Source organism: Pleurodeles waltl, chromosome 12, assembly GCF_031143425.1.
Source record: "Pleurodeles waltl isolate 20211129_DDA chromosome 12, aPleWal1.hap1.20221129, whole genome shotgun sequence".
Classification (NCBI taxonomy): domain Eukaryota; kingdom Metazoa; phylum Chordata; class Amphibia; order Caudata; family Salamandridae; genus Pleurodeles; species Pleurodeles waltl.
This window is the reverse complement of record NC_090451.1, coordinates 106,038,381-106,109,991: the sequence shown is the minus strand read 5'-3', so window position 1 is coordinate 106,109,991 and position 71,611 is coordinate 106,038,381. Positions and strand designations below refer to the sequence as shown.

At 43.4% G+C, this 71,611-nt stretch overlaps 9 non-coding genes across 9 annotated transcripts; all 9 read left to right on the top strand.

Moving 5' to 3' along the window:
• The first annotated feature begins 12,847 nt into the window (after positions 1 to 12,847).
• Positions 12,848 to 12,921, top strand: TRNAT-AGU (transfer RNA threonine (anticodon AGU)). The gene has a single exon. It is a non-coding gene; the product is annotated as a tRNA-Thr (tRNA).
• Positions 12,922 to 21,988: 9,067 nt separating this feature from the next.
• TRNAT-AGU (transfer RNA threonine (anticodon AGU)) lies at positions 21,989 to 22,062 on the top strand. The gene has a single exon. It is a non-coding gene; the product is annotated as a tRNA-Thr (tRNA).
• A 7,255-nt stretch (positions 22,063 to 29,317) lies between these two features.
• Positions 29,318 to 29,391, top strand: TRNAI-AAU (transfer RNA isoleucine (anticodon AAU)). Its single transcript has one exon. It is a non-coding gene; the product is annotated as a tRNA-Ile (tRNA).
• A 3,591-nt stretch (positions 29,392 to 32,982) lies between these two features.
• TRNAI-AAU (transfer RNA isoleucine (anticodon AAU)) lies at positions 32,983 to 33,056 on the top strand. The gene has a single exon. It is a non-coding gene; the product is annotated as a tRNA-Ile (tRNA).
• A 7,243-nt stretch (positions 33,057 to 40,299) lies between these two features.
• On the top strand, positions 40,300 to 40,373 carry TRNAI-AAU (transfer RNA isoleucine (anticodon AAU)). Its single transcript has one exon. It is a non-coding gene; the product is annotated as a tRNA-Ile (tRNA).
• Positions 40,374 to 43,964: 3,591 nt separating this feature from the next.
• Positions 43,965 to 44,038, top strand: TRNAI-AAU (transfer RNA isoleucine (anticodon AAU)). The gene has a single exon. It is a non-coding gene; the product is annotated as a tRNA-Ile (tRNA).
• Positions 44,039 to 51,283: 7,245 nt separating this feature from the next.
• TRNAN-AUU (transfer RNA asparagine (anticodon AUU)) lies at positions 51,284 to 51,357 on the top strand. Its single transcript has one exon. It is a non-coding gene; the product is annotated as a tRNA-Asn (tRNA).
• Positions 51,358 to 62,267: 10,910 nt separating this feature from the next.
• Positions 62,268 to 62,341, top strand: TRNAI-AAU (transfer RNA isoleucine (anticodon AAU)). The gene has a single exon. It is a non-coding gene; the product is annotated as a tRNA-Ile (tRNA).
• Positions 62,342 to 69,600: 7,259 nt separating this feature from the next.
• Positions 69,601 to 69,674, top strand: TRNAI-AAU (transfer RNA isoleucine (anticodon AAU)). The gene has a single exon. It is a non-coding gene; the product is annotated as a tRNA-Ile (tRNA).
• The last annotated feature ends 1,937 nt before the right edge of the window (positions 69,675 to 71,611 follow it).

The following is a 71,611-nucleotide window of genomic DNA, read 5'->3' as shown; positions in this document are numbered from 1 at the left end:
TTCAAGTGAAACCCATTCAGAAGAAAATGCAAAATAGCAGACAAACTACAGGTAGGTGCCAAAAGATCATGAGCAGAACATCACGTCTCAAAAGACTTCCAGTTCTTTGAGTAAGACTTCGAAGTAGAAGGCCTGCTGGAGTGCTGAATTAACTCCACTAAGGAAGAGGAAAGACCCTTTGCTAGCAGTCCAGACTTCTCAACCTCCAAAGCGATAGAGTGAGTTGGAGCAAGAAGGTCAGGGACGACGTTCTGAGAGAGACACACTTGAGCAGTACCCAGTGAGGTAGAAGAGCCAGGGTTCAGAAGAGGAAACCATGACATCTCTGGCCAATAAGGGCCCACAAGAATAAAGTTCCCTCGCCCCTGCTGAGACTTGAAGAGAACCATCTGGATCAATAAAAAGTGGGGGAATGTATAAAGGAGACTTCTCAGCCACTTTATCACCAATACGTCCACTACCTAGGCTCCTTGTTCCGGAAGCCTGGATCAGAATCGACAAAGATGAGCATTGTCCTTGTTTGAAAAGAGATCCAGAAAGGGTTTCACAAACTCTCGGCATATCTCTCAAAACAACGACCTGGATAACGTCAACTCCAGCAAATTTGGAAACCTCCAGCTGTCTGCCATCACATTGTCGGTGCCCTTGATGTGTACTGCCGACGTGTGCAACAGGTTGATCTCTGCCCAATAACCCAATTGTTCTGCTATTGCATTGAGGGATTTTGAATGCATGCTTCACTGTTGGTTAATGTAAAAGACAGCTACCTTATTCTCTGTCTTTACTAGCACATTTTTTTGAGACAGATGATGATGGGAAAACTTCAAAGCCCTGAAGATTACCATCAACTCCATCTATTTCCATGACCAGCGACTCTCTAGGAAAGACCACTTGAATCGACAGGATCAGTCCAACACAGTAGCTCTCCAGCCAGGTTTGCTGGCATCTGTTGCGAGGAATTCAGGAGCATCCAGGTGTATTAGTGTCCACTTAGACCAGTGGTCTTCAAACTCTTTAATGCCGCATCCACCCAATGGGAAAAAAAAACATTGGTGCCTCCCCTCTGAATTGTCCACAATTCTTCTATTAAATTGACACTGTTTAAATATGTCTAGACCTATTTAAACATTGCAGTTAAGTTCTGTTACTGTTTTAAAAATGCAATCAAATACATGACCCCAAATATACTATTCTGGTCAGGCCTGGCCTACTAACCAATTGCAGCGTCATGCTCTGCTGAGTAAACTGATCTCACGACAGTGAGAAATGCACAGGCCGGGTGGTGCCCGGCGCACGAAAGCGCGCCTTCTTGTGTTGTACGTCTCTTCGCGCAAATGCAAACTCAGATTTCCTGCACTGTGGTCGGCGATAGAGACATGGGAAGGCGCAGTGGGGAAGGCTTGAGCAACGAACCGTTGGCTATGTTTTGTTGTTACTTTGTTGACATGAGCTCAAGTAATTTGAAGCAGAAGGAACGGCCAGACCTAAAAAAAACTCTCTTACCTCCAACGCCGAATAACCACTATAATTATAATATCTCAAAAGCAGCTGGCCTTGTAAACTTGATGACCAAGCAAGCCGATGCATTTTGGGTTTTGTTGTAAAAGAATAAAAATACTATCCATCCTTTCCTTTTTTTCCGGCAACAAGCGATGTTACAAAGATATCACAGCACACGGTGAGATTGAGTGAAAGAAGAGGCACTGAGGCTGGCGTGCAGCACTCCACAGCTCTTGTTATTGTAATCCAGACAGGGGGCGGAAGGAGAAAAGTATGAAGGAATTGCGATAGTGAGACCGACTCTCATATCTATCTGCATTTCATGGCAAAAGAATATCTGTAGAACTCATGGTGGGTTAGCCCAGTTGGTTAGAGCATGGTGCTAATAACGCCAAGATCGTGGGTTCGATCCCCGTACGTGCCCGTTTGCATTTTTTCTCTCAACTAAACTCTTTTTTTCTCATTTAATTAAGCTCTTATAAATCCATACACTCTGTTGCTCCAGTATACGTTCACTTTCCATTAGTCCTTCTTTTGCCACTGCTGACCAAAGCTCAAGCCGGCAACCCCAGTAGAACAACACAAGTGCAAGGGATTGTCTCTCCAAGATGGAGACACTGCCTCAGACTATGTCTCGTGAGAGGTGGAGGGAGACCAAGAGCTGATTATTAGATGCGTGGGGATAAGAGGAACATAACTCAGGTGAACAGATTCTGGATAGTGATGCTATAGCTAGGATCGGCAACGTTACAGGGGAAAGGATAGGAAAATAATTAGGTGACAGAAGTATAGAAGTGGCTACAAGGGGGTGTGTCTCTTAAGAGGGCCGAAAGATACACTGAAGGCGAAGGTGAAGTAAAAGAAGAAAGAAAGATCAAAGGAAGTCGACAGTGATTGAGAGAAAACTGACAAAGGCAAATTGAGCAAAAGACAAGGCCTGGGGAGTTAGACTACTTCAATGCAAATTTACGCCGCAGATGAGCATGACAACTGACCCTTGTACAGTGGTGCTGAAACAATTTTCAGTGTGGGGGTGCTGCCATCAAAGGGCTTCTGAAAATCCAGGAATCATACAAAGAACAAGTCCTGCGGAATGAGCCACGCACATTCAGAAAGAATGGTGATGCGTTGGTTACTTATTGGTAATCTTCATTAGCCTTAGTCCATTGCGTCCTTGTGACAGTCATTACAAAGTAAGGTGATGTCACCTTCCAACAGGAAGAAAGAACAGGAGGATCCTTAAATACTAGCCCCATGCACCCAACCTGGGTGCCAAGCCCTTGCCAAAGGACTGATGGGAAGGTGGGCAGGATGTAATGTTTGTGACAAAGACAAGATGGACTAAGGGTAATGCAGAGTTCAAAACATTGGTACTCAATTGCAAAACAGAAAAATTATTAAGCCATAATGCTTGACAAATGTATGATCTGAGGACAAAGTAGCCACCCTAGGAATTTCCTAGATTGTTACTCACTGGAATTCAACCCAGGAGGTGGCCATTCCTCTCGTAGACCATCCCTGAACTGGAAGATATTCTAAAAAGCCTTGCAAAGCCAGAAAAATTGACAACTTAATCCACCTACTCAGAGTCATAAAAGTCACCTTCTTGTCTTTTCCAGGCTGTCCAAAAGTCACAAACAAGGAGTCGGTTTTCCTGAACTGCAGAGGCCTGGTGACATAAATGAAAAGAGCTCTTTAAACATCAAGTGTATTCAGAAAATGTTCCTCCAGAGAGGAAGGAGAGGGAATGAAAGAAGGAAGAATTATTTCCTAAGATCTATCAAAAATAGACTTAACCTTTGCAGCAAAGGTAAGGCTAGGCCTTAAAGTTACCCCATCTTCCAAAGTATCAAATGAAGAGAGGACAGCATTTTAAGGCTCCCAGCTCCCCAATTGTTCTCAGGAAGGTGATAGGAAATAGGAAAATAACTTTATAGGAAACAATCTTTATGTCTACAGTATCCAGATCCTCAAAGAGATAAAATTGCAAAGCCTATAAAAGAGTAGGAAGATTCTGAGTTGGAGAAAGGGATTTTTCAACTGGTCTTACAATTGACAAAAGATCAAAACAGTCTAGACACCAAAGACTGTAACATCGACGAAGGTATAGAAAAGTCCCTAAAAACCTTTATCGCAAAGCAATGAGCTTTCAGAGTGGAAAGAGATTCAAGTGAAACCCATTCAGAAGAAAATGCAAAATAGCAGACAAACTACAGGTAGGGGCCAAAAGATCATGAGCAGAACATCACGTCTCTAAAGACTTCCAGTTCTTTGAGTAAGACTTCGAAGTAGAAGGCCTGCTGGAGTGCTGAATTAACTCCACTAAGGAAGAGGAAAGACCCTTTGCTAGCAGTCCAGACTTCTCAACCTCCAAAGCGATAGAGTGAGTTGGAGCAAGAAGGTCAGGGACGACGTTCTGAGAGAGACACACTTGAGCAGTACCCAAGGAGGTAGAAGAGCCAGGGGTTCAGAAGAGGAAACCATGACATCTCTGGCCAATAAGGGCCCACAAGAATAAAGTTCCCTCCCCCCTGCTGAGACTTGAAGAGAACCATCTGGATCAATAAAAAGTGGGGGAATGTATAAAGGAGACTTCTCAGCCACTTTATCACCAATACGTCCACTACCTAGGCTCCTTGTTCCGGAAGCCTGGATCAGAATCGACAAAGATGAGCATTGTCCTTGTTTGAAAAGAGATCCAGAAAGGGTTTCACAAACTCTCGGCATATCTCTCAAAACAACGACCTGGATAACGTCAACTCCAGCAAATTTGGAAACCTCCAGCTGTCTGCCATCACATTGTCGGTGCCCTTGATGTTTACTGCCGACGTGTGCAACAGGTTGATCTCTGCCCAATAACCCAATTGTTCTGCTATTGCATTGAGGGATTTTGAATGCATGCTTCACTGTTGGTTAATGTAAAAGACAGCTACCTTATTCTCTGTCTTTACTAGCACATTTTTTTGAGACAGATGATGATGGGAAAACTTCAAAGCCCTGAAGATTACCATCAACTCCATCTATTTCCATGACCACCGTCTCTCTAGGAAAGACCACTTGAATCGACAGGATCAGTCCAACACAGTAGCTCTCCAGCCAGGTTTGCTGGCATCTGTTGCGAGGAATTCAGGAGCATCCAGGTGTATTAGTGTCCACTTAGACCAGTGGTCTTCAAACTCTTTAATGCCGCATCCACCCAATGGGAAAAAAAAACATTGGTGCCTCCCCTCTGAATTGTCCACAATTCTTCTATTAAGTTGACACTGTTTAAATATGTCTAGACCTATTTAAACATTGCAGTTAAGTTCTGTTACTGTTTTAAAAATGCAATCAAATACATGACCCCAAATATACTATTCTGGTCAGGCCTGCCCTACTAACCAATTGCAGCGTCATGCTCTGCTGAGTAAACTGATCTCACGACAGTGAGGAATGCATACGCCGGGTGGTGCCTGGCGCACGAAAGCGCGCCTTCTTGTGTTGTACGTCTCTTCGCGCAAATGCAAACTCAGATTTCCTGCACTGTGGTCGGCAGGAGAGACATGGGAAGGCGCAGTAGGGAAGGCTTGAGCAACGAACCGTTGGCTATGTTTTGTTGTTACTTTGTTGACATGAGCTCAAGTAATTTGAAGCAGAAGGAACGGCCAGACCTAAAAAAAACTCTCTTACCTCCAACGCCGAATAACCGCTATAATTATAATATCTCAAAAGCAGCTGGCCTTGTAAACTTAATGACCAAGCAAGCCGATGCATTTTGGGTTTTGTTGTAAAAGAATAAAAATACTATCCATCCTTTCCTTTTTTTCCGGCAACAAGCGATGTTACAAAGATATCACAGCACACAGTGAGATTGAGTGAAAGAAGAGGCACTGAGGCTGGCGTGCAGCACTCCACAGCTCTTGTTATTGTAATCCAGACAGGGGGCGGAAGGAGAAAAGTATGAAGGAATTGCGATAGTGAGACCGACTCTTATATCTATCTGCATTTCATGGAAAAAGAATATCTGAAGTACACATGGTGGGTTAGCCCAGTTGGTTAGAGCATGGTGCCAATAACGCCAAGATCGTGGGTTCGATCCCCGTACGGGCCAGTTTGCATTTTTTCTCTCAACTAAACTCTTTTTTTCTCATTTAATCAAGCTCTTATAAATCCATACACTCTGTTGCTCCAGTATACGTTCACTTTCCATTAGTCCTTCTTTTGCCACTGCTGACCAAAGCTCAAGCCGGCAGCGCCAGTAGAACAACACAAGTGCAAGGGATTGTCTCTCCAAGATGGAGACACTGCCTCAGACTATGTCTCGTGAGAGGTGGAGGGAGACCAAGAGCTGATTATTAGATGCGTGGGGATAAGAGGAACATAACTCAGGTGAACAGATTCTGGATAGTGATGCTATAGCTAGGATCGGCAACGTTACAGGGGAAAGGATAGGAAAATAATTAGGTGACAGAAGTATAGAAGTGGCTACAAGGGGGTGTGTCTCTTAAGAGGGCCGAAAGATACACCGAAGGCGAAGGTGAAGTAAAAGAAGAAAGAAAGATCAAAGGAAGTCGACAGTGATTGAGAGAAAACTCAGAAAGGCAAATTGAGCAAAAGACAAGGCCTGGGGAGTTAGACTACTTCAATGCAAATTTACGCCGCAGATGAGCATGACAACTGACCCTTGTACAGTGGTGCTGAAATAATTTTCAGTGTGGGGGTGCTGCCATCAAAGGGCTTCTGAAAATCCAGGAATCATACAAAGAACAAGTCCTGCGGAATGAGCCACGCACATTCAAAAAGAATGGTGATGCGTTGGTTACTTATTGGTAATCTTCATTAGCCTTAGTCCATTGCGTCCTTGTGACAGTCATTACAAAGTAAGGTGATGTCACCTTCCAACAGGAAGAAAGAACAGGAGGATCCTTAAATACTAGCCCCATGCACCCAACCTGGGTGCCAAGCCCTTGCCAAAGGACTGATGGGAAGGTGGGCAGGATGTAATGTTTGTGACAAAGACAAGATGGACTAAGGGTAATGCAGAGTTCAAAACATTGGTACTCAAATGCAAAACAGAAAAATTATTAAGCCATAATGCTTGACAAATGTATGATCTGAGGACAAAGTAGCCACCCTAGGAATTTCCTAGATTGTTACTCACTGGAATTCAACCCAGGAGGTGGCCATTCCTCTCGTAGGCCATCCCTGAACTGGAAAATATTCTAAAAAGCCTTGCAAAGCCAGAAAAATTGACAACTTAATCCACCTACTCAGAGTCATAAAAGTCACCTTCTTGTCTTTTCCAGGCTGTCCAAAAGTCACAAACAAGGAGTCGGTTTTCCTGAACTGCAGAGGCCTGGTGACATAAATGAAAAGAGCTCTTTAAACATCAAGTGTATTCAGAAAATGTTCCTCCAGAGAGGAAGGAGAGGGAATGAAAGAAGGAAGAATTATTTCCTAAGATCTATCAAAAATAGACTTAACCTTTGCAGCAAAGGTAAGGCTAGGCCTTAAAGTTACCCCATCTTCCAAAGTATCAAATGAAGAGAGGACAGCATTTAAAGGCTCCCAGCTCCCCAATTGTTCTCAGCAAGGTGATAGGAAATAGGAAAATAACTTTATAGGAAACAATCTTTATGTCTACAGTATCCAGATCCTCAAAGAGATAAAATTGCAAAGCCTATAAAAGAGTAGGAAGATTCTGAGTTGGAGAAAGGGATTTTTCAACTGGTCTTACAATTGACAAAAGATCAGAACAGTCTAGACACCAAAGACTGTAACATCGACGAAGGTATAGAAAAGTCCCTAAAAACCTTTATCGCAAAGCAATGAGCTTTCAGAGTGGAAAGAGATTCAAGTGAAACCCATTCAGAAGAAAATGCAAAATAGCAGACAAACTACAGGTAGGTGCCAAAAGATCATGAGCAGAACATCACGTCTCAAAAGACTTCCAGTTCTTTGAGTAAGACTTCGAAGTAGAAGGCCTGCTGGAGTGCTGAATTAACTCCATTAAGGAAGAGGAAAGACTCTTTGCTAGCAGTCCAGACTTCTCAACCTCCAAAGCGATAGAGTGAGTTGGAGCAAGAAGGTCAGGGACGACGTTCTGAGAGAGACACACTTGAGCAGTACCCAGTGAGGTAGAAGAGCCAGGGTTCAGAAGAGGAAACCATGACATCTCTGGCCAATAAGGGCCCACAAGAATAAAGTTCCCTCCCCCCTGCTGAGACTTGAAGAGAACCATCTGGATCAATAAAAAGTGGGGGAATGTATAAAGGAGACTTCTCAGCCACTTTATCACCAATACGTCCACTACCTAGGCTCCTTGTTCCGGAAGCCTGGATCAGAATCGACAAAGATGAGCATTGTCCTTGTTTGAAAAGAGATCCAGAAAGGGTTTCACAAACTCTCGGCATATCTCTCAAAACAACGACCTGGATAACGTCAACTCCAGCAAATTTGGAAACCTCCAGCTGTCTGCCATCACATTGTCGGTGCCCTTGATGTGTACTGCCGACGTGTGCAACAGGTTGATCTCTGCCCAATAACCCAATTGTTCTGCTATTGCATTGAGGGATTTTGAATGCATGCTTCACTGTTGGTTAATGTAAAAGACAGCTACCTTATTCTCTGTCTTTACTAGCACATTTTTTTGAGACAGATGATGATGGGAAAACTTCAAAGCCCTGAAGATTACCATCAACTCCATCTATTTCCATGACCAGCGACTCTCTAGGAAAGACCACTTGAATCGACAGGATCAGTCCAACACAGTAGCTCTCCAGCCAGGTTTGCTGGCATCTGTTGCGAGGAATTCAGGAGCATCCAGGTGTATTAGTGTCCACTTAGACCAGTGGTCTTCAAACTCTTTAATGCCGCATCCACCCAATGGGAAAAAAAAACATTGGTGCCTCCCCTCTGAATTGTCCACAATTCTTCTATTAAATTGACACTGTTTAAATATGTCTAGACCTATTTAAACATTGCAGTTAAGTTCTGTTACTGTTTTAAAAATGCAATCAAATACATGACCCCAAATATACTATTCTGGTCAGGCCTGGCCTACTAACCAATTGCAGCGTCATGCTCTGCTGAGTAAACTGATCTCACGACAGTGAGAAATGCACAGGCCGGGTGGTGCCCGGCGCACGAAAGCGCGCCTTCTTGTGTTGTACGTCTCTTCGCGCAAATGCAAACTCAGATTTCCTGCACTGTGGTCGGCGATAGAGACATGGGAAGGCGCAGTGGGGAAGGCTTGAGCAACGAACCGTTGGCTATGTTTTGTTGTTACTTTGTTGACATGAGCTCAAGTAATTTGAAGCAGAAGGAACGGCCAGACCTAAAAAAAACTCTCTTACCTCCAACGCCGAATAACCGCTATAATTATAATATCTCAAAAGCAGCTGGCCTTGTAAACTTAATGACCAAGCAAGCCGATGCATTTTGGGTTTTGTTGTAAAAGAATAAAAATACTATCCATCCTTTCCTTTTTTTCCGGCAACAAGCGATGTTACAAAGATATCACAGCACACGGTGAGATTGAGTGAAAGAAGAGGCACTGAGGCTGGCGTGCAGCACTCCACAGCTCTTGTTATTGTAATCCAGACAGGGGGCGGAAGGAGAAAAGTATGAAGGAATTGCGATAGTGAGACCGACTCTTATATCTATCTGCATTTCATGGCAAAAGAATATCTGTAATACTCATGGTGGGTTAGCCCACTTGGTTAGAGCATGGTGCTAATAACGCCAAGATCGTGGGTTCGATCCCCGTACGTGCCCGTTTGCATTTTTTCTCTCAACTAAACTCTTTTTTTCTCATTTAATTAAGCTCTTATAAATCCATACACTCTGTTGCTCCAGTATACGTTCACTTTCCATTAGTCCTTCTTTTGCCACTGCTGACCAAAGCTCAAGCCGGCAACGCCAGTAGAACAACACAAGTGCAAGGGATTTTCTCTCCAAGATGGAGACACTGCCTCAGACTATGTCTCGTGAGAGGTGGAGGGAGACCAAGAGCTGATTATTAGATGCGTGGGGATAAGAGGAACATAACTCAGGTGAACAGATTCTGGATAGTGATGCTATAGCTAGGATCGGCAACGTTACAGGGGAAAGGATAGGAAAATAATTAGGTGACAGAAGTATAGAAGTGGCTACAAGGGGGTGTGTCTCTTAAGAGGGCCGAAAGATACACTGAAGGCGAAGGTGAAGTAAAAGAAGAAAGAAAGATCAAAGGAAGTCGACAGTGATTGAGAGAAATCTGACAAAGGCAAATTGAGCAAAAGACAAGGCCTGGGGAGTTAGACTACTTCAATGCAAATTTACGCCGCAGATGAGCATGACAACTGACCCTTGTACAGTGGTGCTGAAACAATTTTCAGTGTGGGGGTGCTGCCATCAAAGGGCTTCTGAAAATCCAGGAATCATACAAAGAACAAGTCCTGCGGAATGAGCCACGCACATTCAGAAAGAATGGTGATGCGTTGGTTACTTATTGGTAATCTTCATTAGCCTTAGTCCATTGCGTCCTTGTGACAGTCATTACAAAGTAAGGTGATGTCACCTTCCAACAGGAAGAAAGAACAGGAGGATCCTTAAATACTAGCCCCATGCACCCAACCTGGGTGCCAAGCCCTTGCCAAAGGACTGATGGGAAGGTGGGCAGGATGTAATGTTTGTGACAAAGACAAGATGGACTAAGGGTAATGCAGAGTTCAAAACATTGGTACTCAAATGCAAAACAGAAAAATGATTAAGCCATAATGCTTGACAAATGTATGATCTGAGGACAAAGTAGCCACCCTAGGAATTTCCTAGATTGTTACTCACTGGAATTCAACCCAGGAGGTGGCCATTCCTCTCGTAGACCATCCCTGAACTGGAAGATATTCTAAAAAGCCTTGCAAAGCCAGAAAAATTGACAACTTAATCCACCTACTCAGAGTCATAAAAGTCACCTTCTTGTCTTTTCCAGGCTGTCCAAAAGTCACAAACAAGGAGTCGGTTTTCCTGAACTGCAGAGGCCTGGTGACATAAATGAAAAGAGCTCTTTAAACATCAAGTGTATTCAGAAAATGTTCCTCCAGAGAGGAAGGAGAGGGAATGAAAGAAGGAAGAATTATTTCCTAAGATCTATCAAAAATAGACTTAACCTTTGCAGCAAAGGTAAGGCTAGGCCTTAAAGTTACCCCATCTTCCAAAGTATCAAATGAAGAGAGGACAGCATTTTAAGGCTCCCAGCTCCCCAATTGTTCTCAGCAAGGTGATAGGAAATAGGAAAATAACTTTATAGGAAACAATCTTTATGTCTACAGTATCCAGATCCTCAAAGAGATAAAATTGCAAAGCCTATAAAAGAGTAGGAAGATTCTGAGTTGGAGAAAGGGATTTTTCAACTGGTCTTACAATTGACAAAAGATCAAAACAGTCTAGACACCAAAGACTGTAACATCGACGAAGGTATAGAAAAGTCCCTAAAAACCTTTATCGCAAAGCAATGAGCTTTCAGAGTGGAAAGAGATTCAAGTGAAACCCATTCAGAAGAAAATGCAAAATAGCAGACAAACTACAGGTAGGGGCCAAAAGATCATGAGCAGAACATCACGTCTCTAAAGACTTCCAGTTCTTTGAGTAAGACTTCGAAGTAGAAGGCCTGCTGGAGTGCTGAATTAACTCCACTAAGGAAGAGGAAAGACCCTTTGCTAGCAGTCCAGACTTCTCAACCTCCAAAGCGATAGAGTGAGTTGGAGCAAGAAGGTCAGGGACGACGTTCTGAGAGAGACACACTTGAGCAGTACCCAAGGAGGTAGAAGAGCCAGGGGTTCAGAAGAGGAAACCATGACATCTCTGGCCAATAAGGGCCCACAAGAATAAAGTTCCCTCCCCCCTGCTGAGACTTGAAGAGAACCATCTGGATCAATAAAAAGTGGGGGAATGTATAAAGGAGACTTCTCAGCCACTTTATCACCAATACGTCCACTACCTAGGCTCCTTGTTCCGGAAGCCTGGATCAGAATCGACAAAGATGAGCATTGTCCTTGTTTGAAAAGAGATCCAGAAAGGGTTTCACAAACTCTCGGCATATCTCTCAAAACAACGACCTGGATAACGTCAACTCCAGCAAATTTGGAAACCTCCAGCTGTCTGCCATCACATTGTCGGTGCCCTTGATGTGTATTGCCGACGTGTGCAACAGGTTGATCTCTGCCCAATAACCCAATTGTTCTGCTATTGCATTGAGGGATTTTGAATGCATGCTTCACTGTTGGTTAATGTAAAAGACAGCTACCTTATTCTCTGTCTTTACTAGCACATTTTTTTGAGACAGATGATGATGGGAAAACTTCAAAGCCTTGAAGATTACCATCAACTCCATCTATTTCCATGACCTCCGACTCTCTAGGAAAGACCACTTGAATCGACAGGATCAGTCCAACACAGTAGCTCTCCAGCCAGGTTTGCTGGCATCTGTTGCGAGGAATTCAGGAGCATCCAGGTGTATTAGTGTCCACTTAGACCAGTGGTCTTCAAACTCTTTAATGCCGCATCCACCCAATGGGAAAAAAAAACATTGGTGCCTCCCCTCTGAATTGTCCACAATTCTTCTATTAAATTGACACTGTTTAAATATGTCTAGACCTATTTAAACATTGCAGTTAAGTTCTGTTACTGTTTTAAAAATGCAATCAAATACATGACCCCAAATATACTATTCTGGTCAGGCCTGCCCTACTAACCAATTGCAGCGTCATGCTCTGCTGAGTAAACTGATCTCACGACAGTGAGGAATGCACAGGCCGGGTGGTGCCCGGTGCACGAAAGCGCGCCTTCTTGTGTTGTACGTCTCTTCGCGCAAATGCAAACTCAGATTTCCTGCACTGTGGTCGGCAGGAGAGACATGGGAAGGCGCAGTAGGGAAGGCTTGAGCAACGAACCGTTGGCTATGTTTTGTTGTTACTTTGTTGACATGAGCTCAAGTAATTTGAAGCAGAAGGAACGGCCAGACCTAAAAAAAACTCTCTTACCTCCAACGCCGAATAACCACTATAATTATAATATCTCAAAAGCAGCTGGCCTTGTAAACTTAATGAGCAAGCAAGCCGATGCATTTTGGGTTTTGTTGTAAAAGAATAAAAATACTATCTATCCTTTCCTTTTTTTCCGGCAACAAGCGATGTTACAAAGATATCACAGCACACAGTGAGATTGAGTGAAAGAAGAGGCACTGAGGCTGGCGTGCAGCACTCCACAGCTCTTGTTATTGTAATCCAGACAGGGGACGGAAGGAGAAAAGTATGAAGGAATTGCGATAGTGAGACCAACTCTTCTATCTATCTGCATTACAAGGAAAAAGGATATCTTTAGTACTCATGGCCGGTTAGCTCAGTTGGTTAGAGCGTGGTGCTAGTTACGCCAAGGTCGCGGGTTCGATCCCCGTATGGGCCAGGTTGCATTTTTCTCTCAACTAAACTCTTTTTTTCTCATTTAATCAAGCTCTTATAAATCCATACACTCTGTTGCTCCAGTATACGTTCACTTTCCATTAGTCCTTCTTTTGCCACTGCTGACCAAAGCTCAAGCCGGCAGCGCCAGTAGAACAACACAAGTGCAAGGGATTGTCTCTCCAAGATGGAAACACTGCCTCAGACTATGTCTCGTGAGAGGTGGAGGGAGACCAAGAGCTGATTATTAGATGTGTGGGGATAAGAGGAACATAACTCAGGTGAACAGATTCTGGATAGTGATGCTATAGCTAGGATCAGCAACGTTACAGGGGAAAGGATAGGAAAATAATTAGGTGACAGAAGTATAGAAGTGGCTACAAGGGGGTGTGTCTCTTAAGAGGGCCGAAAGATACACTGAAGGCGAAGGTGAAGTGAAAGAAGAAAGAAAGATCAAAGGAAGTCGACAGTGATTGAGAGAAAACTCACAAAGGCAAATTGAGCAAAAGACAAGGCCTGGGGAGTTAGACTACTTCAATGCAAATTTACGCCGCAGATGAGCATGACAACTGACCCTTGTACAGTGGTGCTGAAACAATTTTCAGTGTGGGGGTGCTGCCATCAAAGGGCTTCTGAAAATCCAGGAATTATACAAAGAACTAGTCCTGCGGAATGAGCCACGCACATTCAGAAAGAGTGGTGATGCGTTGGTTACTTATTGGTAATCTTCATTAGCCTTAGTCCATTGCGTCCTTGTGACAGTCATTACAAAGTAAGGTGATGTCACCTTCCAACAGGAAGAAAGAACAGGAGGATCCTTAAATGCTAGCCCCATGCACCCAACCTGGGTGCCAAGCCCTTGCCAAAGGACTGATGGGAAGGTGGGCAGGATGTAATGTTTGTGACAAAGACAAGATGGACTAAGGGTAATGCAGAGTTCAAAACATTGGTACTCAAATGCAAAACAGAAAAATTATTAAGCCATAATGCTTGACAAATGTATGCTCTGAGGACCAAGTAGCCACCCTAGGAATTTCCTAGATTGTTACTCACTGGAATTCAACCCAGGAGGTGGCCATTCCTCTCGTAGACCATCCCTGAACTGGAAGATATTCTAAAAAGCCTTGCAAAGCCAGAAAAATTGACAACTTAATCCACCTACTCAGAGTCATAAAAGTCACCTTCTTGTCTTTTCCAGGCTGTCCAAAAGTCACAAACAAGGAGTCGGTTTTCCTGAACTGCAGAGGCCTGGTGACATAAATGAAAAGAGCTCTTTAAACATCAAGTGTATTCAGAAAATGTTCCTCCGGAGAGGAAGGAGAGGGAATGAAAGAAGGAAGAATGGAGATTTTCTTAGCTTTAGTGAAGGAAAGTCTTGATTTTATTAAAACACAGAGGCGAGTATTATGCTATCTTCTCTTGCTTTATTTTGAAAAAGCAGCCAAGATAAACTACAAGTCCCAGCAGCCCAGCTGGGAAAAACTACAAAATATGTCATACAGTAAGTAACCAATCAGCATCGTAGGTAAGTATAAACATATTGGCTGAGAGCAACAAGTCCTCTTTTCTTGGAGAGCAGTTAAGCCATTTTGAATAAAGGAACAATCAGGAATAAAATAGCACATGCCAATAGAATTGAAAACAAAGCTTCAAAACGATATATTATATGAATAGTCTTTTGATCCAGATCCGGAATGAGAAGATCTTGAAGTAGAGTTCTCTCATGTGTCAAGGCAGGTAAGTCCATCGAGGTATGCTGATGGGTAGGAGAAAGCGCCTTAGGATGTTTGGTTATTTGCGGTAGCTGTACCTGCTGAGAATATAGGGAGGGTTTAAACAGAAGAACAATAGCGGTGGGATAATACTCGCCTCCGTGTTTTAATAAAATCAAGACTTTCCTTCACTAAAGCTAAGAAAATCTCCATTTTATTACAAGCACGGAGGCTCCTATTATGCTAGTTCAAAGCATAGAAATAACAGCGTTAGCTACATGGGAAACAGGCTTACAATAAAAGGTTCTAAAGGTTGAGACATTTGACCAATCAGCTGATTTGAGAATGTCGCCCAAACTCAATCCTGCCCAATAGGCCTTGGAAGCCATAGCTCCTCTGGTGGAATGGGCCCCAAAAAGGGATATGTTAATCCCGGCTAGGTCCATCAGCCATTTGACCCAGCGAGCTAAAGTAGTGGAGGTGACAGGATTATGAGGGGATTTGAATGAGATAAGGAGTTGAGTTTTGGAGGACCTTCTCAAATCTCTAGTTCTTGAAATATATTCTTTCAAACATGTTCCTACACATAAATTAGGCTGATCCGGGAAATAAGGATAAAAAACAGACATTAAATTAGTTTTTGTTCTTCGTCTAACCTGAAAGAAAACACCTTGAGGAGTATACTGTACAGAGGTTACATCTAAGGCTCTAACATCAGAAATACGTTTGAGAGATACTAGACAGAGGAGAATAGTTAGTTTAGCAGAAAGAAACTTTAGCGACAAAATGGAATTAGAGGGAAGTGATAAAAGGAATTGTAAGATAAGATTAACATCCCACATGGAATTGTATTTCGGTAAAGGGGGTTTGGTAAAGCGTATCCCTTTCAAAAGTTGACAAATTAGAGGATGCTCGCCAATCGGTTTATTATTGACTCGGTCATGTTCCGCGGAAATGGCGGATCTGTACATGTTGATTGTTCTATACGCCTTGCCCTGGGCTGCCAGGGAAGCTAAAAAGTTAACAACCAGGACTACATCTGCTGAAACGGGATCGGCACCCCTGACCAGACACCAATTATTCCAGATTGACCAGGCTGACTTGTAAGCTTTGGTAGTGCCGGGAGCCCAGGCTTGACGTATGAAGCTTGCAGCTTCCTGCGAAATTCCTGGGGTTCTCCAGGCAGACCCGAAACCATCCATGCGACTAGCTGAAGAGTGTGATTGAGTATCAAATCGTGAGGTTGTCCCTGTGGATTGATCAAAAGAGAGGAAAAAATTGGAAGAAGAACCGGGAAATCTACAAGTAGTTCGAGAGCTGAGGGAAACCAAGGCTGACCCTGCCAGAGGGGGGTAACCAAAAGAACTTTGGTGACTTGACGACGGGCTTGTGCCAAAACTCTGGGAATCATTATGAAGGGAGGAAACGCATAATTGGTTTGATTGGACCAGTCCTGTTGAAAAGCATTGGTGGCCAAAGCCAAAGGATCTGGCAGCCAACTGTAGAAGTGAGGGAGTTGAGAGTTTAAACGCAAGGCAAAAAGGTCGACGGAGAAGGGACCGAATCTGGAAGAAAGCTTGTTGAAGATGGAAGGGTGAAGACGCCAATCGCTGGAGTCCTGAAGGTATCTGGAACACCAATCTGCGATCGTATTCATGTTTCCCGGAAGGTATTCTGCTCGTAGGGAAATCTGGTTCTGAAGGCAAAATTCCCAAAGACTTTTTGCTAGTTAGGCGAGGGGTTTTGACCGAGTACCTCCAAGGTGGTTTATATATCGAACTGCTGAAAGGTTGTCCATCCGGAGGAGAATAGAACAACTTGCCCTGTCTTTGGCAAAGGTTTGGATCGCAAAGGAACCTGCAAGAATCTCTAAACAGTTTATATGCAGAGATGACTCCTCTTTTGACCATAAACCTCCAGTCGAGAACTGAGCACATCTCGCGCCCCAACCAGTCCGACTTGCGTCGGATTCTAAGACAAGATCTGGAGCTGTAGAGAATATTGCCCGGCCATTCCATGCGTCTAGGTGGTCGAGCCACCATTGGAGTTCGGTCCGGGATTCGTGATCTAGCCGGATTAGGTCCTCGTATGTGAAACCTTCGCGGAGATGGCGGATTTTTAGGCGCTGCAGCGCTCGATAGTGAAGGGGACCTGGAAATATGGCTTGAATAGATGATGCTAAAAGGCCGATTATGCGGGCAAGACCTTTGATTGTAAGCTGAGATTTGTGGAGAACCGAAAGTATTTCCTTCTTTATGTGGGAAATCTTTTGAGCCGGAAGATGAAGTGTAGCCTTGGTAGAGTCTATGAGAAAACCCCAAAATTCCATGTGATGGGATGGAATGAGGTTGGATTTGTCCTTGTTTATCAGAAAACCTAAGTTTTGAAGGAGGGACACCAACATATCTAATTGTTGTGTGAGTAGAGATCTGTCTTGGTGAAGAATTAAAAAGTCGTCTAAGTAAACAATAATCCGAACCCCTTGTGCTCTTAGGTGAGTTATCACTGGCTTTAATACCTTGGTGAAGCACCAAGGAGCAGAAGAGAGGCCAAAAGGAAGACACGTAAAGCGGTAAAATTGGTCCTTCCACTGAAATTGTAGAAATTTCCTGAAGGAATGATGAACTGGAATGGAGAGGTAAGCATCTTGTAAGTCTAAACGAACCATCCAATCGTTTGTTAATAACGAATCTCGAAGATGGAGAATAGTCTCCATCTTGAAATGGTGATAAACCACAAATTTGTTGAAAAACTTGAGGTTTATAACCGGACGAAATTTTTTGTTCTTTTTTTGGACCAAAAAAAGGGTACTGGTGAAGCCTGAAGGATGAGGGGAACATGGCTCTATCGCATGCTTGAGACTTAGAGAATGGATTCTTGAGAAAGAAGAGTGTCTTGTTGTTTGGAAAAATGTAGAGGTTTTGGAGGATGATGTTGTAAAGGAGGAGAGTAGAGTTCTATATGATAGCCTGTGACTGTCTGAAGGACCCATGGATCTGCTGTTAAAGACTGCCAGTTTGTTATGAATAGTGCCGTCCGGCCTCCCACCAACAATGGACCACAAAGAGGAGCGCTTACCTGAATTCTGCGAACCTCTGGATCTGAAGCCTCGTCTAAAGGAACGATACCTTTGAGGGTAGAACTGTGGTTTGTACTCTTGTTGGTAGGAAGTGGAGCCTCTGGTCTTGTTGACCGCACCTCTCTGGGTGTATCGGCCGGCAAAGCGGCTCCTGCCTTTGCCGGCTCTCCCAAAAACACGGGAATGAAAAATCTTTTGCATAGAAGACTGCGCCTTGTCCATAGAGGTAAAAGTTTTCACATATTTACTGAGCTCTTTGATAAAAGAATCTCCAGAGAGCAAACCGTTGGCTTCTGGACCCGTCTCCTTGGCGGCGAGAGTATTAAGTTTGGGATCGATTTTTAGAAGCAAACTTTTGCGTCTTTCTTGCGCCATTGAGGCATTTGTATTGCCGAGAAGACAAATCGCCCGTTGGGCCCAATTAGAAAGGATGACTGGGTCAACTTTCTTTCCTTCCATTCTGGCTTCTTCTGCCAAATCTAGAATCCTGGTGAGCGGGCCCGAGAGGTCAAGCAACCTGTCCTGGCAGTTGGTCCATGCCCTGTCAACACCTTTCTTGTGGTCTTTTCCAAATTTTGTGAAGAACATTATCATATTCGGATCAATGACAGGAGTATTAGTAATGTTGTTGGGAAGGGAAGGTCTAGGGCATTCGGATTTGAGTCTATTGCGTACCAATTTGTCTAAGGGTTGACGAAGATTTTTGAGAACATAATCAGAAACATGGTCACAGGGAGTCCATTCAGTGGAATTGGGATGACGGATAAGGGACGGGTCAAACATCGGTTGACCTGCAAAATCCAGTAAGGAACTTTTTGGTTTAGCTTTAGAAGACTCTCCCAATTCATTAAGAGAAGTTTTACGCCTCTTCTCCACAGGCCCTGACCAGATCATTGTGTCTGGATCATCCTTATCCGTGTCGTTGTCAGATTCAGAATCGCCCATATCCTCATCTGTATCTCCCAAATTAGTGACCTGTATGGGAAAGGAAATAGTGGAGGTAGACGGTAAATTAGGGACGTTTTTTGACGGAGAGTCAGGGTTAACATCTGCCTTATCAGCCTTTCTTTTCCTTTTGGTAGGGGTAGCCGAGGATATTAAACGTTTGATAGAAGCTTCAAATGTTTTAGAAAAATCCGAAATAGAGGAGGAAACCGCTTTCTGGACTGAGTCCTGAATAAAGGAATCCAAATCCTCTTTAAATTGTTGAGCGTCGTCATCTTCAGAATAATGTTCCATGATAAAGGAAGGGTTTAAGTAATTCCAATGGAATTAACTAATATAAAAGACTGTATGTCAATTAAATTAAATTAAATTGAATAAAAAATTAACTACAATGCTAAATAAACGAGAAAAACAAGAAAAAACGGTTTACTGTCTGTTTTAGGGGCTCCAGAACCCCGAAAATGGTTGCGCTAATTGAAGCGTGCCCTGCCATCTAAAGATAAATTAGGTGGAAGAATGTTGTTGTTTCAGAGCGGTCGCGCTAAATAAAGCGTGACAGCAAGCCGCGAAGTCAGGGAAAAAGGAGAGTCAGCTGTTCTGACTCGCTGTCAGAAGCTGTGCTCGGCTGCGTCTGAAAGGAAAGACGCAGCCGAGCACAGCGCGTGCCCCAGGCGTTCACTTTAGAACGTTGGGGCGCGATAGGCAAAAGCTAACAAACAAAGAAAACGGCGTTTCTCTGAACCAAGGACATGAAAAATAAACCGATAAGGAAAAAAAGGCACACAATAACATATATATCAACAGTATATAAGAAGAAAGTATTAAACAAGCACAATAAAAGCATATGAACACAGAGTAGAAAGATAGTACTTATCTTGACTGCGAGCAGCAAGAAAAGAGGACTTGTTGCTCTCAGCCAATATGTTTATACTTACCTACAATGCTGATTGGTTACTTACTGTATGACATATTTTGTAGTTTTTCCCAGCTGGGCTGCTGGGACTTGTAGTTTATCTTGGCTGCTATTTCAAAATAAAGCAAGAGAAGATAGCATAATAGGAGCCTCCGTGCTTGTAATAAAATTATTTCCTAAGATCTATCAAAAATAGACTTAACCTTTGCAGCAAAGGTAAGGCTAGGCCTTAAAGTTACCCCATCTTCCAAAGTATCAAATGAAGAGAGGACAGCATTTTAAGGCTCCCAGCTCCCCAATTGTTCTCAGCAAGGTGATAGTAAATAGGAAAATAACTTTCTAGGAAACAATCTTTATGTCTACAGTATCCAGATCCTCAAAGAGATAAAATTGCAAAGCCTATAAAAGAGTAGGAAGATTCTGAGTTGGAGAAAAGGGATTTTTCAACTGGTCTTACAATTGACAAAAGATCAGAACAGTCTAGACACCAAAGATTGTAACATCTTCGAAGGTACAGAAAAGTCCCTAAAAAACTTTTTTCGCAAAGCAATGAGCTTTCAGAGTGGAAAGAGATTCAAGTGAAACCCATTCAGAAGAAAATGCAAAATAGCAGACAAACTACAGGTAGGTGCCAAAAGATCATGAGCAGAACATCACGTCTCAAAAGACTTCCAGTTCTTTGAGTAAGACTTCGAAGTAGAAGGCCTGCTGGAGTGCTGAATTAACTCCACTAAGGAAGAGGAAAGACCCTTTGCTAGCAGTCCAGACTTCTCAACCTCCAAAGCGATAGAGTGAGTTGGAGCAAGAAGGTCAGGGACGACGTTCTGAGAGAGACACACTTGAGCAGTACCCAATGAGGTAGAAGAGCCAGGGTTCAGAAGAGGAAACCATGACATCTCTGGCCAATAAGGGCCCACAAGAATAAAGTTCCCTCGCCCCTGCTGAGACTTGAAGAGAACCATCTGGATCAATAAAAAGTGGGGGAATGTATAAAGGAGACTTCTCAGCCACTTTATCACCAATACGTCCACTACCTAGGCTCCTTGTTCCGGAAGCCTGGATCAGAATCGACAAAGATGAGCATTGTCCTTGTTTGAAAAGAGATCCAGAAAGGGTTTCACAAACTCTCGGCATATCTCTCAAAACAACGACCTGGATAACGTCAACTCCAGCAAATTTGGAAACCTCCAGCTGTCTGCCATCACATTGTCGGTGCCCTTGATGTGTACTGCCGACGTGTGCAACAGGTTGATCTCTGCCCAATAACCCAATTGTTCTGCTATTGCATTGAGGGATTTTGAATGCATGCTTCACTGTTGGTTAATGTAAAAGACAGCTACCTTATTCTCTGTCTTTACTAGCACATTTTTTTGAGACAGATGATGATGGGAAAACTTCAAAGCCCTGAAGATTACCATCAACTCCATCTATTTCCATGACCTCCGACTCTCTAGGAAAGACCACTTGAATCGACAGGATCAGTCCAACACAGTAGCTCTCCAGCCAGGTTTGCTGGCATCTGTTGCGAGGAATTCAGGAGCATCCAGGTGTATTAGTGTCCACTTAGACCAGTGGTCTTCAAACTCTTTAATGCCGCATCCACCCAATGGGAAAAAAAACATTGGTGCCTCCCCTCTGAATTGTCCACAATTCTTCTATTAAATTGACACTGTTTAAATATGTCTAGACCTATTTAAACATTGCAGTTAAGTTCTGTTACTGTTTTAAAAATGCAATCAAATACATGACCCCAAATATACTATTCTGGTCAGGCCTGCCCTACTAACCAATTGCAGCGTCATCCTCTGCTGAGTAAACTGATCTCACGACAGTGAGGAATGCACAGGCCGGGTGGTGCCCGGTGCACGAAAGCGCGCCTTCTTGTGTTGTACGTCTCTTCGCGCAAATGCAAACTCAGATTTCCTGCACTGTGGTCGGCAGGAGAGACATGGGAAGGCGCAGTAGGGAAGGCTTGAGCAACGAACCGTTGGCTATGTTTTGTTGTTACTTTGTTGACATGAGCTCAAGTAATTTGAAGCAGAAGGAACGGCCAGACCTAAAAAAAACTCTCTTACCTCCAACGCCGAATAACCACTATAATTATAATATCTCAAAAGCAGCTGGCCTTGTAAACTTAATGAGCAAGCAAGCCGATGCATTTTGGGTTTTGTTGTAAAAGAATAAAAATACTATCTATCCGTTCCTTTTTTTCCGGCAACAAGCGATGTTACAAAGATATCACAGCACACAGTGAGATTGAGTGAAAGAAGAGGCACTGAGGCTTGCGTGCAGCACTCCACAGCTCTTGTTATTGTAATCCAGACAGGGGGCGGAAGGAGAAAAGTATGAAGGAATTGCGATAGTGAGACCAACTCTTCTATCTATCTGCATTACAAGGAAAAAGGATATCTTTAGTACTCATGGCCGGTTAGCTCAGTTGGTTAGAGCGTGGTGCTAGTTACGCCAAGGTCGCGGGTTCGATCCCCGTATGGGCCAGGCTGCATTTTTCTCTCAACTAAACTCTTTTTTTCTCATTTAATCAAGCTCTTATAAATCCATACACTCTGTTGCTCCAGTATACGTTCACTTTCCATTAGTCCTTCTTTTGCCACTGCTGACCAAAGCTCAAGCCGGCAGCGCCAGTAGAACAACACAAGTGCAAGGGATTGTCTCTCCAAGATGGAGACGCTGCCTCAGACTATGTCTCGTGAGAGGTGGAGGGAGACCAAGAGCTGATTATTCGATGCGTGGGGATAAGAGGAACATAACTCAGGTAAACAGATTCTGGATAGTGATGCTATAGCTAGGATCGGCAACGTTACAGGGGAAAGGATAGGAAAATAATTAGGTGACAGAAGTATAGAAGTGGCTACAAGGGGGTGTGTCTCTTAAGAGGGCCGAAAGATACACTGAAGGCGAAGGTGAAGTGAAAGAAGAAAGAAAGATCAAAGGAAGTCGACAGTGATTGAGAGAAAACTCACAAAGGCAAATTGAGCAAAAGACAAGGCCTGGGGAGTTAGACTACTTCAATGCAAATTTACGCCGCAGATGAGCTTGACAACTGACCCTTGTACAGTGGTGCTGAAACAATTTTCAGTGTGGGGGTGCTGCCATCAAAGGGCTTCTGAAAATCCAGGAATTATACAAAGAAGAAGTCCTGCGGAATGAGCCATGCACATTCAGAAAGAGTGGTGATGCGTTGGTTACTTATTGGTAATCTTCATTAGCCTTAGTCCATTGCATCCTTGTGACAGTCATTACAAAGTAAGGTGATGTCACCTTCCAACAGGAAGAAAGAACAGGAAGATCCTTAAATGCTAGCCCCATGCACCCAACCTGGGTGCCAAGCCCTTGCCAAAGGACTGATGGGAAGGTGGGCAGGATGTAATGTTTGTGACAAAGACAAGATGGACTAAGGGGAATGCAGAGTTCAAAACATTGGTACTCAAATGCAAAACAGAAAAATTATTACGCCATAATGCTTGACAAATGTATGCTCTGAGGACCAAGTAGCCACCCTAGGAATTTCCTAGATTGTTACTCACTGGAATTCAACCCAGGAGGTGGCCATTCCTCTCGTAGACCATCCCTGAACTGGAAGATATTCTAAAAAGCCTTGCAAAGCCAGAAAAATTGACAACTTAATCCACCTACTCAGAGTCATAAAAGTCACCTTCTTGTCTTTTCCAGGCTGTCCAAAAGTCACAAACAAGGAGTCGGTTTTCCTGAACTGCAGAGGCCTGGTGACATAAATGAAAAGAGCTCTTTAAACATCAAGTGTATTCAGCAAATGTTCCTCCGGAGAGGAAGGAGAGGGAATGAAAGAAGGAAGAATTATTTCCTAAGATCTATCAAAAATAGACTTAACCTTTGCAGCAAAGGTAAGGCTAGGCCTTAAAGTTACCCCATCTTCCAAAGTATCAAATGAAGAGAGGACAGCATTTTAAGGCTCCCAGCTCCCCAATTGTTCTCAGCAAGGTGATAGGAAATAGGAAAATAACTTTATAGGAAACAATCTTTATGTCTACAGTATCCAGATCCTCAAAGAGATAAAATTGCAAAGCCTATAAAAGAGTAGGAAGATTCTGAGTTGGAGAAAAGGGATTTTTCAACTGGTCTTACAATTGACAAAAGATCAGAACAGTCTAGACACCAAAGATTGTAACATCTTCGAAGGTACAGAAAAGTCCCTAAAAACCTTTATCGCAAAGCAATGAGCTTTCAGAGTGGAAAGAGATTCAAGTGAAACCCATTCAGAAGAAAATGCAAAATAGCAGACAAACTACAGGTAGGTGCCAAAAGATCATGAGCAGAACATCACGTCTCAAAAGACTTCCAGTTCTTTGAGTAAGACTTCGAAGTAGAAGGCCTGCTGGAGTGCTGAATTAACTCCACTAAGGAAGAGGAAAGACCCTTTGCTAGCAGTCCAGACTTCTCAACCTCCAAAGCGATAGAGTGAGTTGGAGCAAGAAGGTCAGGGACGACGTTCTGAGAGAGACACACTTGAGCAGTACCCAATGAGGTAGAAGAGCCAGGGTTCAGAAGAGGAAACCATGACATCTCTGGCCAATAAGGGCCCACAAGAATAAAGTTCCCTCGCCCCTGCTGAGACTTGAAGAGAACCATCTGGATCAATAAAAAGTGGGGGAATGTATAAAGGAGACTTCTCAGCCACTTTATCACCAATACGTCCACTACCTAGGCTCCTTGTTCCGGAAGCCTGGATCAGAATCGACAAAGATGAGCATTGTCCTTGTTTGAAAAGAGATCCAGAAAGGGTTTCACAAACTGTGGGCATATCTCTCAAAACAACAACCTTGATAACGTCAACTCCAGCAAATTTGGAAACCTCCAGCTGTCTGCCATCACATTGTCGGTGCCCTTGATGTGTACTGCCGACGTGTGCAACAGGTTGATCTCTGCCCAATAACCCAATTGTTCTGCTATTGCATTGAGGGATTTTGAATGCATGCTTCACTGTTGGTTAATGTAAAAGACAGCTACCTTATTCTCTGTCTTTACTAGCACATTTTTTTGAGACAGATGATGATGGGAAAACTTCAAAGCCCTGATTATTACCATCAACTCCATCTATTTCCATGACCTCCGACTCTCTAGGAAAGACCACTTGAATTGACAGGATCAGTCCAACACAGTAGCTCTCCAGCCAGGTTTGCTGGCATCTGTTGCGAGGAATTCAGGAGCACCCAGGTGTATTAGTGTCCACTTAGACCAGTGGTCTTCAAACTCTTTAATGCCGCATCCACCCAATGGGAAAAAAAACATTGGTGCCTCCCCTCTGAATTGTCCACAATTCTTCTATTAAATTGACACTGTTTAAATATGTCTAGACCTATTTAAACATTGCAGTTAAGTTCTGTTACTGTTTTAAAAATGCAATCAAATACATGACCCCAAATATACTATTCTGGTCAGGCCTGCCCTACTAACCAATTGCAGCGTCATGCTCTGCTGAGTAAACTGATCTCACGACAGTGAGGAATGCACAGGCCGGGTGGTGCCCGGCGCACGAAAGCGCGCCTTCTTGTGTTGTACGTCTCTTCGCGCAAATGCAAACTCAGATTTCCTGCACTGTGGTCGGCAGGAGAGACATGGGAAGGCGAAGTAGGGAAGGCTTGAGCAACGAACCGTTGGCTATGTTTTGTTGTTACTTTGTTGACATGAGCTCAAGTAATTTGAAGCAGAAGGAACGGCCAGACCTAAAAAAAACTCTCTTACCTCCAACGCCGAATAACCACTATAATTATAATATCTCAAAAGCAGCTGGCCTTGTAAACTTAATGACCAAGCAAGCCAATGCATTTTGGGTTTTGTTGTAAAAGAATAAAAATACTATCCATCCTTTCCTTTTTTTCCGGCAACAAGCGATGTTACAAAGATATCACAGCACACAGTGAGATTGAGTGAAAGAAGAGGCACTGAGGCTGGCGTGCCGCACTCCACAGCTCTTGTTATTGTAATCCAGACAGGGGGCGGAAGGAGAATAGTATGAAGGAATTGCGATAGTAAGACCACCTCTTCTATCTATCTGCATTTCATGGAAAAAGGATATCTGTAGTTCTCATGGCCGGTTAGTTCAGTTGGTTAGAGCGTGCTGCTAATAACGCCAAGGTTGCGGGTTCGATCCCCGTATGGGCCAGGTTGCATTTTTTCTCTCAACTAAACTCTTTTTTTCTCATTTAATCAAGCTCTTATAAATCCATACACTCTGTTGCTCCAGTATACGTTCACTTTCCATCAGTCCTTCTTTTGCCACTGCTGACCAAAGCTCAAGCCGGCAGCGCCAGTAGAACAACACAAGTGCAAGGGATTGTCTCTCCAAGATGGAGACACTGCCTCAGACTATGTCTCGTGAGAGGTGGAGGGAGACCAAGAGCTGATTATTAGATGCGTGGGGATAAGAGGAACATAACTCAGGTGAACAGATTCTGGATAGTGATGCTATAGCTAGGATCGGCAACGTTACAGGGGAAAGGATAGGAAAATAATTAGGTGACAGAAGTATAGAAGTGGCTACAAGGGGGTGTGTCTCTTAAGAGGACCGAAAGATACACTGAAGGCGAAGGTGAAGTAAAAGAAGAAAGAAAGATCAAAGGAAGTCGACAGTGATTGAGAGAAAACTCACAAAGGCAAATTGAGCAAAAGACAAGGCCTGGGGAGTTAGACTACTTCAATGCAAATTTACGCCGCAGATGAGCATGACAACTGACCCTTGTACAGTGGTGCTGAAACAATTTTCAGTGTGGGGGTGCTGCCATCAAAGGGCTTCTGAAAATCCAGGAATCATACAAAGAACAAGTCCTGCGGAATGAGCCACGCACATTCAGAAAGAATGGTGATGCGTTGGTTACTTATTGGTAATCTTCATTAGCCTTAGTCCATGGCGTCCTTGTGACAGTCATTACAAAGTAAGGTGATGTCACCTTCCAACAGGAAGAAAGAACAGGAGGATCCTTAAATGCTAGCCCCATGCACCCAACCTGGGTGCCAAGCCCTTGCCAAAGGACTGATGGGAAGGTGGGCAGGATGTAATGTTTGTGCCAAAGACAAGATGGACTAAGGGTAATGCAGAGTTCAAAACATTGGTACTCAAATGCAAAACAGAAAAATTATTAAGCCCTAATGCTTGACAAATGTATGATCTGAGGACCAAGTAGCCACCCTTGGAATTTCCTAGATTGTTACTCACTGGAATTCAACCCAGGAGGTGGCCATTCCTCTCGTAGACCATCCCTGAACTGGAAGATATTCTAAAAAGCCTTGCAAAGCCAGAAAAATTGACAACTTAATCCACCTACTCAGAGTCATAAAAGTCACCTTCTTGTCTTTTCCAGGCTGTCCAAAAGTCACAAACAAGGAGTCGGTTTTCCTGAACTGCAGAGGCCTGGTGACATAAATAAAAAGAGCTCTTTAAACATCAAGTGTATTCAGAAAATGTTCCTCCGGAGAGGAAGGAGAGGGAATGAAAGAAGGAAGAATTATTTCCTAAGATCTATCAAAAATAGACTTAACCTTTGCAGCAAAGGTAAGGCTAGGCCTTAAAGTTACCCCATCTTCCAAAGTATCAAATGAAGAGAGGACAGCATTTTAAGGCTCCCAGCTCACCAATTGTTCTCAGCAAGGTGATAGGAAATAGGAAAATAACTTTATAGGAAACAATCTTTATGTCTACAGTATCCAGATCCTCAAAGAGATAAAATTGCAAAGTCTATAAAAGAGTAGGAAGATTCTGAGTTGGAGAAAGGGATTTTTCAACTGGTCTTACAATTGACAAAAGATCAGAACAGTCTAGACACCAAAGACTGTAACATCGACGAAGGTACAGAAAAGTCCCTAAAAACCTCTATTGCAAAGCAATGAGCTTTCAGAGTGGAAAGAGATTCAAGTGAAACCCATTCAGAAGAAAATGCAAAATAGCAGACAAACTACAGGTAGGTGCCAAAAGATCATGAGCAGAACATCACGTCTCAAAAGACTTCCAGTTCTTTGAGTAAGACTTCGAAGTAGAAGGCCTGCTGGAGTGCTGAATTAACTCCACTAAGGAAAAGGAAAGACCCTTTGCTAGCAGTCCAGACTTCTCAACCTCCAAAGCGATAGAGTGAGTTGGAGCAAGAAGGTCAGGGACGACGTTCTGAGAGAGACACACTTGAGCAGTACCCAAGGAGGTAGAAGAGCCAGGGGTTCAGAAGAGGAAACCATGACATCTCTGGCCAATAAGGGCCCACAAGAATAAAGTTCCCTCCCCCCTGCTGAGACTTGAAGAGAACCATCTGGATCAATAAAAAGTGGGGGAATGTATAAAGGAGACTTCTCAGCCACTTTATCACCAATACGTCCACTACCTAGGCTCCTTGTTCCGGAAGCCTGGATCAGAATCGACAAAGATGAGCATTGTCCTTGTTTGAAAAGAGATCCAGAAAGGGTTTCACAAACTCTCGGCATATCTCTCAAAACAACGACCTGGATAACGTCAACTCCAGCAAATTTGGAAACCTCCAGCTGTCTGCCATCACATTGTCGGTGCCCTTGATGTGTACTGCCGACGTGTGCAACAGGTTAATCTCTGCCCAATAACCCAATTGTTCTGCTATTGCATTGAGGGATTTTGAATGCATGCTTCACTGTTGGTTAATGTAAAAGACAGCTACCTTATTCTCTGTCTTTACTAGCACATTTTTTTGAGACAGATGATGATGGGAAAACTTCAAAGCCTTGAAGATTACCATCAACTCCATCTATTTCCATGACCTCCGACTCTCTAGGAAAGACCACTTGAATCGACAGGATCAGTCCAACACAGTAGCTCTCCAGCCAGGTTTGCTGGCATCTGTTGCGAGGAATTCAGGAGCATCCAGGTGTATTAGTGTCCACTTAGACCAGTGGTCTTCAAACTCTTTAATGCCGCATCCACCCAATGGGAAAAAAAACATTGGTGCCTCCCCTCTGAATTGTCCACAATTCTTCTATTAAATTGACACTGTTTAAATAATTCTAGACCTATTTAAACATTGCAGTTAAGTTCTGTTACTGTTTTAAAAATGCAATCAAATACATGACCCCAAATATACTATTCTGGTCAGGCCTGCCCTACTAACCAATTGCAGCGTCATGCTCTGCTGAGTAAACTGATCTCACGACAGTGAGGAATGCACAGGCCGGGTGGTGCCCGGAGCACGAAAGCGCGACTTCTTGTGTTGTACGTCTCTTCGCGCAAATGCAAACTCAGATTTCCTGCACTGTGGTCGGCAGGAGAGACATGGGAAGGCGCAGTAGGGAAGGCTTGAGCAACGAACCGTTGGCTATGTTTTGTTGTTACTTTGTTGACATGAGCTCAAGTAATTTGAAGCAGAAGGAACGGCCAGACCTAAAAAAAACTCTCTTACCTCCAACGCCGAATAACCACTATAATTATAATATCTCAAAAGCAGCTGGCCTTGTAAACTAAATGACCAAGCAAGCCGATGCATTTTGGGTTTTGTTGTAAAAGAATAAAAATACAATCCATCCTTTCCTTTTTTTCCGGCAACAAGCGATGTTACAAAGATATCACAGCACACAGTGAGATTGAGTGAAAGAAGAGGCACTGAGGCTGGCGTGCAGCACTCCACAGCTCTTGTTATTGTAATCCAGACAGGGGGCGGAAGGAGAAAAGTATGAAGGAATTGCGATAGTGAGACCAACTCTTCTATCTATCTGCATTACATGGAAAAAGGAGATATTTAGTACTCCTGGCCAGTTAGCTCAGTTGGTTAGAGCGTGGTGCTAATAACGCCAAGGTCGCGGGTTTGATCCCCGTACGGGCCAGGTTGCATTTTTTCTCTCAACTAAACTCTTTTTTTCTCATTTAATCAAGCTCTTATAAATCCATACACTCTGTTGCTCCAGTATACGCTCACTTTGCTTTAGTCCTTCTTTTGCCACTGCTGACCAAAGCTCAAGCCGGCAGCGCCAGTAGAACAACACAAGTGCAAGGGATTGTCTCTCCAAGATGGAGACACTGCCTCAGACTATGTCTCGTGAGAGGTGGAGGGAGACCAAGAGCTGATTATTAGATGCGTGGGGATAAGAGGAACATAACTCAGGTGAACAGATTCTGGATAGTGATGCTATTGCTAGGATCAGCAACGTTACAGGGCAAAGGATAGGAAAATAATTAGGTGACAGAAGTATAGTAGTGGCTACAAGGGGGTGTGTCTCTTAAGAGGGCCGAAAGATACACTGAAGGCGAAGGTGAAGTGAAAGAAGAAAGAAAGATCAAAGGAAGTCGACAGTGATTGAGAGAAAACTCACAAAGGCAAATTGAGCAAAAGACAAGGCCTGGGGAGTTAGACTACTTCAATGCAAATTTACGCCTCAGATGAGCATGACAACTGACCCTTGTACAGTGGTGCTGAAACAATTTTCAGTGTGGGGGTGCTGCCATCAAAGGGCTTCTGAAAATCCAGGAATTATAAAAAGAACAAGTCCTGCGGAATGAGCCACGCACATTCAGAAAGAGTGGTGATGCGTTGGTTACTTATTGGTAATCTTCATTAGCCTTAGTCCATTGCGTCCTTTTGACAGTCATTACAAAGTAAGGTGATGTCACCTTCCAACAGGAAGAAATAACAGGAAGATCCTTAAATGCTAGCCCCATGCACCCAACCTGGGTGCCAAGCCCTTGCCAAATGACTGATGGGAAGGTGGGCAGGATGTAATGTTTGTGACAAAGACAAGATGGACTAAGGGTAATGCAGAGTTCAAAACATTGGTACTCAAATGCAAAACAGAAAAATGATTAAGCCATAATGCTTGACAAATGTATGCTCTGAGGACCAAGTAGCCACCCTAGGAATTTCCTAGATTGTTACTCACTGGAATTCAACCCAGGAGGTGGCCATTCCCCTCGTAGACCATCCCTGAACTGGAAGATATTCTAAAAAGCCTTGCAAAGCCAGAAAAATTGACAACTTAATCCACCTACTCAGAGTCATAAAAGTTACCTTCTTGTCTTTTCCAGGCTGTCCAAAAGTCACAAACAAGGAGTCGGTTTTCCTGAACTGCAGAGGCCTGGTGACATAAATGAAAAGAGCTCTTTAAACATCAAGTGTATTCAGCAAATGTTCCTCCGGAGAGGAAGGAGAGGGAATGAAAGAAGGAAGAATTATTTCCTAAGATCTATCAAAAATAGACTTAACCTTTGCAGCAAAGGTAAGGCTAGGCCTTAAAGTTACCCCATCTTCCAAAGTATCAAATGAAGAGAGGACAGCATTTTAAGGCTCCCAGCTCCCCAATAGTTCTCAGCAAGGTGATAGGAAATAGGAAAATAACTTTATAGGAAACTATCTTTATGTCTACAGTATCCAGATCCTCAAAGAGATAAAATTGCAAAGCCTATAAAAGAGTAGGAAGATTCTGAGTTGGAGAAAAGGGATTTTTCAACTGGTCTTACAATTGACAAAAGATCAGAACAGTCTAGACACCAAAGATTGTAACATCTTCGAAGGTACAGAAAAGTCCCTAAAAAACTTTATCGCAAAGCAATGAGCTTTCAGAGTGGAAAGAGATTCAAGTGAAACCCATTCAGAAGAAAATGCAAAATAGCAGACAAACTACAGGTAGGTGCCAAAAGATCATGAGCAGAACATCACGTCTCAAAAGACTTCTAGTTCTTTGAGTAAGACTTCGAAGTAGAAGGCCTGCTGGAGTGCTGAATTAACTCCACTAAGGAAGAGGAAAGACCCTTTGCTAGCAGTCCAGACTTCTCAACCTCCAAAGCGATAGAGTGAGTTGGAGCAAGAAGGTCAGGGACGACGTTCTGAGAGAGACACACTTGAGCAGTACCCAATGAGGTAGAAGAGCCAGGGTTCAGAAGAGGAAACCATGACATCTCTGGCCAATAAGGGCCCACAAGAATAAAGTTCCCTCGCCCCTGCTGAGACTTGAAGAGAACCATCTGGATCAATAAAAAGTGGGGGAATGTATAAAGGAGACTTCTCAGCCACTTTATCACCAATACGTCCACTACCTAGGCTCCTTGTTCCGGAAGCCTGGATTAGAATCGACAAAGATGAGCATTGTCCTTGTTTGAAAAGAGATCCAGAAAGGGTTTCACAAACTGTCGGCATATCTCTCAAAACAACGACCTGGATAACGTCAACTCCAGCAAATTTGGAAACCTCCAGCTGTCTGCCATCACATTGTCAGTGCCCTTGATGTGTACTGCCGACTTGTGCAACAGGTTGATCTCTGCCCAATAACCCATTTGTTCTGCTATTGCATTGAGGGATTTTGAATGCATGCTTCACTGTTGGTTAATGTAAAAGACAGCTACCTTATTCTCTGTCTTTACTAGCACATTTTTTTGAGACAGATGATGATGGGAAAACTTCAAAGCCTTGAAGATTACCATCAACTCCATCTATTTTCATGACCTCCGACTCTCTAGGAAAGACCACTTGAATCGACAGGATCAGTCCAACACAGTAGCTCTCCAGCCAGGTTTGCTGGCATCTGTTGCGAGGAATTCAGGAGCATCCAGGTGTATTAGTGTCCACTTAGACCAGTGGTCTTCAAACTCTTTAATGCCGCATCCACCCAATGGGAAAAAAAACATTGGTGCCTCCCCTCTGAATTGTCCACAATTCTTCTATTAAATTGACACTGTTTAAATATGTCTAGACCTATTTAAACATTGCAGTTAAGTTATGTTACTGTTTTAAAAATGCAATCAAATACATGACCCCAAATATACTATTCTGGTCAGGCCTGCCCTACTAACCAATTGCAGCGTCATGCTCTGCTGAGTAAACTGATCTCACGACAGTGAGGAATGCACAGGCCGGGTGGTGCCCGGCGCACGAAAGCACGCCTTCTTGTGTTGTACGTCTCTTCGCGCAAATGCAAACTCAGATTTCCTGCACTGGGGTCGGCAGGAGAGACATGGGAAGGCGCAGTAGGGAAGGCTTGAGCAACGAACCGCTGGCTATGTTTTGTTGTTACTTTGTTGACATGAGCTCAAGTAATTTGAAGCAGAAGGAACGGCCAGACCTAAAAAAAACTCTCTTGCCTTCAACGCCGAATAACCACTATAATTATAATATCTCAAAAGCAGCTGGCCTTGTAAACTTAATGAGCAAGCAAGCCGATGCATTTTGGGTTTTGTTGTAAAAGAATAAAAATACTATCCATCCTTTACTTTTTTTCCGGCAACAAGCGATGTTACAAAGATATCACAGCACACAATGAGATTGAGTGAAAGAAGAGGCACTGAGGCTGGCGAGCAGCACTCCACAGCTCTTGTTATTGTAATCCAGACAGGGGGCGGAAGGAGAAAAGTATGAAGGAATTGCGATAGTGAGACCAACTCTTCTATCTATCTGCATTACATGGAAAAAGGAGATATTTAGTACTCCTGGCCAGTTAGCTCAGTTGGTTAGAGCGTGGTGCTAATAACGCCAAGGTCGCGGGTTCGATCCCCGTACTGGCCAGGTTGCATTTTTTCTCTCAACTAAACTCTTTTTTTCTCATTTAATCAAGCTCTTATAAATCCATACACTCTGTTGCTCCAGGATACGTTCACTTTCCATTAGTCCTTCTTTTGCCACTGCTGACCAAAGCTCAAGCCGGCAGCGCCAGTAGAACAACACAAGTGCAAGGGATTGTCTCTCCAAGATGGAGACACTGCCTCAGACTATGTCTCGTGAGAGGTGGAGGGAGACCAAGAGCTGATTATTAGATGCGTGGGGATAAGAGGAACATAACTCAGGTGAACAGATTCTGGATAGTGATGCTATAGCTAGGATCGGCAACGTTAAAGGGGAAAGGATAGGAAAATAATTAGGTGACAGAAGTATAGAAGTGGCTACAAGGGGGTGTGTCTCTTAAGAGGGCCGAAAGATACACTCAAGGCGAAGGTGAAGTAAAAGAAGAAAGAAAGATCAAAGGAAGTCGACAGTGATTGAGAGAAAACTCACAAAGGCAAATTGAGCAAAAGACAAGGCCTGGGGATGCAAATTTACGCCGCAGATGAGCATGACAACTGACCCTTGTACAGTGGTGCTGAAACAATTTTCAGTGTGGGGGTGCTGCCATCAAAGGGCTTCTGAAAATCCTGGAATCATACAATGAACAAGTCCTGCGGAATGAGCCACGCACATTCAGAAAGAATGGTGATGCGTTGGTTACTTATTGGTAATCTTCATTAGCCTTAGTCCATGGCGTCCTTGTGACAGTCATTACAAATTAAGGTGATGTCACCTTCCAACAGGAAGAAAGAACAGGAGGATCCTTAAATGCTAGCCCCATGCACCCAACCTGGGTGCCAAGCCCTTGCCAAAGGACTGATGGGAAGGTGGGCAGGATGTAATGTTTGTGACAAAGACAAGATGGACTAAGGGTAATGCAGAGTTCAAAACATTGGTACTCAAATGCAAAACAGAAAAATATTAAGCCATAATGCTTGACAAATGTATGATCTGAGGACTAAGTAGCCACCCTAGGAATTTCCTAGATTGTTACTCACTGGAATTCAACCCAGGAGGTGGCCATTCCTCTCGTAGACCATCCCTGAACTGGAAGATATTCTAAAAAGCCTTGCAAAGCCAGAAAAATTTACAACTTAATCCACCTACTCAGAGTCATAAAAGTCACCTTCTTGTCTTTTCCAGGCTGTCCAAAAGTCACAAACAAGGAGTCGGTTTTCCTGAACTGCAGAGGCCTGGTGACATAAATGAAAAGAGCTCTTTAAACATCAAGTGTATTCAGAAAATGTTCCTCCGGAGAGGAAGGAGAGGGAATGAAAGAAGGAAGAATTATTTCCTAAGATCTATCAAAAATAGACTTAACCTTTGCAGCAAAGGTAAGGCTAGGCCTTAAAGTTACCCCATCTTCCAAAGTATCAAATGAAGAGAGGACAGCATTTTAAGGCTCCCAGCTCACCAATTGTTCTCAGCAAGGTGATAGGAAATAGGAAAATAACTTTATAGGAAACAATCTTTATGTCTACAGTATCCAGATCCTCAAAGAGATACAATTGCAAAGCCTATAAAAGAGTAGGAAGATTCTGAGTTGGAGAAAGGGATTTTTCAACTGGTCTTACAATTGACAAAAGATCAGAACAGTCTAGACACCAAAGACTGTAACATCGACGAAGGTACAGAAAAGTCCCTAAAAACCTTTATCGCAAAGCAATGAGCTTTCAGAGTGGAAAGAGATTCAAGTGAAACCCATTCAGAAGAAAATGCAAAATAGCAGACAAACTACAGGTAGGGGCCAAAAGATCATGAGCAGAACATCACGTCTCAAAAGACTTCCAGTTCTTTGAGTAAGACTTCGAAGTAGAAGGCCTGCTGGAGTGCTGAATTAACTCCACTAAGGAAAAGGAAAGACCCTTTGCTAGCAGTCCAGACTTTTCAACCTCCAAAGCGATAGAGTGAGTTGGAGCAAAAAGGTCAGGGACGACGTTCTGAGAGAGACACACTTGAGCAGTACCCAATGAGGTAGAAGAGCCAGGGGTTCAGAAGAGGAAACCATGACATCTCTGGCCAATAAGGGCCCACAAGAATAAAGTTCCCTCCCCCCTGCTGAGACTTGAAGAGAACCATCTGGATCAATAAAAAGTGGGGGAATGTATAAAGGAGACTTCTCAGCCACTTTATCACCAATTCGTCCACTACCTAGGCTCCTTGTTCCGGAAGCCTGGATCAGAATCGACAAAGATGAGCATTGTCCTTGTTTGAAAAGAGATCCAGAAAGGGTTTCACAAACTCTCGGCATATCTCTCAAAACAACGACCTGGATAACGTCAACTCCAGCAAATTTGGAAACCTCCAGCTGTCTGCCATCACATTGTCGGTGCCCTTGATGTGTACTGCCGACGTGTGCAACAGGTTGATCTCTGCCCAATAACCCAATTGTTCTGCTATTGCATTGAGGGATTTTGAATGCATGCTTCACTGATGGTTAATGTAAAAGACAGCTACCTTATTCTCTGTCTTTACTAGCACATTTATTTGAGACAGATGATGATGGGAAAACTTCAAAGCCCTGAAGATTACCATCAACTCCATCTATTTCCATGACCTCCGACTCTCTAGGAAAGACCACTTTAATCAACAGGATCAGTCCAACCCAGTAGCTCTCCAGCCAGGTTTGCTGGCATCTGTTGCGAGGAATTCAGGAGCATCCAGGTGTATTAGTGTCCACTTAGACCAGTGGTCTTCAAACTCTTTAATGCCGCATCCACCCAATGGGAAAAAAAAACATTGGTGCCTCCCCTCTGAATTGTCCACAATTCTTCTATTAAATTGACACTGTTTAAATATGTCTAGACCTATTTAAACATTGCAGTTAAGTTCTGTTACTGTTTTAAAAATGCAATCAAATACATGACCCCAAATATACTATTCTGGTCAGGCCTGCCCTACTAACCAATTGCAGCGTCATGCTCTGCTGAGTAAACTGATCTCACGACAGTGAGGAATGCACAGGCCGGGTGGTGCCCGGCGCACGAAAGCGCGCCTTCTTGTGTTGTACGTCTCTTCGCGCAAATGCAAACTCAGATTTCCTGCACTGTGGTTGGCAGGAGAGACATGGGAAGGCGCAGTAGGGAAGGCTTGAGCAACGAACCGTTGGCTATGTTTTGTTGTTACTTTGTTGACATGAGCTCCAGTAATTTGAAGCAGAAGGAACGGCCAGACCTAAAAAAAACTCTCTTACCTCCAACGCCGAATAACCACTATAATTATAATATCTCAAAAGCAGCTGGCCTTGTAAACTTAATGAGCAAGCAAGCCGATGCATTTTGGGTTTTGTTGTAAAAGAATAAAAATACTATCCATCCTTTCCTTTTTTTCCGGCAACAAGCGATGTTACAAAGATATCACAGCACACAGTGAGATTGAGTGAAAGAAGAGGCACTGAGGCTGGCGTGCAGCGCTCCACAGCTCTTGTTATTGTAATCCAGACAGGGGGCGGAAGGAGAAAAGTATGAAGGAATTGCGATAGTAAGACCAACTCTTCTATCTATCTGCATTTCATGGAAAAAGGATATCTGTAGTACTCATGGCCGGTTAGCTCAGTTGGTTAGAGTGTGCTGCTAATAACGCCAAGGTCGTGGGTTTGATCCCCGTACGGGCCAGGTTGCATTTTTTCTCTCAACTAGACTCTTTTTTTATCATTTAATCAAGCTCTTATAAATCCATACACTCTGTTGCTCCAGTATACGTTCACTTTCCATTAGTCCTTCTTTTGCCACTGCTGACCAAAGCTGAAGCCGGCAGCCCCAGTAGAACAACAGAAGTGCAAGAGATTGTCTCTAAAAAGATGGAGACACTGGCTCAGACTATGTCACGTGAGAGGTGGAGGGAGACCAAGAGCTGATTATTAGATGCGTGGGGATAAGAGGAACATAACTCAGGTGAACAGATTCTGGATAGTCATGCTATAGCTAGGATCAGCAACGTTACAGGGGAAAGGATAGGAAAATAATTAGGTGACAGAAGTATAGAAGTGGCTACAAGGGGGCGTGTCTCTTAACAGGGCCGAAAGATACACTGAAGGCGAAGGTGAAGTGAAAGAAGAAAGAAAGATCAAAGGAAATCAACAGTGATTGAGAGAAAACTCACAAAGGCAAATTGAGCAAAAGACAGGACCTGGGGAGTTAGACTACTTCAATGCAAATTTACGCCGCAGATGAGCATGACAACTGACCCTTGTCCAGTGGTGCTGAAACAATTTTCAGTGTGGGGGTGCTGCCATCAAAGGGCTTCTGAAAATCCAGGAATCATACAAAGAACCAGTCCTGCAGAATGAGCCACGCACATTCAGAAAGAGTGGTGATGCGTTGGTGACTTATTGGTAATCTTCATTAGCCTTAGTCCATTGCGTCCTTGTGACAGTCATTACAAAGTAAAGTGATGTCACCCTCCAAGAGGAAGAAAGAACAGGAGGATTCTTAAATGCTAGCACCATGCACCCAACCTGGGTGCCAAGCCCTTGCCAAAGGACTGATGGGAAGGTGGGCAGGATGTAATGATTGTAACAAGGACAAGATGGACTTAGGGTAATGCAGAGTTCAAAACATTGGTACTCAAATGCAAAACAGAAAATTTATTAAGCGATAATGCTTCCCAAATGTATGCATTGAGGCCCAAGTAACCACCCTAGGAATTTCCTAGATTGTTACTCACTGAAATTCAACCCAGGAGGTGGCCATTCCTCTCGTAGACCATCCCTGACCTGGAAGATTTTCTAAAGAGCCATGCAAAGCCAGAAAAATTGACAACTTAATCCACCTACTCAGAGTCATAAAAGTCACCTTCTTGTCTTTTCCAGGCTGTCCAAAAGTCACAAACAAGGAGTCGGTTTTCCTGAACTGCACAGGCCTGGTGACATAAATGAAAAGAGCTCTTTAAACATCAAGTGTATTCACCAAATGTTCTTCCGGAGAGGAAGGAGAGGGAATGAAAGAAGGAAGAATTATTTCCTAAGATCTATCAAAAATAGACTTAACCTTTGCAGCAAAGGTAGGGCTAGGCCTTAAAGTTACCCCATCTTCCAAAGTATCAAATGAAGAGAGGACAGCATTTTAAGGCTCTCAGCTCCCCAATTGTTCTCAGCAATGTGATAGCAAATAGGAAAATAACTTTATAGGAGACAATCTTTAATTGTACAGTATCCAGATCCTCAAAGAGATAAAATTGCAAAGCCTATAAAAGAGTAGGAAGATTCTGAGTTGGAGAAAAGGGATTTTTCATTGTTCTTACCATTGACAAAAGATCATAACAGTCTAGACACCAAAAGTGTAACATCGATGAAAGTTCAGAAAAGTCCCTAAAAGCCTTTATCGCAAACCAATGAGCTTTCAGAGTGGAAAGAGATTCAAGTGAAACCCATTCAGAAGAAAATGCAAAATAGCAGAAAACCAACAGGTAGCTGCCAAAAGATCATGAGCAGAACATCACGTCTGAAAGGACTTCCAGTTCTTTGAGTAAGACTTCGAAGTAGAAGGCCTGCTGGAGTGCTGAAGTAACTCCACTAAGGAAGAGGAAAGACCCTTTGCTAGCAGTCCAGACTTCTCAACCTCCAAAGCGATAGAGTGAGTTGGAGCAAGAAGGTCAGGGACGACGTTCTGAGAAGAGACACACTTGAGCAGTACCCAAGGAGGTAGAAGAGCCAGGGGTTCAGAAGAGGAAACCATGACATCTCTGGCCAATCAGAGTCAACAAGAATCAAGTTCCCTCCCCCTGCTGAGACTTGAAGAGAACCATCTGGATCAATAAAAATGGGGGGGAATGTATAAAGGAGACTTCTCAGCCACTTTATCACCAATACGTCCACCACCTAGGCTCCTTGTTCCGGAAACCTGGATCAGAATCGACAAAGATGAGCATTGTCCTTGTTTGAAAAGAGATCCAGAAAGGGTTTCACAAACTCTCGGCATATCTCTCAAAACAACGACCTGGATAACGTCAACTCCAGCAAATTTGGAAACCTCCAGCTGTCTGCCATCACATTGTCGGTGCCCTTGATGTGTACTGCCGACGTATGCAACAGGTTGATCTCTGCCCAATAGCCCAATTGTTCTGCTATTGCATTGAGGGATTTTGAATGCATGCTTCACTGCTGGTTAATGTAAAAGACCACTACCTTATTCTCTGTCTTTACTAGCACATTTTTCTGAGACAGATGATGATGGGAAAACTTCAAGGCCCTGAAACTTACCATCAACTCCATCTACTTCCATGACCTCCGACTCTCTAGGAAAGACCACTTGAATCGACAGGATCAGTCCAACACAGTAGCTATCCAGCCAGGTTTGCTGGCATCTGTTGGGAGGAATTCAGGAGGATCCAGGTGTATTAGTGTCCACTTGGACCAGTGGTCTTCAAACTCTTTAATGCCACATCCACCCAAAGGGAAAAAAAAACATTGGTGCCTCCCCTCTGAATTTTCCAGAATTCTTCTATCAAATTGACACTGTTTAAATATGTCTAGACCTATTTAAACATTGCAGTTAAGTTCTGTTACTGTTTTAAAAATGCAATCAAATACATGACCCCAAATATACTATTCTGGTCAGGCAGGCCTTACTAACCAATTGCAGCGTCATGCTCTGCTGAGTAAACTGATCTCACGGCAGTGAGGAATGCACAGGCCGGGTGGTGCCCAGCGCACGAAAGCGCTCCTTCTTGTGTTGTACGTCTCATTGCGCAAATGCAAACTCAAATTTCCTGCACTGTGGTCGGTAGGAGAGACATGGGAAGGTGCAGTAGGGAAGGCTTGAGCAACAAACCGTTGGCTATGTTTTGTTGTTACTTTGTTGACATGAGCTAAAGTAATTTAAAGCAGAAGGAACGGCCAGACCTAAAAACAACTCTCTTACCTCCAACGCCGAATAACCACTATAATTAGAATATCTCAAAAGCAGCTGGCCTTGTAAACTTAATGAGCAAGCAAGCCGATGCATTTTGGGTTTTGTTGTAAAAGAATACAAATTCTATCCATCCTTTCCTTTTCTTCCGGCAACAACCAATGTTACAAAGATATCACAGCACACAGTGACATTGACTGAAAGAAGAGGTGCTGAGGCTGGCGTGCAGCACTCAACAGCTCTTGTTATTGCAATCCAGACTGGGGACGGAAGGAGAAAAGTATGAAGGAATTGCGATAGTGGGACCGACTCTTCTGTGTATCTGCATGTCATGGAAAAAGGATAACTCTGTCATTCATGGCCGGTTAGCTCAGTTGGTTAGAGCGTGGTGCTAATAACGCCAATGTCGCGGGTTCGATCCCCGTACGGGCCAAGTTAAGTTTTTTCTCTCAAGTAAACTCTTTTTTTCTCATTTAATCAAACGCTTGTAAATCCATACACTCTGTTGCTCCAGTACACGTTCACTTTCCATTAGTCCTTCTTTTGCCACTTCTGACCAAAGCTCAAGCCGGCAGCGCCAGTAGAACAACAGAAGTGCAAGAGATTGTCTCTCCAAGATGGAGACACTGGCTCAGACTATGTCACGTGAGAGGTGGAGGGAGACCAAGAGCTGATTATTAGATGCGTGGGGATAAGAGGAACATAACTCAGGTGAACAGATTCTGGATAGTCATGCTATAGCTAGGATCAGCAACGTTACAGGGGAAAGGATAGGAAAATAATTAGGTCACAGAAGTATAGAAGTGGCTACAAGGGGGCGTGTCTCTTAACAGGGCCGAAAGATACACTGAAGGCGAAGGTGAAGTGAAAGAAGAAAGAAAGATCAAAGGAAATCAACAGTGATTGAAAGAAAACTCACAAAGGCAAATTGAGCAAAAGTCATGACCTGGGGAGTTAGACTACTTCAAGGCAAATTTACGCCGCAGATGAGCATGACAACTGACCCTTGTCCAGTGGTGCTGAAACAATTTTCAGCGTGGGGGTGCTGCCATCAAAGGGCTTCTGAAAATCCAGGAATTATACAAAGAACAAGTCCTGCAGAATGAGCCACGCACATTCAGAAAGAGTGGTGATGCGTTGGTTACTTATTGGTAATCTTCATTAGCCTTAGTACATTGCATCCTTGTGACAGTCATTACAAAGTAAAGTGATGTCACCCTCCAAGAGGAAGAAAGAACAGGAGGATTCTTAAATGCTAGCGCCATGCACCCAACCTGGGTGCCAAGCCCCTGCCAAAGGACTGATGGGAAGGTGGGCAGGATGTAGTGTTTGTGACAAGGACAAGATTGACTTAGGGTAATGCAGGGTTCAAAACATTGGTACTCAAATGCAAAACAGAAAATGTATTAAGCGATAATTCTTCACAAATGTGTGCATTGAGGCCCAAGTAACCACCCTAGGAATTTCCTAGATTGTTACTCACTGGAATTCAACCCAGGAGGTGGCCATTCCTCTCGTAGACCATCCCTGACCTGGAAGATTTTCTAAAAAGCCTTGCAAAGCCAGAAAAATTGACAACTTAATCCACCTACTCAGAGTCATAAAAGTCATCTTCTTGTCTTTTCCAGGCTGTCCAAAAGTCACAAACAAGGAGTCGGTTTTCCTGAACTGCAGAGGCCTGGTGACATAAATGAAAAGAGCTCTTTAAACATCAAGTGTATTCAACAAATGTTCCTCCGGAGAGGAAGGAGAGGGAATGAAAGAAGGAAGAATTATTTCCTAAGATCTATCAAAAATAGACTTAACCTTTGCAGCAAAGGTAGGGCTAGGCCTTAAAGTTACCCCATCTTCCAAAGTATCAAATGAAGAGAGGACAGCATTTTAAGGCTCCCAGCTCCCCAATTGTTCTCAGCAAGGTGATAGCAAATAGGAAAATAACTTTATAGGAGACAATCTTTAATTGTACAGTATCCAGATCCTCAAAGAGATAAAATTGCAAAGCCTATAAAAGAGTAGGAAGATTCTGAGTTGGAGAAAAGGGATTTTTCATTGTTCTTACCATTGACAAAAGATCATAACAGTCTAGACACCAAAGAGTGTAACATCGATGAAAATTCAGAAAAGTCCCTAAAAGCCTTTATCGCAAACCAATGAGCTTTCAGAGTGGAAAGAGATTCAAGTGAAACCCATATCAAAGAAAATGCAAAATAGCAGACAAACTACAGGTAGGTGCCAAAAGATCATGAGCAGAACATCACGTCTGAAAGGACTTCCAGTTCTTTGAGTAAGACTTCGAAGTAGAAGGCCTGCTGGAGTGCTGAAGTAATTCCACTAAGGAAGAGGAAAGACCCTTTGCCAGCAGTCCAGACTTCTCAACCTCCAAAGCGATAGAGTGAGTTGGAGCAAGAAGGTCAGGGACGACGTTCTGAGAAGAGACACACTTGAGCAGTACCCAAGGAGGTAGAAGAGCCAGGGGTTCAGAAGAGGAAACCATGACATCTCTGGCCAATCAGGGTCAACAAGAATCAAGTTCCCTCCCCCTGCTGAGACTTGAAGAGAACCATCTGGATCAATAAAAAGGGGGGGAATGTATAAAGGAGACTTCTCAGCCACTTTATCACCAATACGTCCACCACCTAGGCTCCTTGTTCCGGAAACCTGGATCAGAATCGACAAAGATGAGCATTGTCCTTGTTTGAAAAGAGATCCAGAAAGGGTTTCACAAACTCTCTGCATATCTCTCAAAACAACGACCTGGATAACGTCAACTCCAGCAAATTTGGAAACCTCCAGCTGTCTGCCATCACATTGTCGGTGCCCTTGATGTGTACTGCCGACGTATGCAACAGGTTGATCTCTGCCCAATAGCCCAATTGTTCTGCTATTGCATTGAGGGATTTTGAATGCATGCTTCACTGCTGGTTAATGTAAAAGACCGCTACCTTATTCTCTGTATTTACTAGCACATTTTTATGAGACAGATGATGATGGGAAAACTTCAAAGCCCTGAAGCTTACCATCAACTCCATCTACTTCCATGACCTCCGACTCTCTAGGAAAGACCACTTGAATCGACAGGATCAGTCCAACACAGTAGCTCTCCAGCCAGGTTTGCTGGCATCTGTTGCGAGGAATTCAGGAGGATCGATGTGTATTAGTGTCCACTTAGACCAGTGGTCTTCAAACTCTTTAATGCCACATCCACCCAAAGGGAAAAAAAAACATTGGTGCCTCCCCTCTGAATTTTCCAGAATTCTTCTATCAAATTGACACTGTTTAAATATGTCTAGACCTATTTAAACATTGCAGTTAAGTTCTGTTACTGTTTTAAAAATGCAATCAAATACATGACCCCAAATATACTATTCTGGTCAGGCAGGCCTTACTAACCAATTGCAGCGTCATGCTCTGCTGAGTAAACTGATCTCACGGCAGTGAGAAATGCACAGGCCGGTGGTGCCCGGCACACGAAAGCGCGCCTTCTTGTGTTGTATGTCTCTTTGCGCAAATGCAAACTCAAATTTCCTGCACTGTGGTCTGCAGGAGAGACATGGGAAGGTGCAGTAGGGAAGGCTTGAGCAACAAACCGTTGGCTATGTTTTGTTGTTACTTTGTTGACATGAGCTAGAGTAATTTAAAGCAGAAGGAACGGCCAGACCTAAAAATAACTCTCTTACCTCCAACGCCGAATAACCACTATAATTAGAATATCTCAAAAGCAGCTGGCCTTGTAAACTTAATGAGCAAGCAAGCCGATGCATTTTGGGTTTTGTTGTAAAAGAATAGAAATCCTTTCCATCCTTTCCTTTTCTTCCGGCAACAACCAATGTTACAAAGATATCTCAGCACACAGTGACATTGACTGAAAGAAGAGGCGCTGAGGCTGGCGTGCAGCACTCAACAGCTTTTGTTATTGCAATCCAGACAGGGGACAGAAGGAGAAAAGCATGAAGAAATTGCGATAGTGAGACCGACTCTTCTGTGTATCTGCATGTCATGGAAAAAGGATAACTCGGTCATTCATGGCCGGTTAGCTCAGTTGGTTAGAGCATGGTGCTAATAACGCCAAGGTCGCGGGTTCGATCCCCGTATGGGCCAAGGTAAGTTTTTTCTCTCAATTAAACTCTTTTTTTCTCATTTAATCAAACGCTTGTAAATCCATACACTCTGTTGCTCCAGTACACGTTCACTTTCCATTAGTCCTTCTTTTGCCACTTCTGACCAAAGCTCAAGCCGGCAGCGCCAGTAGAACAACAGAAGTGCAAGAGATTGTCTCTCCAAGATGGAGACACTGGCTCAGACTATGTCACGTGAGAGGTGGAGGGAGACCAAGAGCTGATTATTAGATGCGTGGGGATAAGAGGAACATAACTCAGGTGAACAGATTCTGGATAGTCATGCTATAGCTAGGATCAGCAACGTTACAGGGGAAAGGATAGGAAAATAATTAGGTGACAGAAGTATAGAAGTGGCTACAAGGGGGCGTGTCTCTTAACAGGGCCGAAAGATACACTGAAGGCGAAGGTGAAGTGAAAGAAGAAAGAAAGATCAAAGGAAATCAACAATGATTGAGAGAAAACTCACAAAGGCAAATTGAGCAAAAGACATGACCTGGGGAGTTAGACTACTTCAATGCAAATTTATGCCGCAGATGAGCATGACAACTGACCCTTGTCCAGTGGTGCTGAAACAATTTTCAGTGTGGGGGTGCTGCCATCAAAGGGCTTCTGAAAATCCAGGAATCATACAAAGAACAAGTCCTGCAGAATGAGCCACGCACATTCAGAAAGAGTGGTGATGCGTTGGTTACTTATTGGTAATCTTCATTAGCCTTAGTCCATTGCGTCCTTGTGACAGTCATTACAAAGTAAAGTGATGTCACCCTCCAAGAGGAAGAAAGAACAGGAGGATTCTTAAATGCTAGCGCCATGCACCCAACCTGGGTGCCAAGCCCTTGCTAAAGGACTGATGGGAAGGTGGGCAGGATGTAATGTTTGTGACAAGGACAAGATGGACTTAGGGTAATGCAGAGTTCAAAACATTGGTACTCAAATGCAAAACAGAAAATGTATTAAGCGATAATGCTTGACAAATGTATGCCCTGAGGCCCAAGTAACCACCCTAGGAATATCCTAGATTGTTACTCACTGGAATTCAACCCAGGAGGTGGCCATTTCTCTCGTAGACCATCCCTGACCTGGAAGATTTTCTAAAAAGCCTTGCAAAGCCAGAAAAATTGAGAACTTAATCCACCTACTCAGAGTCAAAGAAGTCACCTTCTTGTCTTTTCCAGGCTGTCCAAAAGTCGGTTTTCTTGAACTGCAGAGGCCTGGTGACATAAATGAAAAGAACTCTTTAAACATCAAGTGTATTCAACAAATGTTCCTCCGGAGAGGAAGGAGAGGGAATGAAAGAAGGAAGAATTATTTCCTAAGATCTATCAAAAATAGACTTAACCTTTGCAGCAAAGGTAGGGCTAGGCCTTAAAGTTACCCCATCTTCCAAAGTATCAAATGAAGAGAGGACAGCATTTTAAGGCTCCCAGCTCCCCAATTGTTCTCAGCAAGGTGATAGCAAATAGGGAAAATAACTTTATAGGAGACAATCTTTAATTGTACAGTATCCAGATCCTCAAAGAGATAAAATTGCAAAGCCTATAAAAGAGTAGGAAGATTCTGAGTTGGAGAAAAGGGATTTTTAATTGTTCTTACCATTGACAAAAGATCATAACAGTCTAGACACCAAAGAGTGTAACATCGATGAAAGTTCAGAAAAGTCCCTAAAAGCCTTTATCGCAAACCAATGAGCTTTCAGAGTGGAAAGAGATTCAAGTGAAACCCATTCAGAAAAAAATGCAAAATAGCAGACAAACTACAGGTAGGTGCCAAAAGATCATGAGCAGAACATCACGTCTGAAAGGACTTCCAGTTCTTTGAGTAAGACTATGAAGTAGAAGGCCTGCTGGAGTGCTGAAGTAATTCCACTAAGGAAGAGGAAAGACCCTTTGCTAGCAGTCCAGACTTCTCAACCTCCAAAGCGATAGAGTGAGTTGGAGCAAGAAGGTCAGGGACGACGTTCTGAGAAGAGACACACTTGAGCAGTACATAAGGAGGTAGAAGAGCCAGGGGTTCAGAAGAGGAAACCATGACATCTCTGGCCAATCAGGGTCAACAAGAATCAAGTTCCCTCCCCCTGCTGAGACTTGAAGAGAACCATCTGGATCAATAAAAAGGGGGGGAATGTATAAAGGAGACTTCTCAGCCACTTTATCACCAATACGTCCACCACCTAAGCTCCTTGTTCCGGAAACCTGGATCAGAATCGACAAAGATGAGCATTGTCCTTGTTTGAAAAGAGATCCAGAAAGGGTTTCACAAACTCTCGGCATATCTCTCAAAACAACGACCTGGATAACGTCAATTCCAGCAAATTTGGAAACCTCCAGCTGTCTGCCATCACATTGTCAGTGCCCTTGATGTGTACTGCCGACGTATGCAACAGGTTGATCTCTGCCCAATAGCCCAATTGTTCTGCTATTGCATTGAGGGATTTTGAATGCATGCTTCACTGCTGGTTAATGTAAAAGACCGCTACCTTATTCTCTGTCTTTACTAGCACATTTTTCTGAGACAGATGATGATGGGAAAACTTCAAAGCCCTGAAGCTTACCATCAACTCCATCTACTTCCATGACCTCCGACTCTCTAGGAAAGACCACTAGAATCGACAGGATCAGTCCAACACAGTAGCTCTCCAGCCAGGTCTGATGGCATCTGTTGCGAGGAATTCAGGAGGATCCAGGTGTATTAGTGTCCACTTAGACCAGTGGTCTTCAAACTCTTTAATGCCACATCCACCCAAAGGGAAAAAAAAACATTGGTGCCTCCCCTCTGAATTTTCCAGAATTCTTCTATCAAATTGATACTGTTTAAATATGTCTAGACCTATTTAAACATTGCAGTTAAGTTCTGTTACTGTTTTAAAAATGCAATCAAATACATGACCCCAAATATACTATTCTGGTCAGGCAGGCCTTACTAACCAATTGCAGCGTCATGCTCTGCTGAGTAAACTGATCTCACGGCAGTGAGGAATGCACAGGCCGGGTGGTGCCCGGCGCACGAAAGCGCTCCTTCTTGTGTTGTACGTCTCATTGCGCAAATGCAAACTCAAATTTCCTGCACTGTGGTCGGTAGGAGAGACATGGGAAGGTGCAGTAGGGAAGGCTTGAGCAACAAACCGTTGGCTATGTTTTGTGGTTACTTTGTTGACATGAGCTAAAGTAATTTAAAGCAGAAGGAACGGCCAGACCTAAAAACAACTCTCTTACCTCCAACGCCGAATAACCACTATAATTAGAATATCTCAAAAGCAGCTGGCCTTGTAAACTTAATGAGCAAGCAAGCCGATGCATTTTGGGTTTTGTTGTAAAAGAATACAAATTCTATCCATCCTTTCCTTTTCTTCCGGCAACAACCAATGTTACAAAGATATCACAGCACACAGTGACATTGACTGAAAGAAGAGGTGCTGAGGCTGGCGTGCAGCACTCAACAGCTCTTCTTATTGCAATCCAGACTGGGGACGGAAGGAGAAAAGTATGAAGGAATTGCGATAGTGGGACCGACTCTTCTGTGTATCTGCATGTCATGGAAAAAGGATAACTCTGTCATTCATGGCCGGTTAGCTCAGTTGGTTAGAGCGTGGTCCTAATAACGCCAATGTCGCGGGTTCGATCCCCGTACGGGCCAAGTTAATTTTTTCTCTCAAGTAAACTCTTTTTTTCTCATTTACTCAAACGCTTGTAAATCCATACACTCTGTTGCTCCAGTACACGTTCACTTTCCATTAGTCCTTCTTTTGCCACTTCTGACCAAAGCTCAAGCCGGCAGCGCCAGTAGAACAACAGAAGTGCAAGAGATTGTCTCTCCAAGATGGAGACACTGGCTCAGACTACGTCACGTGAGAGGTGGAGGGAGACCAAGAGCTGATTATTAGATGCGTGGGGATAAGAGGAACATAACTCAGGTGAACAGATTCTGGATAGTCATGCTATAGCTAGGATCAGCAACGTTACAGGGGAAAGGATAGGAAAATAATTAGGTCACAGAAGTATAGAAGTGGCTACAAGGGGGCGTGTCTCTTAACAGGGCCGAAAGATACACTGAAGGCGAAGGTGAAGTGAAAGAAGAAAGAAAGATCAAAGGAAATCAACAGTGATTGAAAGAAAACTCACAAAGGCAAATTGAGCAAAAGACATGACCTGGGGAGTTAGACTACTTCAAGGCAAATTTACGCCGCAGATGAGCATGACAACTGACCCTTGTCCAGTGGTGCTGAAACAATTTTCAGCGTGGGGGTGCTGCCATCAAAGGGCTTCTGAAAATCCAGGAATCATACAAAGAACAAGTCCTGCAGAATGAGCCACGCACATTCAGAAAGAGTGGTGATGCGTTGGTTACTTATTGGTAATCTTCATTAGCCTTAGTCCATTGCGTCCTTGTGACAGTCATTACAAAGTAAGGTGATGTCACCTTCCAACAGGAAGAAAGAACAGGAGAATCCTTAAATGCTAGCCCCATGCACCCAACCTGGGTGCCAAGCTCTTGCCAAAGGACTGATGGGAAGGTGGGCAGGATGTCATGTTTGTGACAAAGACAAGATGGACTAAGGGTAATGCACAGTTCAAAACATTGGTACTCAAATGCAAAACAGAAAATGTATTAAGCGATAATGCTTCACAAATGTGTGCATTGAGGCCCAAGTAACCACCCTAGGAATTTCCTAGATTGTTACTCACTGGAATTCAACCCAGGAGGTGGCCATTCCTCTCGTAGACCATCCCTGAACTGGAAGATATTCTAAAAAGCCTTGCAAAGCCAGAAAAATTGACAACTTAATCCACCTACTCAGAGTCATAAAAGTCACCTTCTTGTCTTTTCCAGGATGTCCAAAAGTCACAAACAAGGAGTCGGTTTTCCTGAACTGCAGAGGCCTGGTGACATGAATGAAAAGAGCTCTTTAAACATCAAGTGTATTCAGCAAATGTTCCTCTGGAGAGGAAGGAGAGGGAATGAAAGAAGGAAGAATTATTTCCTAAGATCTATCAAAAATAGACTTAACCTTTGCAGCAAAGGTAAGGCTAGGCCTTAAAGTTACCCCATCTTCCAAAGTATCAAATGAAGAGAGGACAGCATTTTAAGGCTCCCAGCTCCCCAATTGTTCTCAGCAAGGTGATAGGAAATAGGAAAATAACTTTATGGGAAACAATCTTTATGTCTACAGTATCCAGATCCTCAAAGAGATAAAATTGCAAAGCCTATAAAAGAGTAGGAAGATTCTGAGTTGGAGAAAAGGGATTTTTCAACTGGTCTTACAATTGACAAAGGATCAGAACAGTCTAGACACCAAAGATTGTAACATCGACGAAGGTACAGAAAAGTCCCTAAAAACCTTTATCGAAAAGCAATGAGCTTTCAGAGTGGAAAGAGATTCAAGTGAAACCCATTCAGAAGAAAATGCAAAATAGCAGACAAACTACAGGTAGGTGCCAAAAGATCATGAGCAGAACATCACGTCTCAAAAGACTTCCAGTTCTTTGAGTAAGACTTCGAAGTAGAAGGCCTGCTGGAGTGCTGAATTAACTCCACTAAGGAAGAGGAAAGACCCTTTGCTAGCAGTCCAGACTTCTCAACCTCCAAAGCGATAGAGTGAGTTGGAGCAAGAAGGTCAGGGACGACGTTCTGAGAGAGACACACTTGAGCAGTACCCAAGGAGGTAGAAGAGCCAGGGGTTCAGAAGAGGAAACCATGACATCTCTGGCCAATAAGGGCCCACAAGAATAAGGTTCCCTCCCCCCTGCTGAGACTTGAAGAGAACCATCTGGATCAATAAAAAGTGGGGGAATGTATAAAGGAGACTTCTCAGCCACTTTATCACCAATACGTCCACTACCTAGGCTCCTTGTTCCGGAAGCCTGGATCAGAATCGACAAAGATGAGCATTGTCCTTGTTTGAAAAGAGATCCAGAAAGGGTTTCACAAACTCTCGGCATATCTCTCAAAACAACGACCTGGATAACGTCAACTCCAGCAAATTTGGAAACCTCCAGCTGTCTGCCATCACATTGTCGGTGCCCTTGATGTGTACTGCCGACGTGTGCAACAGGTTGATCTCTGCCCAATAACCCAATTGTTCTGCTATTGCATTGAGGGATTTTGAATGCATGCTTCACTGTTGGTTAATGTAAAAGACAGCTACCTTATTCTCTGTCTTTACTAGCACATTTTTTTGAGACAGATGATGATGGGAAAACTTCAAAGCCCTGAAGATTACCATCAACTCCATCTATTTCCATGACCTCCGACCCTCTAGGAAAGACCACTTGAATCGACAGGATCAGTCCAACACAGTTGCTCTCCAGCCAGGTTTGCTGGCATCTGTTGCGAGGAATTCAGGAGCATCCAGGTGTACTAGTGTCCACTTAGACCAGTGGTCTTCAAGCTCTTTAATGCCGCATCCACCCAATGGGAAAAAAAATCATTGGTGCCTCCCCTCTGAATTGTCCACAATTATTCTATTAAATTGACACTGTTTAAATATGTCTAGACCTATTTAAACATTGCAGTTAAGTTCTGTTACTGTTTTAAAAATGCAATCAAATACATGACCCCAAATATACTTTTCTGGTCAGGCCTGCCCTACTAACCAATTGCAGCGTCATGCTCTGCTGAGTAAACTGATCTCACGACAGTGAGGAATGCACAGGCCGGGTGGTGCCCGGCGCACGAAAGCGCGCCTTCTTGTGTTGCACGTCTCTTCGCGCAAATGCAAACTCAGATTTCCTGCACTGTGGTCGGCAGGAGAGACATGGGAAGGCGCAGTAGGGAAGCCTTGAGCAACGAACTGTTGGCTATGTTTTGTTGTTACTTTGTTGACATGAGCTCAAGTAATTTGAAGCAGAAGGAACGGCCAGACCTAAAAAAAACTCTCTTACCTCCAACGCCGAATAACCACTATAATTATAATATCTCAAAAGCAGCTGGCCTTGTAAACTTAATGAGCAAGCAAGCCGATGCATTTTGGGTTTTGTTGTAAAAGAATAAAAATACTATCCATCCTTTCCTTTTTTTCCGGCAACAAGCGATGTTACAAAGATATCACAGCACACAGTGAGATTGAGTGAAAGAAGAGGCACTGAGGCTGGCGTGCAGCACTCCACAGCTCTTGTTATTGTAATGCAGACAGGGGGCGGAAGGAGAAAAGTATGAAGGAATTGCGATAGTAAGACCAACTCTTCTTTCTATCTGCATTTCATGAAAAAAGGATATCTGTAGTACTCATGGCCGGTTAGCTGAGTTGGTTAGAGCGTGGTGCTATTAACGTCAAGGTCGCGGGTTCGATCCCCGTACGGGCCAGGTTGCATTTTTTCTCTCAACTAAACTCTTTTTTTATCATTTAATCAAGCTCTTATAAATCCATACACTCTGTTGCTCCAGTATACGTTCACTTTCCATTAGTCCTTCTTTTGCCACTGCTGACCAAAGCTCAAGCCGGCAGCGCCAGTAGAACAACACAAGTGCAAGGGATTGTCTCTCCAAGATGGAGACACTGCCTCAGACTATGTCTCGTGAGAGGTGGAGGGAGACCAAGTGCTGATTATTAGATGCGTGGGGATAAGAGGAACATAACTCAGGTGAACAGATTCTGGATAGTGATGCTATAGCTAGGATCAGCAACGTTACAGGGGAAATGATAGGAAAATAATTAGGTGACAGAAGTACAGAAGTGGCTACAAGGGGGTGTGTCTCTTAAGAGGGCCGAAAGATACACTGAAGGCGAAGGTGAAGTGAAAGAAGAAAGAAAGATCAAAGGAAGTTTGACAGTGATTGAGAGAAAACTCACAAAGGCAAATTGAGCAAAAGACAAGGCCTGGGGAGTAAGACTACTTCAATGCAAATTTACGCCGCAGATGAGCATGACAACTGACCCTTGTACAGTGGTGCTGAAACAATTTTCAGTGTGGGGGTGCTGCCATCAAAGGGCTTCTGAAAATCCATTAATCATACAAAGAACTAGTCCTGCGGAATGAGCCACGCACATTCAGAAAGAGTGATGATGCGTTGGTTACTTATTGGTAATCTTCATTAGCCTTAGTCCATTACGTCCTTGTGACAGTCATTACAAAGTAAGGTGATGTCACCTTCCAACAGGAAGAAAGAACAGGAGGATCCTTAAATGCTAGCCCCATGCACCCAACCTGGGTGCCAAGCCCTTGCCAAAGGACTGATGGGAAGGTGGGCATGATGTAATGTTTGTGACAAAGACAAGATGGACTAAGGGTAATGCAGAGTTCAAAACATTGGTACTCAAATGCAAAACAGAAAAATTATTAAGCCATAATGCTTGACAAATGTATGCTCTGGGGACCAAGTAGCCACCCTAGGAATTTCCTAGATTGTTACTCACTGGAATTCAACCCAGGAGGTGGCCATTCCTCTCGTATACCATCCCTGAACTGGAAGATATTCTAAAAAGCCTTGCAAAGCCAGAAAAATTGACAACTTAATCCACGTACTCAGAGTCATAAAAGTCACCTTCTTGTCTTTTCCAGGCTGTCCAAAAGTCACAAACAAGGAGTCGGTTTTCCTGAACTGCAGAGGCCTGGTGACATGAATGAAAAGAGCTCTTTAAACATCAAGTGTATTCAGCAAATGTTCCTCCGGAGAGGAAGGAGAGGGAATGAAAGAAGGAAGAATTATTTCCTAAGATCTATCAAAAATAGACTTAACCTTTGCAGCAAAGGTAAGGCTAGGCCTTAAAGTTACCCCATCTTCCAAAGTATCAAATGAAGAGAGCACAGCATTTTAAGGCTCCCAGCTCCCCAATTGTTCTCAGCAAGGTGATAGGAAATAGGAAAATAACTTTATAGGAAACAATCTTTATGTCTACAGTATCCAGATCCTCAAAGAGATAAAATTGCAAAGCCTATAAAAGAGTAGGAATATTCTGAGTTGGAGAAAAGGGATTTTTCAACTGGTCTTACAATTGACAAAAGATCAGAACAGTCTAGACACCAAAGATTGTAACATCGACGAAGGTACAGAAAAGTCCCTAAAAACCTTTATCGCAAAGCAATGAGCTTTCAGAGTGGAAAGAAATTCAAGTGAAACCCATTCAGAAGAAAATGCAAAATAGCAGACAAACTACAGGTAGGTGCCAAAAGATCATGAGCAGAACATCACATCTCAAAAGACTTCCAGTTCTTTGAGTAAGACTTCGAAGTAGAAGGCCTGCTGGAGTGCTGAATTAACTCCACTAAGGAAGAGGAAAGACCCTTTGCTAGCAGTCCAGACTTCTCAACCTCCAAAGCGATAGAGTGAGTTGGAGCAAGAAGGTCAGGGACGACATTCTGACAGAGACACACTTGAGCAGTACTCAAGGAGGTAGAAGAGCCAGGGGTTCAGAAGAGGAAACCATGACATCTCTGGCCAATAAGGGCCCACAAGAATAAAGTTCCCTCCCCCCTGCTGAGACTTGAAGAGAACCATCTGGATCAATAAAAAGTGGGGGAATGTATAAAGGAGACTTCTCAGCCACTTTATCACCAATACGTCCACTACCTAGGTTCCTTGTTCCGGAAGCCTGGATCAGAATCGACAAAGATGAGCATTGTCCTTGTTTGAAAAGAGATCCAGAAAGGGTTTCACAAACTCTCGGCATATCTCTCAAAACAACGACCTGGATAACGTCAACTCCAGCAAATTTGGAAACCTCCAGCTGTCTGCCATCACATTGTCGGTGCCCTTGATGTGTACTGCCGACGTGTGCAACAGGTTGATCTCTGACCAATAACCCAATTGTTCTGCTATTGCATTGAAGGATTTTGAATGCATGCTTCACTGTTGGTTAATGTAAAAGACAGCTACCTTATTCTCTATCTTTACTAGCACATTTTTTTGAGACAGATGATGATGGGAAAACTTCAAAGCCCTGTAGATTACCATCAACTCCATCTATTTCCATGACCTCCGACTCTCTAGGAAAGACCACTTGAATCGACAGGATCAGTCCAACACAGTAGCTCTCCAGCCAGGTTTGCTGGCATCTGTTGCGAGGATTCAGGAGCATCCAGGTATATTAGTGTCCACTTAGACCAGTGGTCTTCCAACTCTTTAATGCCGCATCCACCCAATGGGAAAAAAAAAAATGGTGCCTCCCCTCTGAATTGTCCACAATTCTTCTATTAAATTGACACTGTTTAAATATGTCTAGACCTATTTAAACATTGCAGTTAAGTTCTGTTACTGTTTTAAAAATGCAATCAAATACATGACCCCAAATATACTATTCTGGTCAGGCCTCCCCTACTAACCAATTGCAGCGTCATGCTCTGCTGAGTAAACTGATCTCACAACAGTGAGGAATGCTCAGGCCGGGTGGTGCCCGGCGCACGAAAGCGCGCCTTCTTGTGTTGTACGTCTCTTCGCGCAAATGCAAACTCAGATTTCCTGCACTGTGGTCGGCAGGAGAGACATGGGAAGGCGCAGTAGGGAAGGCTTGAGCAACGAACCGTTGGCTATGTTTTGTTGTTACTTTGTTGACATGAGCTCAAGTAATTTGAAGCAGAAGGAACGGCCAGACCTAAAAAAAACTCTCTTACCTCCAACTCCGAATAACCACTATAATTGTAATATCTCAAAAGCAGCTGGCCTTGTAAACTTAATGACCAAGCAAGCCGATGCATTTTGGGTTTTGTTGTAAAAGAATAAAAATACTATCCTTCCTTTCCTTTTTTTCCGGCAACAAGCGATGTTACAAAGATATCACAGCACACAGTGAGATTGAGTGAAAGAAGAGGCACTGAGGCTGGCGTGCAGCACCCCACAGCTCTTGTTATTGTAATCCAGACAGGGGGCGGAAGGAGAAAAGTATGAAGGAATTGCGATAGTGAGACCAACTCTTCTATCTATCTGCATTACATGGAAAAAGGATATCTTTTGTACGCATGGCTGGTTAGCTCAGTTGGTTAAAGCGTGGTGCTAATAACGCCAAGGTCGTGGGTTCGATCCCTGTACGGGCCAGGTTGCATTTTTTCTCTCAACTAAACTCTTTTTTTCTCATTTAATCAAGCTCTCATAAATCCATACACTCTGTTGCTCCAGTATACGTTCACTTTCCATTAGTCCTTCTTTTGCCACTGCTGACCAAAGCTCAAGCCCGCAGCGCCAGTAGAACAACACAAGTGCAAGGGATTGTCTCTCCAAGATGGAGACACTGCCTCAGACTATGTCTCGTGAGAGGTGGAGGGAGACCAAGAGCTGATTATTACATGCGTGGGGATAAGAGGAACATAACTCAGGTGAACAGATTCTGGATAGTGATGCTATAGCTAGGATCAGCAACGTTACAGGGGAAAGGATAGGAAAATAATTAGGTGACAGAAGTATAGAAGTGGCTACAAGGGGGTGTGTCTCTTAAGAGGGCCGAAAGATACACTGAAGGCGAAGGTGAAGTGAAAGAAGAAAGAAAGATCAAAGGAAGTCGACAGTGATTGAGAGAAAACTCACAAAGGCAAATTGAGCAAAAGACAAGGCCTGGGGAGTTAGACTACTTCAATGCAAATTTACGCCGCAGATGAGCATGACAACTGACCCTTGTACAGTGGTGCTGAAACAATTTTCAGTGTGGGGGTGCTGCCAACTAAGGGCTTCTGAAAATCCAGAAATCATACAAAGAACAAGTCCTGCGGAATGAGCCACGCACATTCAGAAAGAGTGGTGATGCGTTGGTTACTTATTGGTAATCTTCATTAGCCTTAGTCCATTGCGTCCTTGTGACAGTCATTACAAAGTAAGGTGATGTCACCTTCCAACAGGAAGAAAGAACAGGAGGATCCTTAAATGCTAGCCCCATGCACCCAACCTGGGTGCCAAGCCCTTGCCAAAGGACTGATGGGAAGGTGGGCAGGATGTAATGTTTGTGACAAAGACAAGATGGACTAAGGGTAATGCAGAGTTCAAAACATTGGTACTCAAATGCAAAACAGAAAAATTATTAAGCCATAATGCTTGACAAATGTATGCTCTGAGGACCAAGTAGCCACCCTAGGAATTTCCTAGATTGTTACTCACTGGAATTCAACCCAGGAGGTGGCCATTCCTCTCGTAGACCATCCCTGAACTGGAAGATTCTAAAAAGCCTTGCAAAGCCAGAAAAATTGACAACTTAATCCACCTACTCAGAGTCATAAAAGTCACCTTCTTGTCTTTTCCAGGCTGTCCAAAAGTCACAAACAAGGAGTCGGTTTTCCTGAACTGCAGAGGCCTGGTGACATAAATGAAAAGAGCTCTTTAAACATCAAGTGTATTCAGAAAATGTTCCTCCGGAGAGGAAGGAGAGGGAATGAAAGAAGGAAGAATTATTTCCTAAGATCTATCAAAAATAGACTTAACCTTTGCAGCAAAGGTAAGGCTAGGCCTTAAAGTTACCATACCTTCCAAAGTATCAAATTAAGAGAGATCAGCATTTTAAGGCTCCGAGCTCCCCAATTGTTCTCAGCAAGGTGATAGGAAATAGGAAAATAACTTTATAGGAAACAATCTTTATGTCTACAGTATCCAGATCCTCAAAGAGATAAAATTGCAAAGCCTATAAAAGAGTAAGAAGATTCTGAGTTGGAGAAAAGGGATTTTTCAACTGGTCTTACAATTTACAAAAGATCAGAACAGTCTAGACACCAAAGACTGTAACATCGACGAAGGTACAGAAAAGTCCATAAAAACCTTTATCGCAAAGCAATGAGCTTTCAGAGTGGAAAGAGATTCAAGTGAAACCCATTCAGAAGAAAATGCAAAATAGCAGACAAACTACAGGTAGGTGCCAAAAGATCATGAGCTGAACATCACGTCTCAAAAGACTTCCAGTTCTTTGAGTAAGACTTCGAAGTAGAAGGCCTGCTGGAGTGCTGAATTAACTCCACTAAGGAAGAGGAAAGACCCTTTACTAGCAGTGCAGACTTCTCAACCTCCAAAGCGATAGAGTGAGTTGGAGCAAGAAGGTCAGGGACGACGTTCTGAGAGAGACACACTTGAGCAGTACCCAAGGAAGTAAAAGAGCCAGGGGTTCAGAAGAGGAAACCATGACAACTCTGGCCAATAAGGGCCCACAAGAATAATGTTCCCTCCCCCCTGCTGAGACTTGAAGAGAACCATCTGGATCAATAAAAAGGGGGGGAATGTATAAAGGAGACTTCTCAGCCACTTTATCACCAATACGTCCACTACCTAGGCTCCTTGTTCCGGAAGCCTGAATCAGAATCGACAAAGATGAGCATTGTCCTTGTTTGAAAAGAGATCCAGAAAGGGTTTCACAAACTCTCGGCATATCTCTCAAAACAACGACCTGGATAATGTCAACTCCAGCAAATTTGGAAACCTTCAGCTGTCTGCCATCACATTGTCGGTGCCCTTGATGTGTACTGCCGACGTGTGCAACAGGTTGATCGCTGCCCAATAACCCAATTGTTCTGCTATTGCATTGAGGGATTTTGAATGCATGCTTCACTGTTTGTTAATGTAAAAGACAGCTACCTTATTCTCTGTCTTTACTAGTACATTTTTTTGAGACAGATGATGATGGGAAAACTTCAAAGCCCTGTAGATTACCATCAACTCCATCTATTTCCATGACCTCCGACTCTCTAGGAAAGACCACTTGAATGGACAGGATCAGTCCAACACAGTAGCTCTCCAGCCAGGTTTGCTGGCATCTGTTGCGAGGATTTAGGAGCATCCAGGTATATTAGTGTCCACTTAGACCAGTGGTCTTCAAACTCTTTAATGCCGCATCCACCCAATGGGAAAAAAAAACATTGGTGCCTCCCCTCTGAATTGTCCACAATTCTTCTATTAAATTGACACTGTTTAAATATGTCTAGACCTATTTAAACATTGCAGTTAAGTTCTGTTACTGTTTTAAAAATGCAATCAAATACATGACCCCAAATATACTATTCTGGTCAGGCCTGCCCTACTAACCAATTGCAGCATCATGCTCTGCTGAGTAAACTGATCTCACAACAGTGAGGAATGCACAGGCCGGGTGGTGCCCGGCGCACAAAAGCGAGCCTTCTTGTGTTGTACGTCTCTTCGCGCAAATGCAAACTCAGATTTCCTGCACTGTGGTCGGCAGGAGAGACATGGGAAGGCGCAGTAGGGAAGGCTTGAGCAACGAACCGTTGGCTATGTTTTGTTGTTACTTTGTTGACATGAGCTCAAGTAATTTGAAGCAGAAGGAACGGCCAGACCTAAAAAAAACTCTCTTACCTCCAACGCCGAATAACCACTATAACTATAATATCTCAAAAGCAGCTGGCCTTGTAAACTTAATGACCAAGCAAGCCGACGCATTTTGGGTTTTGTTGTAAAAGAATAAAAATACTATCCATCCTTTCCTTTTTTTCCAGCAACAAGCGATGTTACAAAGATATCACAGCACACAGTGAGATTGAGTGAAAGAAGAGGCACTGAGGCTGGCGTGCAGCACTCCACAGCTCTTGTTATTGTAATCCAGACAGGGGGCGGAAGGAGAAAAGTATGAAGGAATTGCGATAGTGAGACCAACTCTTCTATCTATCTGCATTTCATGAAAAAAGGATACCTGTAGTACTCATGTCCGGTTAGCTCAGTTGGTTAGAGTGTGGTGCTAATTACGTCAAGGTCGCGTGTTCGATCCCCGTACGGGCCAGGTTGCATTTTTTCTCTCAACTAAACTCTTTTTTTCTCATTTAATCAAGCTCTTATAAATCCATACACTCTGTTGCTCCAGTATACGTTCACTTTCCATTAGTCCTTCTTTTGCCACTGCTGACCAAAGCTCAAGCCGGCAGCGCCAGTAGAACAACACAAGTGCAAGGGATTGTCTCTCCAAGATGGAGACACTGCCTCAGACTATGTCTCGTGAGAGGTGGAGGGAGACCAAGAGCTGATTATTAGATGCGTGGGGATAAGAGGAACATAACTCAGGTGAACAGATTCTGGATAGTGATGCTATAGCTAGGATCAGCAACGTTACAGGGGAAAGGATAGGAAAATAATTAGGTGACAGAAGTATAGAAGTGGCTACAAGGGGGTGTGTCTCTTAAGAGGGCCGAAAGATACACTGAAGGCGAAGGTGAAGTGAAAGAAGAAAGGAAGTCGACAGTGATTGACAGAAAACTCACAAAGGCAAATTCAGCAAAAGAAAAGGCCTGGGGAGTTAGACTACTTAAATGCAAATTTACGTCGCAGATGAGCATGACAACTGACCCTTGTACAGTGGTGCTGAAACAATTTTCAGTGTGGTGGTGCTGCCATCAAAGGGCTTCTGAAAATCCAGGAATCATACAAAGAACAAGTCCTGCGGAATGAGCCACGCACATTCAGAAAGAATGGTGATGCGTTGGTTACTTATTGGTAATCTTCATTAGCCTTAGTCCATTGCGTCCTTGTGACAGTCATTCCAAAGTAAGGTGATGTCACCTTCCAACAGGAAGAAAGAACAGGAGGATCCTTAAATGCTAGCCCCATGCACCCAACCTGGGTGCCAAGCCCTTGCCAAAGGACTGATGGGAAGGTGGGCAGGATGTAATGTTTGTGACAAAGACAAGATGGACTAAGGGTAATGCAGAGTTCAAAACATTGGTACTCAAATGCAAAACAGAAAAATTATTAAGCCATAATGCTTGACAAATGTATGCTCTGAGGACCAAGTAGCCACCCTAGGAATTTCCTAGATTGTTACTCACTGGAATTCAACCCAGGAGGTGGCCATTCCTCTCGTAGACCATCCCTGAACTGGAAGATATTCTAAAAAGCCTTGCAAAGCCAGAAAAATTGACAACTTAATCCACCTACTCAGAGTCATAAAAGTCACCTTCTTGTCTTTTCCAGGCTGTCCAAAAGTCACAAAAAAGGAGTCGGTTTTCCTGAACTGCAGAGGCCTGGTGACATAAATGAAAAGAGCTCTTTAAACATCAAGTGTATTCAGAAAATGTTCCTCGGGAGAGGAAGGAGAGGGAATGAAAGAAGGAAGAATTATTTCCTAAGATCTATCAAAAATAGACTTAACCTTTGCAGCAAAGGTAAGGCTAGGCCTTAAAGTTACCATATCTTCCAAAGTATCAAATGAAGAGAGGACAGCATTTTAAGGCTCCCAGCTCCCCAATTGTTCTCAGCAAGGTGATAGGAAATAGGAAAATAACTTTATAGGAAACAATCTTTATGTCTACAGTATCCAGATCCTCAAAGAGATAAAATTGCAAAGCCTATAAAAGAGTAAGAAGATTCTGAGTTGGAGAAAAGGGATTTTTCAACTGGTCTTACAATTGACAAAAGATCAGAACAGTCTAGACACCAAAGACTGTAACATCGACGAAGGTACAGAAAAGTCCCTAAAAACCTTTATCGCAAAGCAATGAGCTTTCAGAGTGGAAAGAGATTCAAGTGAAACCCATTCAGAAGAAAATGCAAAATAGCAGACAAACTACAGGTAGGTGCCAAAAGATCATGAGCTGAACATCACGTCTCAAAAGACTTCCAGTTCTTTGAGTAAGACTTCGAAGTAGAAGGCCTGCTGGAGTGCTGAATTAACTCCACTAAGGAAGAGGAAAGACCCTTTGCTAGCAGTCCAGACTTCTCAACCTCCAAAGTGATAGAGTGAGTTGGAGCAAGAAGGTCAGGGACGACGTTCTGAGAGAGACACACTTGAGCAGTACCCAAGGAGGTAGAAGAGCCAGGGGTTCAGAAAAGGAAACCATGACATCTCTGGCCAATAAGGGCCCACAAGAATAAGGTTCCCTCCCCCCTGCTGAGACTTGAAGAGAACCATCTGGATCAATAAAAAGTGGGGGAATGTATAAAGGAGACTTCTCAGCCACTTTATCACCAATACGTGCACTACCTAGGCTCCTTGTTCCGGAAGCCTGGATCAGAATCGACAAAGATGAGCATTGTCCTTGTTTGAAAAGAGATCCAGAAAGGGTTTCACAAACTCTCGGCATATCTCTCAAAACAACGACCTGGATAACGTCAACTCCAGCAAATTTGGAAACCTCCAGCTGTCTGCCATCACATTGTCGGTGCCCTTGATGTGTACTGCTGACGTGTGCAACAGGTTGATCTCTGCCCAATAACCCAATTGTTCTGCTATTGCATTGAAGGATTTTGAATGCATGCTTCACTGTTGGTTGATGTAAAAGACAGCTACCTTATTCTCTGTCTTTACTAGCACATTTTTTTGAGACAGATGATGATGGGAAAACTTCAAAGCCCTGTAGATTACCATCAACTCCATCTATTTCCATGACCTCCGACTCTCTAGGAAAGACCACTTGAATCGACAGGATCAGTCCAACACAGTAGCTCTCCAGCCAGGTTTGCTGGCATCTGTTGCGAGGATTCAGGAGCATCCAGGTATATTAGTGTCCACTTAGACCAGTGGTCTTCAAACTCTTTAATGCCGCATCCACCCGATAGGAAAAAAAAACATTGGTGCCTCCCCTCTGAATTGTCCACAATTCTGCTATTAAATTGACACTGTTTAAATATGTCTAGACCTATTTAAACATTGCAGTTAAGTTCTGTTACTGTTTTAAAAATGCAATCAAATACATGACCCCAAATATACTATTCTGGTTAGGCCTGCCCTACTAACCAATTGCAGCGTCATGCTCTGCTGAGTAAACTGATCTCACGACAGTGAGGAATGCACAGACCGGTTGGTGCCCGGCGCACAAAAGCGCGCCTTCTTGTGTTGTACGTCTCTTCGCGCAAATGCAAACTCAGATTTCCTGCACTGTGGTCGGCAGGAGAGACATGGGAAGGCGCAGTAGGGAAGGCTTGAGCAACGAACCGTTGGCTATGTTTTGTTGTTACTTTGTTGACATGAGCTCAAGTAATTTGAAGCAGAAGTAACGGCCAGACCTAAAAAAAACTCTCTTACCTCCAACGCCGAATAACCACTATAATTATAATATCTCAAAAGCAGCTGGCCTTGTAAAATTAATGAGCAAGCAAGCCGATGCATTTTGGGTTTTGTTGTAAAAGAATAAAAATACTATCCATCCTTTCCTTTTTTTCCGGCAACAAGCGATGTTACAAAGATATCACAGCACACAGTGAGATTGACTGAAAGAAGAGGCACTGAGGCTGGCATGCAGCACTCCACAGCTCTTGTTATTGTAATCCAGACAGGGGGGGGAGGAGAAAAGTATGAAGGAATTGCGATAGTGAGACCAACTCTTCTATCTATCTGCATTACATGGAAAAAGGATATCTTTAGTACTCATAGCTGGTTAGCTCAGTTGGTTAGAGCGTGGTGCTAATAACGCCAAGGTTGCGGGTTCGATCCCCGTACGGGCCAGGTTGCATTTTTTCTCTCAACTAAACGCTTTTTTTCTCATTTAATCAAGCTCTTATGAATCCATACACTCTGTTGCTCCAATATACGTTCACTTTCCATTAGTCCTTCTTTTGCCACTGCTGACCAAAGCTCAAGCCGGCAGCGCCAGTAGAACAACACAAGTGCAAGGGATTGTCTCTCCAAGATGGAGACACTGCCTCAGACTATGTCTCGTGAGAGGTGGAGGGAGACCAAGAGCTGATTATTAGATGCGTGGGGATAAGAGGAACATAACTCAGGTGAACAGATTCTGGATAGTGATGCTATAGCTAGGATCAGCAACGTTACAGGGGAAAGGATAGGAAAATAATTAGGTGACAGAAGTATAGAAGTGGCTACAAGGGGGTGTGTCTCTTAAGAGGGCCAAAAGATACACTGAAGGCGAAGGTGAAGTAAAAGAAGAAAGAAAGATCAAAGGAAGTCGACAGTGATTGAGAGAAAACTCACAAAGGCAAATTGAGCAAAAGACAAGGCCTGGGGAGTTAGACTACTTCAATGCAAATTTACGTCGCAGATGAGCATGACAACTGACCCTTGTACAGTGGTGCTGAAACAATTTTCAGTGTGGTGATGCTGCCATCAAAGGGCTTCTGAAAATCCAGGAATCATACAAAGAACAAGTCCTGCGGAATGAGCCACGCACATTCAGAAAGAATGGTGATGCGTTGGTTACTTATTGGTAATCTTCATTAGCCTTAGTCCATTGCGTCCTTGTGACAGTCATTCCAAAGTAAGGTGATGTCACCTTCCAACAGGAAGAAAGAACAGGAGGATCCTTAAATGCTAGCCCCATGCACCCAACCTGGGTGCCAAGCCCTTGCCAAAGGACTGATGGGAAGGTGGGCAGGATGTAATGTTTGTGACAAAGACAAGATGGACTAAGGGTAATGCAGAGTTCAAAACATTGGTACTCAAATGCAAAACAGAAAAATTATTAAGCCATAATGCTTGACAAATGTATGCTCTGAGGACCAAGTAGCCACCCTAGGAATGTCCTAGATTGTTACTCACTGGAATTCAACCCAGGAGGTGGCCATTCCTCTCGTAGACCATCCCTGAACTGGAAGATATTCTAAAAAGCCTTGCAAAGCCAGAAAAATTGACAACTTAATCCACCTACTCAGAGTCATAAAAGTCACCTTCTTGTCTTTTCCAGGCTGTCCAAAAGTCACAAACAAGGAGTCGGTTTTCCTGAACTGCAGAGGCCTAGTGACATAAATGAAAAGAGCTCTTTAAACATCAAGTGTATTCAGAAACTGTTCCTCCGGAGAGGAAGGAGAGGGAATGAAAGAAGGAAGAATTATTTCCTAAGATCTATCAAAAATAGACTTAACCTTTGCAGCAAAGGTAAGGCTAGGCCTTAAAGTTACCATATCTTCCAAAGTATCAAATGAAGAGAGGACAGCATTTTAAGGCTCCCAGCTCCCCAATTGTTCTCAGCAAGGTGATAGGAAATAGGAAAATAACTTTATAGGAAACAATCTTTATGTCTACAGTATCCAGATCCTCAAAGAGATAAAATTGCAAAGCCTATAAAAGAGTAAGAAGATTCTGAGTTGGAGAAAAGGGATTTTTCAACTGGTCTTACAATTGACAAAAGATCAGAACAGTCTAGACACCAAAGACTGTAACATCGACGAAGGTACAGAAAAGTCCCTAAAAACCTTTATCGCAAAGCAATGAGCTTTCAGAGTGGAAAGAGATTCAAGTGAAACCCATTCAGAAGAAAATGCAAAATAGCAGACAAACTACAGGTAGGTGCCAAAAGATCATGAGCTGAACATCACGTCTCAAAAGACTTCCAGTTCTTTGAGTAAGACTTCGAAGTAGAAGGCCTGCTGGAGTGCTGAATTAACTCCACTAAGGAAGAGGAAAGACCCTTTGCTAGCAGTCCAGACTTCTCAACCTCCAAAGCGATAGAGTGAGTTGGAGCAAGAAGGTCAGGGACGACGTTCTGAGAGAGACACACTTGAGCAGTACCCAAGGAGGTAGAAGAGCCAGGGGTTCAGAAGAGGAAACCATGACATCTCTGGCCAATAAGGGCCCACAAGAATAAAGTTCCCTCGCCCCTGCTGAGACTTGAAGAGAACCATCTGGATCAATAAAAAGTGGGGGAATGTATAAAGGAGACTTCTCAGCCACTTTATCACCAATACGTCCACTACCTAGGCTCCTTTTTTCCGGAAGCCTGGATCAGAATCGACAAAGATGAGCATTGTCCTTGTTTGAAAAGAGATCCAGAAAGGGTTTCACAAACTCTCGGCATATCTCTCAAAACAACGACCTGGATAACGTCAACTCCAGCAAATTTGGAAACCTCCAGCTGTCTGCCATCACATTGTCGGTGCCCTTGATGTGTACTGCCGACGTGTGCAACAGGTTGATCTCTGCCCAATAACCCAATTGTTCTGCTATTGCATTGAGGGATTTTGAATGCATGCTTCACTGTTGGTTAATGTAAAAGACAGCTACCTTATTCTCTGTCTTTACTAGCACATTTTTTTGAGACAGATGATGATGGGAAAACTTCAAAGCCCTGAAGATTACCATCAACTCCATCTATTTCCATGACCTCCGACCCTCTAGGAAAGACCACTTGAATCGACAGGATCAGTCCAACACAGTAGCTCTCCAGCCAGGTTTGCTGGCATCTGTTGCGAGGAATTCAGGAGCATCCAGGTGTACTAGTGTCCACTTAGACCAGTGGTCTTCAAACTCTTTAATGCCGCATCCACCCAATGGGAAAAAAAAACATTGGTGCCTCCCCTCTGAATTGTCCACAATTATTCTATTAAATTGACACTGTTTAAATATGTCTAGACCTATTTAAACATTGCAGTTAAGTTCTGTTACTGTTTTAAAAATGCAAACAAATACATGACCCCAAATATACTTTTCTGGTCAGGCCTGCCCTACTAACCAATTGCAGCGTCATGCTCTGCTGAGTAAACTGATCTCACGACAGTGAGGAATGCACAGTCCGGGTTGTGCCAGGCGCACGAAAGCGCGCCTTCTTGTGTTGTAAGTCTCTTCGCGCAAATGCAAACTCAGATTTCCTGCACTGTGGTCGGCAGGAGAGACATGGGAAGGCGCAGTAGGGAAGGCTTGAGCAACGAACCGTTGGCTATGTTTTGTTGTTACTTTGTTGACATGAGCTCAAGTAATTTGAAGCAGAAGGAACGGCCAGACCTAAAAAAAACTCTCTTACCTCCAACGCCGAATAACCACTATAATTATAATATCTCAAAAGCAGCTGGCCTTGTAAACTTAATGACCAAGCAAGCCGATGCATTTTGGGTTTTGTTGTAAAAGAATAAAAATACTATCCATCCTTTCCTTTTTTTCCGGCAACAAGCGATGTTACAAAGATATCACAGCACACAGTGAGATTGAGTGAAAGAAGAGGCACTGAGGTTGGCGTGCAGCACTCCACAGCTCTTGTTATTGTAATCCAGACAGGGGGCGGATGGAGAAAAGTATGAAGGAATTGCGATAGTAAGACCACCTCTTCTATCTATCTGCATTTCATGGAAAAAGGATATCAGTAGTACTCATGGCTGGTTAGCTCAGTTGGTTAGAGCGTGATGTTAATAACGCCAAGGTCACGGGTTCGATCCCAGTACGGGCCAGGTTGCATTTTTTCTCTCAACTAAACTCTTTTTTTCTCATTTAATCAAGCTCTTATAAATCCATACACTCTGTTGCTCCAGTATACGTTCACTTTCCATTAGTCCTTCTTTTGCCACTGCTGACCAAAGCTCAAGCCGGCAGCGCCAGTAGAACAACACAAGTGCAAGGGATTGTCTCTCCAAGATGGAGACACTGCCTCAGACTATGTCTCGTGAGAGGTGGAGGGAGACCAAGAGCTGATTATTAGATGCGTGGGGATAAGAGGAACATAACTCAGGTGAACAGATTCTGGATAGTGATGCTATAGCTAGGATCAGCAACGTTACAGGGGAAATGATTGGAAAATAATTAGGTGACAGAAGTATAGAAGTGGCTACAAGGGGGTGTGTCTCTTAAGAGGGCCGAAAGATACACTGAAGGCGAAGGTGAAGTGAAAGAAGAAAGAAAGATCAAAGGAAGTCGACAGTGATTGAGAGAAAACTCACAAAGGCAAATTGAGCAAAAGACAAGGCCTGGGGAGTTAGACTACTTCAATGCAAATTTACGCCGCAGATGAGCATGACAACTGACCCTTGTACAGTGGTGCTGAAAATTTTTCAGTGTGGGGGTGCTGCCATCAAAGGGCTTCTGAAAATCCAGGAATCATACAAAGAACTAGTCCTGCGGAATGAGCCACGCACATTCAGAAAGAGTGGTGATGCGTTGGTTACTTATTGGTAATCTTCATTAGCCTTAGTCCATTACGTCCTTGTGACAGTCATTACAAAGTAAGGTGATGTCACCTTCCAACAGGAAGAAAGAACAGGAGGATCCTTAAATGCTAGCCCCATGCACCCAACCTGGGTGCCAAGCCCTTGCCAAAGGACTGATGGGAAGGTGGGCAGGATGTAATGTTTGTGACAAAGACAAGATGGACTAAGGGTAATGCAGAGTTCAAAACATTGGTACTCAAATGCAAAACAGAAAAATTATTAAGCCATAATGCTTGACAAATGTATGCTCTGAGGACCAAGTAGCCACCCTAGGAATTTCCTAGATTGTTACTCACTGGAATTCAACCCAGGAGGTGGCCATTCCTCTCGTAGACCATCCCTGAACTGGAAGATATTCTAAAAAGCCTTGCAAAGCCAGAAAAATTGACAACTTAATCCACCTACTCAGAGTCATAAAAGTCACCTTCTTGTCTTTTCCAGGCTGTCCAAAAGTCACAAACAAGGAGTCGGTTTTCCTGAACTGCAGAGGCCTGGTGACATGAATGAAAAGAGCTCTTTAAACATCAAGTGTATTCAGCAAATGTTCCTCTGGAGAGGAAGGAGAGGGAATGAAAGAAGGAAGAATTATTTCCTAAGATCTATCAAAAATAGACTTAACCTTTGCAGCAAAGGTAAGGCTAGGCCTTAAAGTTACCCCATCTTCCAAAGTATCAAATGAAGAGAGGACAGCATTTTAAGGCTCCCAGCTCCCCAATTGTTCTCAGCAAGGTGATAGGAAATAGGAAAATAACTTTATAGGAAACAATCTTTATGTCTACAGTATCCAGATCCTCAAAGAGATAAAATTGCAAAGCCTATAAAAGAGTAGGAAGATTCTGAGTTGGAGAAAAGGGATTTTTCAACTGGTCTTACAATTGACAAAAGATCAGAACAGTCTAGACACCAAAGATTGTAACATCGACGAAGGTACAGAAAAGTCACTAAAAACCTTTATCGCAAAGCAATGAGCTTTCAGAGTGGAAAGAGATTCAAGTGAAACCCATTCAGAAGAAAATGCAAAATAGCAGACAAACTACAGGTAGGTGCCAAAAGATCATGAGCAGAACATCACGTCTCAAAAGACTTCCAGTTCTTTGAGTAAGACTTCGAAGTAGAAGGCCTGCTGGAGTGCTGAATTAACTCCACTAAGGAAGAGGAAAGACCCTTTGCTAGCAGTCCAGACTTCTCAACCTCCAAAGCGATAGAGTGAGTTGGAGCAAGAAGGTCAGGGACGACGTTCTGAGAGAGACACACTTGAGCAGTACCCAAGGAGGTAGAAGAGCCAGGGGTTCAGAAGAGGAAACCATGACATCTCTGGCCAATAAGGGCCCACAAGAATAAGGTTCCCTCCCCCCTGCTGAGACTTGAAGAGAACCATCTGGATCAATAAAAAGTGGGGGAATGTATAAAGGAGACTTCTCAGCCACTTTATCACCAATACGTGCACTACCTAGGCTCCTTGTTCCGGAAGCCTGGATCAGAATCGACAAAGATGAGCATTGTCCTTGTTTGAAAAGAGATCCAGAAAGGGTTTCACAAACTCTCGGCATATGTCTCAAAACAACGACCTGGATAACGTCAACTCCAGCAAATTTGGAAACCTCCAGCTGTCTGCCATCACATTGTCGGTGCCCTTGATGTGTACTGCCGACGTGTGCAACAGGTTGATCTCTGCCCAATAACCCAATTGTTCTGCTATTGCATTGAAGGATTTTGAATGCATTCTTCACTGTTGGTTGATGTAAAAGACAGCTACCTTATTCTCTGTCTTTACTAGCACATTTTTTTGAGACAGATGATGATGGGAAAACTTCAAAGCCCTGTAGATTACCATCAACTCCATCTATTTCCATGACCTCCGACTCTCTAGGAAAGACCACTTGAATCGACAGGATCAGTCCAACACAGTAGCTCTCCAGCCAGGTTTGCTGGCATCTGTTGCGAGGATTCAGGAGCATCCAGGTATATAAGTGTCCACTTAGACCAGTGGTCTTCAAACTCTTTAATGCCGCATCCACCCGATAGGAAAAAAAAACATTGGTGCCTCCCCTCTGAATTGTCCACAATTCTGCTATTAAATTGACACTGTTTAAATATGTCTAGACCTATTTAAACATTGCAGTTAAGTTCTGTTACTGTTTTAAAAATGCAATCAAATACATGACCCCAAATATACTATTCTGGTTAGGCCTGCCCTACTAACCAATTGCAGCGTCATGCTCTGCTGAGTAAACTGATCTCACGACAGTGAGGAATGCACAGGCCGGGTGGTGCCCGGCGCACGAAAGCGCGCCTTCTTGTGTTGTACGTCTCTTCGCGCAAATGCAAACTCAGATTTCCTGCACTGTGGTCGGCAGGAGAGACATGGGAAGGCGCAGTAGGGAAGGCTTGAGCAACGAACCGTTGGCTATGTTTTGTTGTTACTTTGTTGACATGAGCTCAAGTAATTTGAAGCAGAAGGAACGGCCAGACGTAAAAAAAACTCTCTTACCTCCAACGCCGAATAACCACTATAATTATAATATCTCAAAAGCAGCTGGCCTTGTAAACTTAATGACCAAGCAAGCCGATGCATTTTGGGTTTTGTTGTAAAAGAATAAAAATACTATCCATCCTTTCCTTTTTTTCTGGCAACAAGCGATGTTACAAAGATATCACAGCACACAGTGAGATTGAGTGAAAGAAGAGGCACTGAGGCTGGCGTGCAGCACTCCACAGCTCTTGTTATTGTAATCCAGACAGGGGGCGGAAGGAGAAAAGTATGAAGGAATTGCGATAGTAAGACGAACTCTTCTATCTATCTGCATTTCATGGAAAAAGGATATCTGTAGTACTCATGGCCGGTTAGCTCAGTTGGTTAGAGCGTGGTGCTAATAACGCCAAGGTCGCGGGTTCGATCCCCGTACGGGCCAGGTTGCATTTTTTCTCTCAACTAAACTCTTTTTTTATCATTTAATCAAGCTCTTATAAATCCATACACTCTGTTGCTCCAGTATACGTTCACTTTCCATTAGTCCTTCTTTTGCCACTGCTGACCAAAGCTCAAGCCGGCAGCGCCAGTAGAACAACACAAGTGCAAGGGATTGTCTCTCCAAGATGGAGACACTGCCTCAGACTATGTCTCGTGAGAGGTGGAGGGAGACCAAGAGCTGATTATTAGATGCGTGGTATAAGAGGAACATAACTCAGGTGAACAGATTCTGGATAGTGATGCTATAGCTAGGATCAGCAACGTTACAGGGGAAAGGATAGGAAAATAATTAGGTGACAGAAGTATAGAAGTGGCTACCATGGGGTGTGTCTCTTAAGAGGGCCGAAAGATACACTGAAGGCGAAGGTGAAGTAAAAGAAGAAAGAAAGATCAAAGGAAGTCGACAGTGATTGAGAGAAAACTCACAAAGGCAAATTGAGCAAAAGACAAGGCCTGGGGAGTTAGACTACTTCAATGCAAATTTACGCCGCAGATGAGCATGACAACTGACCCTTGTACAGTGGTGCTGAAACAATTTTCAGTGTGGGGGTGCTGCCATCAAAGGGCTTCTGAAAATCCAGGAATCATACAAAGAAGAAGTCCTGCGGAATGAGCCACGCACATTCAGAAAGAATGGTGATGCGTTGGTTACTTATTGGTAATCTTCATTAGCCTTAGTCCATTGCGTCCTTGTGACAGTCATTCCAAAGTAAGGTGATGTCACCTTCCAACAGGAAGAAATAACAGGAGGATCCTTAAATGCTAGCCCCATGCACCCAACCTGGGTGCCAAGCCCTTGCCAAAGAACTGATGGGAAGGTGGGCAGGATGTAATGTTTGTGACAAAGACAAGATGGACTAAGGGTAATGCAGAGTTCAAAACATTGGTACTCAAATGCAAAACAGAAAAATTATTAAGCCATAATGCTTGACAAATGTATGCTCTGAGGACCAAGTAGCCACCCTAGGAATTTCCTAGATTGTTACTCACTGGAATTCAACCCAGGAGGTGGCCATTCCTCTCGTAGACCATCCCTGAACTGGAAGATATTCTAAAAAGCCTTGCAAAGCCAGAAAAATTGACAACTTAATCCACCTACTCAGAGTCATAAAAGTCACCTTCTTGTCTTTTCCAGGCTGTCCAAAAGTCACAAACAAGGAGTCGGTTTTCCTGAACTGCAGAGGCCTAGTGACATAAATGAAAAGAGCTCTTTAAACATCAAGTGTATTCAGAAAATGTTCCTCCGGAGAGGAAGGAGAGGGAATGAAAGAAGGAAGAATTATTTCCTAAGATCTATCAAAAATAGACTTAACCTTTGCAGCAAAGGTAAGGCTAGGCCTTAAAGTTACCATATCTTCCAAAGTATCAAATGAAGAGAGGACAGCATTTTAAGGCTCCCAGCTCCCCAATTGTTCTCAGCAAGGTGATAGGAAATAGGAAAATAACTTTATAGGAAACAATCTTTATGTCTACAGTATCCAGATCCTCAAAGAGATAAAATTGCAAAGCCTATAAAAGAGTAAGAAGATTCTGAGTTGGAGAAAAGGGATTTTTCAACTGGTCTTACAATTGACAAAAGATCAGAACAGTCTAGACACCAAAGACTGTAACATCGACGAAGGTACAGAAAAGTCCCTAAAAACCTTTATCGCAAAGCAATGAGCTTTCAGAGTGGAAAGAGATTCAAGTGAAACCCATTCAGAAGAAAATGCAAAATAGCAGACAAACTACAGGTAGGTGCCAAAAGATCATGAGCTGAACATCACGTCTCAAAAGACTTCCAGTTCTTTGAGTAAGACTTCGAAGTAGAAGGCCTGCTGGAGTGCTGAATTAACTCCACTAAGGAAGAGGAAAGACCCTTTGCTAGCAGTCCAGACT